The sequence below is a fragment of the Pelophylax lessonae genome (genome assembly GCF_965119305.1).
Source record: "Pelophylax lessonae genome assembly, chromosome: 2".
Lineage (NCBI taxonomy): Eukaryota > Metazoa > Chordata > Amphibia > Anura > Ranidae > Pelophylax > Pelophylax lessonae.
Genome location: NC_138769.1, coordinates 236,265,462 through 236,337,550, shown reverse-complemented (window position 1 = coordinate 236,337,550; position 72,089 = coordinate 236,265,462).

Sequence of the window (72,089 nt, the reverse complement as noted above, 5' to 3'; positions counted from 1 at the left end):
CCTGCTAGAGGGAACCCAGTCTCTCCTCCCTCCTTTGTGTGGAGGGCATTGGGCATCCCCCACTAAGGTAAGCCACTGACAACATTGTGCTCAGCCTCGCTTACCTTCTCCTGGCAGGCTAAAGTCTGTCCCACATTGCAGCAGGCTGTGATTACTCCTTCCTATTGATGAGCCCATAGGCGTGCCCACAGGGTGTGCCGGGTGTGCCTGGGCACACCCTAATCACCTAGGGCACATTAGCATTATCGCTCTGTTTGCCAGTGAGGAGATGGGAAAGATCTCCCTCGGACCTGCTCTGCCATAAGAGAAGTGCCACACACTTCTATTTCACTTTGCCAGCAGGGAGAGTAATGTACCGGGGCCATATACATGTAGGCAAACACATGCATGTGTATTTAAACTTTGGGGTGCACACCCTAATGCAATAGGCTGCGCACACCTATGGATGAGCCGAACACCCCCCAGTTTGGTTAGCGCCAGAACACCAAGAACAGAGGAAAAGTTTGTTTGAACAAACGAACCCCAAAAGTGTATGGGGATCCGGGTACTGACCTGGCGAACATGTAGCAATGAAAAAAATGTTTTTAAAAACTATCATTTTTAAAGGAGCAGTGATTTACTGATTTTAATGGGGCTTAAAGTGAAAATATAAAAATGAAAAATTCCTTTAAATATTGTGCCTGGGGGGTCCCCTGAATGTGCCTGTAAAGTAGTGCATCTCTATAGTGTATGTAGCCTGCTGCAGCAATACTGACATTTCTAAAGCAAAAAATGTCATGTGCAAATATACATACAAATTTCAAATCGCATGTACTTCTCATACAGGTGCAGAAAAATTGGGCCTTGTTTGTTAGTGGTGCCTGAACACCGTAACCCCTCGCAGTTACTCTTGCTTGGCACAGGAATGGGCCCTGCTGTTAAAAAATCCATACAAATTTGAAATCGCATGTACTTGTCATACAGGTGCCAAAAATTGGACCTTTTCTGTTGGTGATGCCTGAACACCGTAACCAAGGCCTCGCAGTTATTCTTGCTGGGTGCAGGAACAGGACTTGCTGGTAAGAATTACATACGAATTTGAAATTGCATGTGCTATACAAGTGCCAAAAATTGGGCTTTTGAGGTACGTGGTGTCTGAACACCGTAACCAAGGCCTCGCAGTTACTCTTGCTGGGTGTAGGAACGGGACCTGCTGGTAAGAATTGCATACAAATTTGAAATTGCATGTGCTATACAAGTGCCAAAAATTGGGCCTTTGCCGTAGGTGGTGCCTGAACACCGTAACCAAGCCCTCGCAGTTACTCTTGATGGGTGCAGGAACGTGACCTGCTGGTAAGAATTGCATACAAATTTTAAATTGCATGTGCTATACAAGTGCCAAAAATTGGGCCTTTGCGGTACGTGGTTTCTGAACACCGTAACCAAGGCCTCGCAGTTACTCTTGCTGGGTGCAGGAACGAGACCTGCTGGTGAGAATTGCATACAAATTTAAAATTGCAGGTTCTATACAAGTGCCACAAATTGAGCCTTTGCCATAGGTGGTGCCTGAACACCGTAACCAAGGCCTCGCAGTTACTCTTGCTGGGTGCAGGAACGGGACCTGCTGGTAAGAATTTCATGCAAATTTGAAATTGCATGTATTACACAGGAGCCCAAAATTGGGCCTTTGGGGTTGGTGGTGCCTGAACACTATAACCCCTCACAGTTAGCGGGGCACAGGGACAGGGCCTGCTGTTAAAAATGACATACGACATTTCAATTGTATGCACCTGTCATAGAAGTGCAGAAAAATTAGGCCTTGGGGGTTGGTAGTGACCTAAACCAAAAACATTGTTGGAAGCTAGCAGAATAAAGGGAGAGGAATAGGATAGGCACAATATGCAGTCTTCAAAGGATGGCAGACCCCTTGCAAATTCAATCAGTTACATCAGCATGAGGGGCCTGATAGCTCTTGTTGATCCAGGACTGGTTCATTTTGATAAAAGTCAGCTGGTCAACAGAATCTGTGGACAGACACACTCTTTTGTCCATCACAAAACCTCCAGCAGCACTGAATGTCTGTTCGCAAAGCACACTGGAAGCAGGACAGGCCAGTAGCTCCATTGCATATTGAGCAAGTTCTGGCCAGTGGTCCATCCTCAAGACCCAGTAAGCCAGTGGATGTACAGCTGGAAAGGTATCCAAGTCTGCTCTTGCGCCTAGATAATCATGAACCATGTGATTAAGATGCTGGTGATGGTTGCTTAAACCTAACAGCCCTGGATGCTGCTGAGGACAAAAGAACTGTTTAAAGGCATTGGTCAGCTGGCCTCCTTCTCCACCGCTCTTCCTTTGGCTGAACGATGCCTCAGAAACACTTTCGGAGAATGTTGACCTCACAGTGTCTGGAAAGGCGGTACACAATTTTTTTTCAAGGCCTCCACAAGATGTTTCATCATCTGCTCCCTCTGCAAAGGCAGGATGAGCTTTGCAACTTTACCCTTTTAACGTGGATCAAGAAGGGTTGTAAACCAGTAATTATCCCTCTGCTTGATAGCACGAATTCTGGGGTCCTTTCGCAGGCTTTAACCACTTACTGCAAAGTGACATAGGGGTACGTCGGCAGACTTTGCGGTGTTATACCGGGGTGATGCCTCTAGCTAGAGGCATCACCCCGTACCGTTGTTTAGAGCCAGCGGTCGGCTTTCCGGCAGTAATGACTGATGCGGCTCGCCCCCCCTCTCACCGCCTTCCGTGGCTTTGCCCGGGTCTCCCGTCCCACCGGGAGACCCGAGAACCCGCCGCCGGCTGGATGGAGTCCCGATCAAAGCCAGAAGCGGCTTCAATTGGGTCTCCGATGACGTAACCCGGAGGCGGCGTCCATGACGTCACGTCCGGGTTACTCTGCTGCTAAAGGCGGCAAATTAAAAAAAACAGTGTATTCAAAAATTCCGTTTGCGGCGTTTTGAATACATGGAAGTGTAGTGGAGGGGTCTAGGGTCTTTTAGACCCTCAATCCCTCCATAAAGAGTACCTGTCAATGCATATTACTGTCACAAGGGATGTTTACATTGCTTGTGACAGCAATAAAAGTGATCAGATTTTTTTTTTTTTTAAAAACCTGTGATAAAGTTAAAAAAGAATAAAAAAAATAAATAGGAAAAAAACTTTACTGTTTAGTTTATATATATATATATATATATATATATATATGTATATATATATAAAAATATATAATGTTTGGGGGTTCTAAGTAGTTTTTTAGGAAAAAATACTGATTTTAACTTGTAAACAAAAAGTGTCAGAAATAGGCCTGGGGCTTAAGTGGTTAAAGAATCAGGGAGCCTATGCAATGTAAGTTGGAGGAGGCATGAGCTTCTGAGTCCTTTTGGTCACTAAGGATGACACTGTCAGCAGGAGCAACCTCTCCTCAACCACGTACAACTCCTGTGGTTTCTGGGGAATCAAAACCATTTCTTGAAGACTGCTGTATGCTATCCTCTACATCCATGCTGCCGAAATCCTCATCCTCCTCCTCCTCGCCTTCCTGTGTGTTTTATGGCCCTGCAGGAATGATATCTGCATCAAGGGGGCCTTGTGAGGAAAGGAAGTCCTCCTCTTCCTGCTGCTGTTCTGCCCCAAATGCCCTGTCCATGATTCCATGCAGCGTGTGCTCCAGCAGGTATACTAGTGGGATAGTGTCACTGATGCATGCATTGTCCCGGCTCACCATCCTTGTGGCCTCCTCAAATGGTGACAGGACGATTCATGCATCCTTAATCAAAAGCCACTGGCATGGAGAAAAAAAGCCAAGCTCCCATGACCCTGTCTTTGTGCCATACTCACACAGGTACTGATTGATGGCCCTCTGCTGTGTGTGCAGATGCTGCAGCATTGCCAACGTTGAGTTCCACCTGGTGGGCATGTCACTAATGAGGCGGTTGGTGGGCAGGTTGAATTCCCATTGAATGTCAGATAAGCAAGCACTGGCATTGAACGAACGGTGGAAATGGCCACAGACTTTCCTGGCCTGCCTCAGGAGATCTTGGAAGCCCGGGTATCTTCTCAAGAAATGCTGCACCACCACCAGATTCAGAACATGTGCCAAGCATGGAACATATGTCAAGTGTCCCTGTTGGAGGGCGGAGAGAAGGTTGGTGCCATTATCGCATACAACCATTCCTGGCTCAAGCTGTTGTGGTGTCAACTATCTCTGAGCCTGCCCTTGCAGAGCTGACAGAATCTCTGCATCGGTGTGACTCCTATCCCCTAGACAGACCAACTGAAGCACATCATGGCATCTTTTAGCCTGACTGCTTGAGTAGCCCCTTGAACGCTTAGGGAGCACCACTGCTGCAGAGGAGAATTGCGCAGAAGAGGACATGGAGGAGGAGGAGGTGGTGAAGTAGCCAGATGTGGCAGAAACAGCACCAGCTTTTTGGAAGCGTGGTGGCAAAACAATCTTCAACACTGAACCCTGTCCTGCATCCTTCCCAGCTGCCAGCAGAGTTACCCAGTGCACCGTGAAAGAAATGTAACATCCCTGTTCATGCCTGTTGGACCAAAAGTCAGCAGTAATGTTTACCTTCCTGCTCTCCGCTTTGTCCAATGAGGCCAAAACACTACCTTTCACATGAAAGTAGAGAGCCAGAATGGCCTTACGTGAAAAGAAATGCCTTTTTGGGACATGCCCCTGGGGTGCAGCAAATTCCACAAATTTGCGAAAGGGAGCCGAGTCTATCAGATGAAAAGGCAGTAACTGTAATGCTAGCAATTTGGCCAAGTGAGCATTAAGACACTGAGTATGTGGATGGCTGGGACAGTATTTCTTTCTATGGTTCAGCAACTGAGGTAGTGAAATTTGCCTGCTGCTCAAATCAAGCGGTGGTGTACTGCTAGCAAATTGGGTGCAAGTCTCTGTGCCACTCATTGCTATACCATCATCCCTCTCAATGCTGGTATTTGAGAAGGCATGAGGTATAGTAGGGTTAGAGATCACCGATGAGGAGCACGGTGATGTATGCTTGTTTTGATCTGGTGCCTCTTTCAGGTGCTGTTGCCAATGGACTGCATGGCAGGTCATCATATGCCTTGTCAAGCATGTGGTGCCCAAGCGGCTGGTGTTCTGGCCACGCTTGATCTGCTTTAGACAAATGTTGCAAACAGCAACGCTGCAATCTACTGCACAGGTGCTGAAAAAAGCCCACACTAATGAACTTTTTGGAGTCTGCGGGGATTTTGCAGCACCCTGCACCTGTGGAGATCTGTGCTGTGACGCAATTGGTTGGCTACCGCTATGGCGGCCTCTGGAGAACATCCTACCTCATCGGAGTTCTTCATCCTTTGATCCTCCCCCTCCTCCTCCTTCTCTATCCTGTCACCCAAGTACAGTCAGTGACCTCATCATCCCCTCCCTCCTCATCACTGGAGCAAACTTGGCAATATGCTTCAGCTGTGGCAAAATGACTGCTGGTCTCTTGTCCGTCATTGTCACCCCCTCTCTCTAGGCTCACATTATTCCCTTCATCAACCTGGGAATCAACATCACAGCTTTCAAATTTCTGTGCATCCTCCAGGAGCATGTCACTGACACTATTATTGAATAGTTCAGGTGACTCCTCCGTGCATTATGGTGGGGTGACTGAAGGAGTAGCTGTGGAGAAGGAGCCTGTGAAATGGGACGCTTTGGCAGCTGTGGTGGAAGGCAAACTACTGGGAGTCTGGGTGTCAGAGGAAGAGGAGGATGAGGACGGCTTATTGATCCACTCCACCAACTCTTCCACATGCTGTGGCTGAATAGCATGGGCAGCACTCTAAATAAAGGAGGGGCGTGCCCCGCCTGCAGAGGATGCACTATGTTGAATGTGACCACCACTTTTCACAATGGACACAGAGACTGCTTGCCCTCTTTTTATGGCCTGTGAGCGTCGACCTCTCCTTGTCGTTCTTGGACATGATGTTAATACAGATCAATATAGGGTATACGCAACTGACCAATAGATTCTCAATGACCCGATATGAAGTAATTGATAGCCTTATAGATGAGCTGTGGTGGTTATAGATGTACGCAAGTGACCGATTATCAATACTCACTGATATCTGATGTAATCTATAATCCTATAGATGGATGATCTGTGATGCTTATAGAATGTTCCACAACTTAGTAATGAATACTCTGGCTGATATCTGAAGTGATCTCTATTCCTAGAGGTCTGTGTTACCTAAAGAATGTTGCACAACTGAGCAATGAATACTCTGGCTGATATCTGAAGTGATCTCTATTCCTATAGGTCTGTGATGCCTATAGAATGTTCAACAACTGGCCAATGAATACTCTGGATGATATCTGAAGTGATCTCTATTCCTATAGGTCTGTGATGCCTATAGAATGTTCCACAACTGAGCAATGAATACTCTGGCTGATATCTGAAGTGATCTCTATTCCTATAGGTCTGTGAATAATATAGAATGTTGCAGAAACTGACCGATGAACAATACTCTGACTGGTATCTGATGTAAAGAAAGAAATCTCTCCCTACCTCACACAGGAACCAGTGAGTGAGTGCTACTCACTCACTGGCGCTATACTGTCTGATATGATGTAAAGAAAGAAATCTCTCCCTACCTCACACAGGAACCTGGCCCTCCCTACACTGCTAGGAATGTCTCTCTGCATGGTCTGACTCTCCCTGCCTGAATTGCGTGCCTGTCCCTGTCTCATCGCCATACAATGACACTACACGCTGCGGCTGCGCGAGCAGCTTTTATGTAGTGTGGGGCATGTACTTGGCCCCTGAGCCTTGATTGGCTAAAGGCAGCCTGCCTTTAGTCCAATAATGACAGAGATCATTTGATTGGCCAAAGCATGAGGTCAGGATGCATGCTTTGGCCAATCACATAATGCGCGGCATGCACGTGCAGTGTATTATGGGAAACTCAAATTTCCCGCAAAGAAGCACATTTGTTCGTCATTCGATGAACGATCGAATGACCGATGTTCGAGTCGAACTTAGCCTCGACTCAAACTCGAAGCTCATCCCTACTCCTTCCTTTCCCACCTGCTCCAGCTGCCGGAACCTCTTGTAAGGAGCACTGGGGATGGGGTGGGTACAGTGCCTTTCCCATGGGCTAAGGAGGCAGTAGAAAGGTGGAGCAACTGTAGCCTTGAGATTTGTACACAGTGCATGGTTGGCAACCTTGGTAATGGTGGTGGCACGTCCAGCACACCCCCTGTGCATTCCTAAGGTCAGGATCCACCCAGTGAACCACTGAGAGTCTGAGCCAGCTGCTTCTGCCCCCTCCAAAGCTCAGCTCTCCGGTGAGGTTGTGTGTGTGTGGGGGCAGAGTGCTGCATCTACCTAGGTGAGTATCATTTTCATACTTCTCTTTTAAAATACCTGAAGTTCCTGGGAATTGGGGAGTATATAACCTCTTTATATGATGCAGTGATTGGGCATAGTGGACAATTGATTGCCTCAGACACTGTCACATGATGGAGGGGAGACCTTCTCCCCTTGTAAGCAAGGGGACAGGGTATCTTTAAATTATGCAATCAAATACCAGCTCTCAGAGACCACCTGGTTCAGCCTCTCAGTGAGCCACTGAGAGTCTAAGCCAGCCACTCCTGCCCCCTTCACAGCTCAGCTCTCTACTGAGCGCAAAAGGGGGAGGGCAGAGCAGAGAAGGGGTGACTGTCACCATTCTCTGCTCAGAGCAGTGGGGAGAACTGGGCAATCAGCTGTGTTGGATCTCTCAGTTCTCAGCCTTAGAGATGGCGGGGGACAGATGGAGCATCATATCAATGCTGCATCCACCTAGGTGAGTATGATTTTAAAAAAAATTCCATACTTCTCTTTTAAAATACCTGATTCTCCTTGGAATTGGAGCGTATATAACCTCTTTTCATGATGCAATTATTGGGCATAGTGGACAATTGATTGCCTCAGACACTGTCACATGATGTAGGGGAGACCTTGTCCCATTGTAAACAATTCCTAGCTCTCAGAGACCACATTTGTTTTATATTTTGCTATTGAATTCTGACATCTGTACATCACATCCATTACAAGGATTTCCTACTCTCTCTAGGCGAGGATAAAAAGGGATTTTTTTTAATCACTTTCTCTTATGGAGAATGAAACAGGAAGAGCGGAAACATTGAAAGATGAGCATGAGCAATTCAACAACCAAAAGTGGGAAGGAACAGCGCAGTGAAATATAGTGGAGATGTGATGAGATCTTGCTGTTGAAGACACAATAAAAGAAAAGTAGGGAGTAGTAACTATACACACTGCATGCATTGAGTTTTTTACTTTTGATTTATGCAGAAACAACTGAGTACTGTCTATGATACTTTTTTATTCAAACAAACCTTCTTCTTGGTCTAAGAACACAAAGTCTACTAGAACGTAAAGTTTTAGCAAAATAATAAATCAGAACTTGAAACAGTTAATTTGGTCCAAGCTGATCCAAATTAATTATTTACTTTGCTAACACATGCTTCAGCTACATACAGTATAAAGTGCTGTGTACTGGCAGTGGCGGCAGGACGGGAACTTCCTACCCCACTCTTAGAACACAATTAAGTTAGGCTGAGTACTGCTCATCCATTCATAGGGAGGTTTGTAGTCCATGAATGAATAAAAAGCAGAGAGATGGGCAGATGACATCATGATCTCCACATCAGCCAATCAGAGGAAGCTTTGTATTTATTCATAGAAAACAAAGCTCCCTGTGAATGTCTGAGCGGCGCTCAGCCTGACTTGATTTTTTTCCGGGCGCGGAATGTGAAATTTCCCTCCAGCTGCCAGAACACAGTGCTGTATACAGCATGTAGCTTGAGGCTACATACAGTTTATACAGCGCTCACAGCCATGGTACAAATTCATTTGTTAAAGTTCACTAAATCCTGGAAATCAGCTTGAACCGAGGCAATATCTGAAACACACACAAACAGCAATAGCATTTAAAGCTGAAGTCCAGGTTTCCTGTCACATTAACTAGTTCAGCCCAAACAAACTATTTCCCTTACTGAGTTATTCTGTCTTTGTAAGAACTTCATCATACTGTAGTAACACAATGGCAAAAGACAATATTCAGTGCTGTGTTCTGTAGCAGTACAGGCGACTTCCCATCTGCTGTGGGAGAAAGTTGAGTCAGGCTGAGTGATGCTCAGATACTCAGAGGAAGCTTGTATTTCTATCAATGATTACAAGATGTCCTCTGATTGGCTGAGGTGGAGATCATGACATCATCAGCCTTGGCCAATCAGAGGGCATCTTGTATTAGTAAAAATACAAGGCTTTCTCCGAATGGCTGAAAAACCCAACTCAATTGCACACAGCGCCGCATAATGTATGTAGCTAATGCTACTACAATATGATGTAATGCTCACAGCAGCCAAATACCATGAAAGAAATAGTTTTATTGGGTCAGCTAGACCCAAAAGATTGATATAAAGTGAAAGGAAACCTAGACTTGGACTTTTAACCGGGATAGTTGGTAAGATAAGAAAACAAGTGGACTATGGAATGGGAAGGGGGATGGGTGTTACGAGTCAAAGAGGTAAGAATGGTCATAAAACCGCAGAATAGTAATTAAAGCGGACTTACACCTAAAAAACAAAAAAATACATAAAAATACCCCCGGGACAGTCAGGGCTAGTGCATTCCACAATGGATAGCCTCTGAACTGTCCCGGGTTGCACTTACCTGCAAGAAGAAATACTTACCTTGAAAATGTCTTCTCCAGCGCTGCCATCTCAGGTGTGGGCAGCTTGAAGCCAGCGCGATCCTCTTCTGCGCCCTCTTCCGACCTCTTCGGTCCCACGATGCACTGCGCCGGCCCCGCCGTCACTTCCGGGTCTGCAGCGTCATCCCTGCACAGCTTCTGGGCATGCCCAGAAGCTGTTTAGCAAGGTATGACGACGCCTGAACCGGAACTGACGTCGGGGCCGGTGCAGGCGCATTGATTCCTGGGAGCGATGACGTTCAGCTCCCAGGAATCATTGCAAGCCAGGAAGTGACGACTCGCCATGGCCACCGAGGGGAGGAAGAGGAAGTAAGGTAAGTATATTATATTCTAAACAAGGTAAGTAAAAAAAAAAAATTGCGATTATCCATTTGTTTTTCAGGTGACCCGGACCAAGAAGATGGAACGAACTTTCATTTACGGGTGGAACTCCGCTTTAAAAAAAAAGTTTTCATTTTAATTACCATTAATTATGATTTAATTAGTGTGTGTATGTGTTTGATTCCTACTTTCTTGTTTAAACTTTGTGTATTAAAACTTCTTGGACCAAGAACAAAGGTAAACCCCAAAGCTTCTTCTATAAATGTAGATATTAGGGAAAAAATAGAATGGCACAGCCAGTTGTTCTTGTTACAAGTGTGCTAATACAGCTACAATCACCTCAAGCACATTTGGGCAGACTTTCACAGTTATTTATAACTCAAATCCCGCATTACCAGAACAGGGGACTAGAGCAAGTAGTGTAGAAGGCAGCTCCCTATATAGGCCATTCAGAACTCTGAATGGTTATTGGTAGTTGCAATGTGACACCCAAAAACGCATGGCCCTAAGCAATTATAGGTGGAGCTCAGTGAGAAAATACTTTCATTTAGTCTTTTTTTGTAATTACTTGTATTTATACCAATCACTGTTTGAATCTAATCTTTGTCACTGCCAATGATCCCCTTAGTTTCCATACATGTGTTCTTTGGAGCAATTTCTGTGTTCCTGAGTGCTGAAAATCAAGCATTTTTAAGCATATGTGCTTTAATCAGTAAGTCTTCATTGCCAGCAGCAGAAAATAACTAGGTAGACTATAAATATGCTTGTTTATGCTGTGTATGATTATATTCCGGTAAACTGAAAATGTGCTTCTATTTTTTCATAAGAACGTACCTCGTGTAAAGCTAACAGCTGCACTGAATAACTGCTCTTTTTTTCTGGAGCAAAATATTTCAAGAAACACTGACATGTGATTAGCTGGGTATGAAATACATTCTACAGCCTCTATGATAATAATTGGAAATATACAGTACTGTAATGCGCAGTGATATAACCTTCCAATAAAAGCTGTTGTGTAAATTACTCTGAGAAGCCCAGTTGTTTTCTTCAGAAATATTTCCCAGACTTTTACTCTCAGTTGTCCTACATGGTTTGGGTAATGACTTCCACGGTAAGGATGACATTTCCTAATAGCACAAAACTGCACTGGAGAAAAAAAAATAAAAGAATAAAAAGGGAAAAAACAGCGCAATTCAGTCACATCTTTACAATTTTGTCCGGAGCATTGGGTCATTGTGTTTCCAGCTCACAGCTGGTAGTTTCTTACTTCTGAGGTCATTAGTTCTATGTTTGATGTTTTTTTGTGGAACAAGTAAGTCCTACTGAGTTCCTCTTACTGAGTCTATAACCAAATCTGAAAAAGCAAAAGAAATGAAAGTCCTGAAATATAACAGTGATAAGGTTCTACAGTTCCCTTGAAAATAATGACACAGTAACAGCCATTAACAACTGCTGGGAGCAGCACAATAGTCGAGATTGCAGTTTTGTAGTACCATTATACACTGTTATGCATCTAAGCCAGAGCCTAAAGACTGACACTCTATAATGTAACATAAAAAGGCATTCTAATAATTTTACAAGTGAGATGCATGTTTTGTCTGACATTGAAATATTGAAATAAAATTGTACTAAAAAAAAAATAAAAGAAAGCTTGAAAGTTTTGTCTACTTCAAGAGGAAGTAAACCCTCCTCTGCAACTTGTACTTATAGGTAAGCCTATGATAAGACTTAACAATAAGTACTGTAAATATCTCCTAAACATGTACCGTTTAGGAGATATTTACTTTGCATGCAGCCAGTGACATCACTGGCACATGCGTTCTGAAGGAACAGCCGCTCGGGCCGTTCCTTCAGAGCCCTGTGCCGTGAACGTTGGCTCCCGTGCGCATGCGCGGGAGTGAAGTTATCGCGGCTCCAGCCAATCAGATAGCCGGATCCCGTAAACCCGGAAGAAGGGCGACCGAACATGTCGAGGTGAGCGGTCGGGCTTCATTCTAAGGTAGGTATTTCATAATGAGCTAGTATGCGATGCATACTAGCTCATTATGTGTTTGTCTTTCAGGTGTTTTTTTTTGTTTTTTGTTTTTTTTTAATTCTGAGGTTTACAACCTCTTTAAAGCAAATCTTTTGGTTGCGAGTTGATACTAATGCTTATTATCTTACTCTTTTGTAAATTTTTCTCAAATACTTTTTTTTTGTAATATGACATGCATAAAAATGTAATAAAGGACAGAGAAAGATGTTTTTTCTAAAACACACCCACAAGTATATACCTAAGAAAAAAAAAAGTTCCCTCTAAAGTTGGACTTACAGGACTTCAATTTTAGGCAATTCCTGTGGATCAACCAAAATTCAGACTATAGGTGGCCCTTCTGAATCCACATGACATGATTCCAGCTGTCAAAATACAATACCCACCAGCAGCAGAATATTAGCATGAATTTAGATTTCCCTCATTCATGCTAGAGGGAAACAAATCTTTACAGGTATGGACACCTTTAACCAGTTCTGGACTGGAAGGATTTCCCCCCTTAATTACCAGGCCATTCTTTGCCTTTCGGCACTGCATTACTTTAACGGAAAATTGCGCGGTCGTGGGATGCTCTACCAAAATAAAATTGATGTCTTTTTTTCCCCACAAATGGAGCTTTCTTTTGATGCTATAAACAAAAAAAGAGTGACAATATTTTTCAATAATTTTTTTATCCTTTCAGGCCAATTTGTATCCTGCTACATATATTTGGTAAAAAAAAAATCACAATAAGCATAATTTGATTGGTTTGCACAAAAGTTATCGCTTCTACAAACTAGGGGAAAGATTTATGTCATTTTTATTTATTTTTTACTATTAATGGCGGTGATCTGCGATTTTTAGCGGGACTGCGACATTGCAGCAGACAGATTGGACCCCTAACTGACATTTTTGACACTTTTTGGGGGGACCAGTGACATTACTAAAGTAATCAGTGCTAAAAATATGCACTGTTACTGTAATAATGACATTGGCAGGGAAGGGGTTAACCTAGTTGGTGATCAAGGGATTATATGTAAGCCTAGGGTAGTGTTTACTAACTGTGGGGTGTTGGGCTTTTGAAATGACCATAGAGACCTGTAATCTTATATAGAAGGATCACAGGCGCTCTGTGATAATTTCAGAGAGAAGAACGGTCAGCTGTGTTTACAACAGCTACCTGTCTTCTCTCTCAGCGGGGAGCGATTGCGGGTGCCCGGTGGTGCCCAAGAACCAGGCTTGTGATCAACATACCCCTATGTCGGTTTGTGCAGGGGGGGGCTGCCTGCCGCATATAACTGCGGCGGGCAGTCCATAACTGGTTAGGCTGTCCACCAACATTACAGTCTGATTGTATATTATATGTACAAGCTTACTTAACAAAAGCTGTGCAGCACTACTGACAGAATCATTCCATTAGGCTCAGACTGCATACTTTTTACCTCTCTACAAATAATTCTGATTTAACAATGATTTCCTTAATTGATTATCTTTATAGCAGGCTCAATGGCCATATTTTTAAGATCTAATCCTTACTGACATCAGTGTCAACAAAATTGTTCTAAATAGATAAATGGGAGCATGACTTGAGCAGGGATCTAAAACTAGATGACTGGCACAAATTAGTGCAATGCCTCTAAGTAACTTGCTAACACCTCTATAATAGAGCCTAACTGTGGACATGATATGGACAGGTGGGGACAGCCTTTCATTTCTGGTGGCAGTGCCTAAAGGTGAGGCGTTTTTGTATACGTATCTATAATTTTATTTATTCTCTCACCCAAATAAATCTCAGAAAATCACCCCAGCAAGCACCTTTGGAGGAGGCTTCAAGACAATTTAGGAGATGTATTGCCTTTCTATTTATGGGGGGTGAAGATCTACATTGCCAAATTCTGGAGAACATCCATCCAAAATTTGAGCTGCTCCCTCCAACCCGCTCCCCGGTTGATCTGTGTGTTTGTTCATGTAACCTCCTGGAAGATGTGATGCAAGTATCGCAAGAGGTTGTAGGACCAGGGCCACATGATGGATAGCGGCAGCGGGGCCAAATAAACAAAAAAATAAATAAGTAAAAATAAATAGGATAAAGTGCAGATCTGCATGCAATTGGGGGGGGGGGGTGTCAAACAGAACCAACTGCCTATTGTGAGTTAAGTTCTGATATTACAAATACCCCTTTCCAATGGACCAGAGAAACTTTTAAGAATGAAAGGCTTTGCAAGGAGAATTAGGTCAGTGTAGCATTTTTAAACTCAATAATAACTTATCTACCTACCTAGCACAGGTAGAGTAAAAGACGTGTCTACTGAGATTGTTGAATGGTTGTAATTGTATAAATAGCTCAAACTCAATCTGTACACAACTCAGCACATTTTACATATGTGCAGGTGTTGAAAGTGTGATGAAATACCAGTTCTTACAAAAGGATATCAGGGAACTGTAGAAAGTGCAGAGAAGGGCAACCAAACTGATAAGAGGCATGGAGGACCTCAGCTATGAGAAAAGATTAGAGGAACTGCATTGATTCCCTCTTGAGAAGAGGAGATTAAGGGGGATATGATCAACATGTATAAATACATAAGGGGTCCATATAGTAAACTTGGTGACGAGTTGTTCACTTTAAGGTCATTACAAAGGACAAGGGGGCACTCTTTACGTCTAGAGGAAAACAGATTTCGTCTCCAAATATGGAAAGGTTTCTTCACCGTAAGAGCTGTAAAAATGTGGAATAGACTCCCTCCAGAGGTGGTTCTGGCTAGCTCACTAGATTGCTTTAAAAAGGCCTGGATTCCTTCCTAGGTGTACATAATATAAATGGGTACTAAAATTTCAACCTGACTAACTATGTAATTATGTAACTATGCAACTATGAAATGGACATCTAAATAGCAGGGGAACAGATTTTATTCAATATATTTAATATGTATTTAAATAATTGTTTAAATGGATAAGTAAAACAGATGACAGTAATATATGTATGAAACCGTATGATCAAAATGCTGAATCACATCTTCATTTCCACAATGAATTTCGATTAGTTGTAGCCAACACCTATTGATCCATACAATCGTAAAATCTGTAAACTTTTTATTTTTTTTTTGAAGAATAGGATTTATTCATTTTAATGCAGTGAAATGTATTCACTGGGGTGATGGGTTCTAGCCCTTGGTATATATGTACAACAGATGTAAGATCCTAAATGCTACTTATTTGCTTTAATAAAAAACGGTTTTGACCTTTTTCTTAATCTTTAATTGCTTATTAGTGTTGCTGATCTTTGCAGCAACTTTTAGTCTACATGCACGCTTTCCAACAATATTTCTCAGGGTGGATTTCCTGATGGTGAAAACAGTCATCTATGCTTGATCAGTATAAATTTGCACAGTCACTTGTAACCCCTACTAGAAGTGTATGAGACAGGGTGACAATGTAGAAAGAATTGGGGAACAGGATACAATATTATCACCCTACTACAGGAAGTTCTTTAGCGATGATTTCTTATCAGGAACACAGGTATTCTTTTGAAACTACAGTAATAGGTCAAAACATATATGAGATTTTATGGATTGTAGTTTACCTATACCTTAAAAACAAGTACATACATTTTAAAATTTTAGAAGTTATACCTCTATCTAAGTTCTATTTATTTTTAATACATGAGGTCAACTGCCATTGTTTAATATGGGCAATATGTAATGAACCATTGCAGACAAAATAAAACATTGTGGAACTTTCCCCTTTTTCTAATTTAACTCTGTTCGGAATCACTTTAAAGCCTAACTACATTGGGGACTAGGGTTATTGGCTCTGATAACTTGACGGTTCAGCCAAATTTAAAGCCAGTAAATCTGGATGTGTGTGCAGGGCAGAAAATTATTACTAGCAGCTGTCTGACACACAGATTGGCTCTTTGCTTTTTCAGTAGTACGGGAAGGAACTTGCATCCAATTTTTTTCAGCTAGAAAATATACATGTGTCAGAATTCCTAGAAATCATAAATAGAATTTAACAGGGGAAGCTTTAACCCCTTTGCCTATGAGTTTTTGACTGGATTTCCACAAAATCAAAAGTCAAAACTAGTATAATGCTACTAGTTAACGCTAAAATATATATATATATATATATATATATATATATATATATATATATATATAGTTTGACTATTTAATGTAAAGTACAACTTATCCAATTAATACAATAAAAAAAAAAAATCAACAATGCTAGAGTTTGTTTTGAAAAATGTGCAGTTTAATTAATATTGTTATTTACTACATATTTCCTGAATTTATTCTGCCCAAGATTATTTAAAGAATAGGTTAACCTTTAGCAACATGTTACATGTTACATACGTTTTGAGAGTATTGAGGGTGTAACATGTTGCTAAGGACTGAAAACCCTCACCCACAGAGCCCTCCCGATAACAGTGGGTGGGGCTTCGTCTTCCCCGCAGTTGCCTTCCCAATGGATCGCAAGCCAGTACATCCATGTCAAATATTCACAGAGATCTGTGAATAAATAAACTACTCTCTCGTCTGCCATCAGATGGCTTGTAGTTCTCAAAAGACTATGAATGCAGTGTGCTCATAGTCCATGGAATCCTCCATAAGCTTTCAACCGGAAAGCCCATATGGAGGTGCGGGCAGAAAGCTGGAGAGAGAGAGGGGTTGATTTACTAAAACTGGAAAGTGAAAAATGTATTTAAGCTTTGCATAGAAACCAATCAGCTTCCAGGTTTTATTGTCAAAGCTTAATTGAACAAACTGAAATTAGAAACTGATTGGCTACAATGCATAGCTGAGCCAGATTTTGCACTCTCACGTTTTAGTAAATCAGAGCGTGCAAGAGCCTGACATTGCTCCAGTGATCCACTAATTGTGGCTACATTACTTTGCAGGCTCCTGTGTAAAGAAATAAAAAATGTACTTTTTTACCTTAAAAAATATGAACATTTATTATTATGTTTCATTTAAAGGTGAACTAAAGGTGAACTTAATCTTTAAAGCTGAAGTTCAATAGTTCATGTAATTTGTTTTTTTTACAACTTTAGTTGAATTACCCACCTGTAATGAACTTTGTTCCATGATGTGCAGGCTAAATGATTACCGCAGAGCTGCCCTGTCCTCTGTTGTTTAACTTTTGGTGCTGTGGGGGTTACCAGCTTTGGGACTCCTGGCAGGCTATAGCTAAGGTAGAAAGTCTATCTGTTAGGGACTACTATCCTTAGATCCTCTACACACTCCTGAAGTAGAAAATTACAGTAAGTACTGTATGCATCCTATTGACTGCTAAGGCAATACAAAGACAGTCTTTATTTAAAGAGGTGGATAATACCGCAACTGTTATAATAAATACTGTGAAATACCACTATAATGGTGAAACCAGTCAATAGTGACAAAAATAAAAACATAATACAAAATTGTTGTGAAAAAAAAAGATTGTGCTAAAAAAATTATTATTGTGCAAAAAAGTCTTTATGTACATTAAACTGCTTTGTTCCCTGTTCCCAGGATGATTCCTGTGTATCCACCACATGAAAAAATGTAATCACTCTGCACTCACCAGATGTTGGTGACTCCCTTACCTTAAAGCAGGAAAAGTCAGCTAGGCTTATAGGTTTTTCTGTGGGACCTATCCCACTGCAATGTTCTCTGGAGACTTCCACATGTGCAGACTCTTTCCAGATGTTGGTGACTCCCCTACCTCATAGTAGGGATAGTCAGCTAAGCTTGTAGGTTTTTCTGGGGAACCTATCCCACAGCGATGTTCTCTGGTGACTTCCACAGGTGCAGAATCCCTCCTATTGTGATCCCCGGGGGCCCAAAAATGTTTTATGCAGGTAGACAATAAATGGAGAGGAAGCCCCTCACAGTGTAAAATCTTTTTGCATTTATTTTTTGTAAGTAATTTACAAGGTAAATAACAAGGTGCCGAGTTGGCTCGTGAGAGCTACATAACATGAAGATGCCAAAATGCTTTGGAGTAATCAAGCAGCTAAGACACTTAGGGGTTGATTTAATAAAACTGGAACATACAAAATCTGGTGCAGCTGTGCATGGTAGCCAATCAGCTTCTAACCTCAGCTTGTTCAATTAGTCTTTAACAAAAAACCTGGAAGTTGATTGGTTTCTATGCAGAGCTACACCATATTTTGCACTCTCCAGTTTTAGTAAATCAACCCATTGATGTTGCAGGCTGTCCGCAGATAGACTGCATCTTGTAGAGTGATATTATAGGCACCTATTGACCTGTATGTTATAAATTAAAAACTCAAACTATAAAACTAAAATTATTATGGTAAAAGGTGCTAGGTTAACAAATGCTTCACGTTTGTAGAGCACATTCTGGTATTTGAACTATGGGGAACTATGTGGTGTTATACTGTGCAGGTTTAAGAATCATCTGCGTGTTGGTATATTGGTATCCTATCTCTCAGTTTATAAAAATGATAAGAAAAAAAGGGGGGGGGGGGAACCATGCTCAAACAATAAACAAGTCTAAGAAATGTGAATGATATAGTGAAAAATTATGCCAAACTTCTATAGGTGAGTATATTGGTTTTCCTTGTCTCCAAAAACACTGATCATTTGTGTTCGTGGGTTAGTGCTCAACTCCACCGACACCACATGCACAGCCCACTTACCAGATGTACCTTGAATAGTATCAATACAAATATAGGTCCCCACAGGGGTCCACTCGGCAACAAGCAAAACCCAGGCAGATGCAGAGGAAGGATAGAGAGGCTTTATAGTGTAATATCCTTAAAAATCCATTTATAAAAAATATAAGCAACTTACAGTTCCAAATACGAATGTCAATAAAAGGAGACGCAATTACAAGGTCCGGATCCCATCTGCATTCCAAGTATCGGAAGTGATGTAGCGGCGTACCCTAGACTCGACGCGTATATATATTTATATATATATTTATATATTTATTTATTTATTGAATAACCTTTGCGCAATTGCATTGGTGTTATATACACTATTTTTTCACTAGCTCTCAGTTTACATGGGTTTCCTCATACTCTTAAATTTTACTGTACAACAAGAGTTCTCAACTTCTGCCTAAATTCAAGATACTGTAGAATTTTACAAATATGCTGGATTGCAAGCTCTTGTAGGTTAGGGCCGTTAATAATTGAGGGATATCCTTTAAAACTCATACAGTATATTTACCCAATATAAATGCACAATGTAGTCAATAATTCTATCAATATATAAACCAGTTGATCAAATGACAAATTAATTACATACAGACAAGCCGACTGGAGTATTATTTTCCTCAATTTTTTTTCATCCCAAGCTCTTATACCCATGACACTTGTCTCATCTGTCTATCTGAAAGTCTTTGGCTGTCAATGAGCATAAAACACCTTATAAACTGTTATATCAAGTCTTTTAAATGGCAAACATTTTGAGTTATCTAGCAAATGATTTCCTGTTTTTTTATGTTTGGAAGATAGCAGGAAAAAGAAAAAATATACTGAAAATAATTAAAGTACAGCCGAGAATTCCTTTGCCATACAGTACATACATAGTTTTATTCATGGAGAAGCACTCTTTCACCAGAAAGCATTTTAGTTAGGTTTTTTTTTTTTTATTGTCACAGATTCTCTATTGTCGAAACCCAAGGAGAATGTCATGTGTACAATATCCGAGCGAGATTGAGAGTGAGTCTTTCTCTGAAATTAGTTGAGCAGTTGAGCAGTACTTTTTTAAACCAATTTTGAAAATTTTCATTAAAGAAAACCACCTAAAAACAATTTTAGAAATGAAGGATAACAGTCCTTGCAAGTAAAATTCTACTTAACCATGGAGTAACTATGTAAAAAATCAAGTATCTGATATTGTGTAGCTGAAAAAAATATATGCTTTGCTCATATTTTATATGACAGTATTATGTGCCAGGCCTAGTGGGGAATCGTAGAACTCAATGAGGCTGATTTACTAAAGGAAATAAAAATCTTCACTTGATAAATTGTGTTAATATTAACCTCAATTATCCATTTATGTGCAGATGAAAAAGGAAAGACAAATTTGCTTTTGATAACTGAAGTGAATAGCAAACGTACAGTACATGTGCGGCAGCAAAGTTGCCTCCCTGCGCTGGATCACGTACCTAGAACACGATCCGCATGTCCGCTGACCTGACTATGTGTGATTCATCACAGCACAAGCCGATCACTGGGTCCCGGCCAATGATTGACCGCTGGCACCCGCTGATCAGCTCAGTGATTCATGGAACAGTGCTCTTTGATTGTAAACAATACAGAGCTCTGTCCACTGACGGGCGATCTTGCTGTTTTTTTCCCTGGTAAGCAGGGGAAAAAAACAACAAGATCCTATTAAAAGCAGCACATATCACACACATTACACACAGTTAGAAATACATTTAAGCCTTTGATCACCCTAGATGTTAACCCCTTCCTGCCCAGTGTCATTAGTACACTGTATATTATTAGCACTAATCACTTAATGTCACTGGTGATGTCAGTAGCAATTAATCAGCTACCCCCAGTGTCAGCCAGTGTCAGATTGCCTGCCGAACTATTGCAGTCCCATTATAAGTCGCTGATCACCGCCATTAGTATTATAAAAAAAAAAAAAAAATCTAATATATATCCCATAGTTTGTCAAAGCTATAACTGGCAGACAAACCAGTCAATATACATGCATTGAGATTGTTTTATTACAAAACATATGTAGCAGAATACTTGATATGTTTTATAGTAGAAAGTAAAAAAAATATTGTTTTTTTTTTTAAATTGTTGTTCTTTTTTTGTTTATACTGTATCGCAAAAAATACAAATGATCAAATACCGCCAAAAGAAAGCTCTATTTGTGTGAACAAAAAATATATTCATTTTGTTTGTGTAAAGTGTTTCATGCATGCACAATTGTAGCGCAAACGTAACATAGCGCCGAATAACAAAAAATGGCCTGGTCATGGAGGGGGTAAAATCCTCCGAAGGGCAAGTGGATAATCACATAATATATTGTGTGAATATTCTCAGCTTTAGTAAATCAGCCAAAGTGACTTATTGACAATAGCAAAAAAGAATTGCAATTGCATGAGAAACTTCATGGAAGAGTTTTTAAAGAAGATAAATCTTTGCATGCAATGTTCTTTATTTACTATCAACCCATAATGTAATAATTGGAAGTCTTTTTTAAGTGGTTGTAAATGTATTTTTTTTAAATAACAAACATGTTATACTTACCAAAGTTACAAACATGTTATACTTACAAAAGCATTGCACAGAGCAGCTCCAATCCTCCCCTTCTGGGGTCCCCTGCTGGCAACCCTGGCTCCTTCCTGGTTGATATTGTGGCACTTAAGTGACCTCATTCTTGAGCCATGCTGTGTGTCCAAAGACACACAGTGTGGCTCGGGTCCTCCTGCAGCTGTTACTTCCATGTCCAGTGAGGGGAGAGAGAGTGAAGAAAGCAGCTTCTCTTGGGCACTGCACTGGATCGAGACCAGGCTCGGGAAAGTATATGGGGGGGCTGAGGGGGAGGTGCTGCACAGAGAAGGTTTTTTTACCATATTGCAGAGAAAGACGGACACACGGGAAATTTGGGAAGAATATAGCAACTATACAGAAATCTCTGAACAAACAAAAAAGAGAATCATTCTACATTATAAAGATTTGAAGTCTTTTCCACTAAAAAATAAACAGATGGACTTCCAAGTTAGTTTACATATCAAAGATGATGATTTATTTTGTAATAAAGCAGGTTAAAACAGAACCCAACTGTGTTTTGTTCACTTTACTAGCTTATTTAGTGAAAGCTACCTATTGAGCCAACCTGAGAAATAATAATAAAATCAATCAAGATTTGCTCATGCTTTAGAACTAAAATTCACTTTTCAGGGGTATATAGATATGTATAGGCAATTAGGTTTAAAGTGATTGTAAAGTCTTGTTTTTTTCTACTAAATTAACAAACATATTTTGGTTTTGCACAGGGCAGCCCATATCCTCCTCTTCTCGGGTCCCTGGCTGGAGCTCCTGGCCCCTCCCTCCTGTTGAGCACCCCCACAGCAAGCAACTTGCTATGGGGGCACTCGAGCCAAGCTGCAGCTCTGTGTATCCATTCAGACACAGAGCTGTGGTTTGGCCCCACCCCCTCAATCTCCTGATTGGCTAACTGAATTTGACTGACAGCAGCAGGAGGCAATAGCGCCTCTGCTGTGTCTCAGTCAATCAGGAGATAGAGGCCCGGATGGCCGAGGCAGTCATAGACATCGCTGGATAGAGACTGGGCTCAGGTAAGTATTGGGGGGGCTGAGGGGGGCTGCTGCACACAGAATGCTTGTTATCTTAAAGCATAGAATGCATTAAGATAAAAAAAAAACCTTCTGACTTTACAACCCCTTTAAGGTAAGATATTAGGTTTTAAGATTTCTTTTTAGGAGGTGATGGGGGTGGTTCTGTTTGGGTTGCATGGAACAATCAAGATCAGCCATGGCTATCCGGTCCATAGTCTATAAAGAGTTGATATCTGTTGAGAAAAGATCACAAATGGGTCATGCAAAGAGAGCAAATGGCTCACCTTTCACTTTAATTTTCCTTTTAGAAACTTCTCAAAAAATTGCTGCCAACAGTTGAAAAATATACTGCGTGTAACTTGGTTTGTGAATGAAGAGAGTATCTCATGACTGATCAGGCACTCTTCATTCATGGATCATGTTACAAGAAGTGTAACCAATGCCAGAAATTTGCTCAGTGGAGGAGGAGGAGGAAGGAGGGGTCTTGTACCAATCAGGCTATTTGTACTGTTGTTCTGCCTGAAGACCTGAATTAGGGGCGTAACTACAGGGGTTGCCATTGCAACCGGGCCCCATGCTCCAGGGGGCCTGTGTGGCTCCCCTGTACACCTGGATAGGAGGGACGGTGGGGGCAGCATGTAGAGAAATCACTGTCCTCCTTTTTCCTCCTTTAGTTGCAGGAGGAAAATGGAGGAGATTGGTTCTTCTGTATGCTGCCCCCGCCGCTCCTCCTATCCAGGTGTACTTGTGTTCTTCTGTCTCTGGGCCCCTGTGTGCTCCTCCAGTCCCCCCCCCACCCCACTGTGCTGTCCCCCCCACTGTGTTCCCTCCCCTCTCCTGCCAGCTGCTGCAGGGGATGTGTCACAATATGGAACCAGGAAGGGGTCGGTAAATATGTAATTTAACAGCTCCTTCCTTTCCTGAATGGACAGAGTCCTAGTCAGTGACATTGTAAAAAAATAAAATAAAATGATAAAAAATAATACAATTAAAATACCAAAAAAAAAAAAAACTACTGACACCAGTGGGTGAACTTCCAGGAAGGTCACACTAGCGACTGGGCTCTGGCATTCCACCACCATGGAGAGGCCCCAAGATGGCAGGAAGGGGGCCCACTCCAGAACTTGTGAAAGGGTCCCACTGCGGGGCCGTAATAAAGGGCCCCCGCAACGAGAGTAAAGGGCCCCAGGATCAGTGGGAAGAACCCCAGGCTTGAAGAGAAGAAGAGGAGCTGGGTAATATAATTGGCTGGCTGAAAAAATTTGATTTCCCCTTTCATGCAAGTGAAGATGGAGCAATCCTTTCCATTGCACTATTGTATTCTAACAGTGGGGATTCCCCCACTGTCAGAATACACTGATCATCTCTGCAGATTATTGGTTGCAGCCACTGATCAAATTAAAAATTTCCAATAATCTGAAGTCGAGCAGGAAAGGGCACTGATGGATTAACATTTGGCCAGTCCCTGCTGAACTGATCAAATTTTAATTTATGTATGGCCAGCTTTAGGCTGGCTGTACCCTATACAAATTGATTAAAGTTGTAGTACAATTTATTTTAGGTTTATCAAAACTATGTAATATGAGGACAAAGCTAAACAGTGTATTAAAATATTATCAAATAAGTCAGGTTCTTCGTACGAAAAGCCATACTCCTACTCCGTCTCTAGAAGTGCCCATTTTTAAACCCGCTGGCAACCCTGGATCAATAGTAAATACTACACTACACCTTCCGACACACATTGACTCCAAACCATTTCACAACCACATATCAGTTACGACTGTACCACTGAGTTTTCTCAGCTGTTGTGTTCTAACTTACTTTACCAGAACGATATTTTGATTCCATATAGTCAGTTATTATCACTTTTGATACTGTGTACTTACTTTATAGTGTTTAATCACTGTTTTGATATTTCCACCTGTAATCCATGCTCTGATTGAATCCTTCTGTTTATTGTTTGCATTTTTCTTATGAAAACCAATAAAAATATTGAAATTAAATAAATCAGGTTCTTGCACTACATAGTTGATGGTAGATATACAGGATATTTTACATCATATTGCTTAGGGTATGATCAGTCTAACTATACTGTATATGTATTTCATCTGTGTGTTTGTCTAGAACAGTGGTCTCCAAACTTTGGCCAAAGGGCAAGATGTGGCTCTTTGCTTGCCTTTATGCTGCCCTTGGGAAACTATTCCTCCCAAGGACACCAACAGAGGGGTATAATTCCTCCTTCAGGCATCAGCAATGATGTATTTTTCTTCCCACTGACACCAATGATGGGACACCATTCCTCCTATTGACACCACCATGGGGCAGTATTCTTCCCACTGACACCAACTTCAAACTAATACCAGTAATGCGGAAATATTCTCCCTTTGTTGACCACAAGGGCACCATGTAATTTGTTTACCCCCATACCCCCCCCCCCACACTTACCACCAAGCCTGAGGCCTTATTTTACTCCCATTGGCAACCGTTCAGCCTCCCTAAAGGACTAAAGTTTGGGGACCCCTGGCCTAGAGTTTAGTTTTGTTTCTATACCCAATATGGAGAATGAGTGCTGGAGAATAACATTGTATACATAATATACACCAAGTAGGATTTCAATGTTTTAAGATCTAAGTATTAGGCATGTAAAGTATGAAGCATAACAAGTCTCTTTGAAAAGAATACACTCAAAAAGGATATCTTCAGCATTGCTGACAGGTATAACAAAATAAATGTTGCCTGTCATTATTCTCTGTACTCAGTCTAACAAATGCCCAGGCACACTGGTGATTAGTGTGAACGAGTATCAGACACTATTTTAGCTTTTTCTGAGATTTAAACAATGTGAAAAAGTGTTGCCTTTTGCTGCCAATACAAAAAAAAAAAAAAAATAGAAACACAGCCTGTCTGCCTTCTTTGTAAAATATTTGACAAAGGCACAGGCACTGGAAAATACAGTGAGATCCACACACAGCTTCAAAAAAATTACTTTGAAAATTGCCAATAAGCATCAACTTTTCTGTCAAGTTATCATAGAAATGCAGCATAGTCATTCTTTTCTGTTACCAATTTAAAAAATAGGCACCCTGGTTACTAGCCAAAAAAAATAAGGGAAAGCAGAAGAATTACACTTGCATTGTGCTTGAAGTTCTAGGGATGAAACACACTTTTTGTGTTGCAATGTGTTGAGTGCACCAAAATGCACGGTAACATGCTACTGTGCTATGTGTAAAAAAAAATCTGCATTCATTTTTTATTGTTTTATTTATTCTTGTGCTTTAGCAGCCAAATAAAAATGAATGGACTTCCTTAACACAACACAAAAAAGGAGTTGATGATCTCTTCCCATACCCTGCGGGGCTATCAACCTCCCCTCTATAAAACTGGATACTTTTCCTTTGGTTATATCTCTTTAAGTTAAAGTTTAAGTCGATTTATGTTTGATCGATAAGTCTGTACCAGAATGTTATGCATAAATACTGTGTTAATATCTGCTGTTTGCAACAAAATTGCAACAAAAATCAATAAAGATATTTAAAAAAAACAAAACAAAAAAAAAAAAAACACAACACATATTGTTGCCTAATACAACACACAAAATGGCAAAGTGTAAATATGTCTTTTAAAAATAATATGACCCTTAAGGGTCTAGTTATTCACAGCTTTTACAGAAGATCCACTCAATTTTAAGTTGGATTTAATTGGGAAAACCGAGTGCATTCTGGGTGAAAAATGTGTGAATATTTTGTGAAAACTTGTATAAATAGACCACTTTGAGTATCAGAGAGTTGCTGAGGATTTGTAATGCTGATGAAGAAAACCATTTGCAGTTTTACAAAAGAATACAATAAAGCAGTTTAACCACTTTCTGACCAGCCGCTGCCTATATACGGCGGCAGGTCGGCAGGTTCCCGCGAATCACCGTACCTATATGGCGGTTTGCGGGAACGATCCTGGGGCGCACGCGTGAACATTCACCAACGGGGAAGCTGATGCATGCTGCCGGGAGTCGCAATTTCCTCTGGGCACCCGCGATCGCTCCCCGTGGTGAGAGAAAGGCAGTTGTAAACACAGCAGACTGTTGTTCTCTCAGTAATCATCACAGGGCTTCTGTGTTTGTCCTATTTAGGAACACATGTCCCTGTGATGATTCCATAAGCCCATCCCCCCACAGTTAGAAAACACCCTGTAGGCATACGTTTAACTCTTTGATTGTCCTTGGGTTAATCCCTTCCCTGCCAGTGTCATTACAGTAACAGTGCATATTTTTAGCACTGATTACTGTAGTAATGTCACTGGTCACCCCAAAAGTGTCAATTCCTCTCAAATATTCTGCGGATCTCCAAATGCTGGTTAGAGTATGTTGTAATAAATGTGACCTTATTATCTAAATCTTTATCTTTTTTACTAAACAATAATTCATGACGACTCTTCTTTTTAGCCTTGTTAAAGGCCTTCTGAATGTGTAGATTTGGTATATCCCCTTTTCAAAAGGCGTGCTCTAAGGTTATCTGATTCAAATTTAAAGATAACATCATCATAGCAATTCTGTAGAGGGTTGTTCCTATCCTACTGCTCTCTTGAATATACAGAGTAGTATCTAATAAATCTATCTTTTTGTCGCTCCATGTCATTGTAAACCTCAGATTGAAAGAGTTGTTTTGTAATTACTGAAAAAATTGTTCAAATACATCAATCCCACCATCCCATAGGATGAGGACATCGTCTATGTACCTGAACCATGCAACAATATGGTCCAGGTACATAGAGAGGCCCTCATCGGCGAATAATTCACGCTCCCACCCCCCCCCCAGGTGCAGGTTGGCATAGGCAGACGCACAACACGTGCCCATAGCCACCCCCTGCACCTGGATGAGGTGGGAGCCATCAAAGGTAAATATATTATGTCTCAAAATATGAGACATAGCTTCCAATATGAAATTGCTTTATGCCTCAAAATTCGGGCCTCGTTACTGCAAAAAATTTCCTCCCTGTTGCTAGTCCCAAATTATGTTGGATTGATGAATATAGAGCTTATATATCCAGTGCTATTAAAAAGCAATTCGGTGCATCATTTTGTCATAAAGTGCCCTCAATATATCAGGAGTATCCTGTATGTAAGAGGGCAAACTCGTGACGTGTGGACGTAAGTATTGATCAATTAGTCTGCTTATAGATTCTGTGTAGGAGCCAATCCCAGATATTATTGGGTGTCCTGGAGGATTTTGTAAGTTTTTATGCATTTTGGGCAGTGCATAAAAAGTCAGGGGGGGGGCGTGGATGATGTATTTTAATATATTCATAAGTATCTTTATCAATTACACCCTGCATATATGCTTTATTGATTATTGATTGATTGATGTGGTGTATTTGACACAGGCTGACATGACTTTGTCCTCACTAATTGGTCTATACCAGTCCCTATTTTTGAGAATATCCCAGCACATATTCCTATATTGTCGGTGGTCCATGATCACTATATTACCCCCTTTTATCAGATGGTTTTATGATAATATCTAGGTTTTTGCTCAATGATACAATTGCTTGTTTAAGTTGGGGACTGAGATTCTCGGACACAGATTTCCATACCCTGAAAGACCTTATGCAGCTCCTTGATGAAAATCAAGGGGCGTTACAAGATAATGAAGAACGTGAAATAGCCACATCCGAAATTGATAATACTAGTGCTACAGAATGGCAGAACCCTATTGTTAAAACGTATACTCCCAACAGTATTAAGAAAAAATCTATGAAGTTCTGTCCTCTTCAATCTAACCCCAACATTTGGGCATTTGTTTATAAGACAACAGCAGACATTACCATCTGATAAAGGGGGTAATATAGTGATCATGGACCACCTTGTCTAGGCATATATAAGCACACAAAAGTTGTAATTAGGAACTCGAATATTTGTTTCAAACAGTTTGTTTTGTGAAAGTTTCAGAATGTCTAAAGCAAGATATGCACAAATAAAGTATGTTTATCTCTTTAACCTTGGAGTTGAGAAGAAAGGCTTCCAAAACAGAAAGAAGGTAATTTCCTGATAAGACACTTTCCATGTGGACCTATCTTTTTGTACAATTTGGGTTCTGCCAGTTGTAAAGGCAGAAGTTTTTTTTATTCTTAATACATTCTATGCATTAAGATAAAAAGCATTTTGTGTGAAGAAGCTGCCCCAGCACCCCCTAATATTTACCTTAGCCCCATCTCAGTCCAGCAATGTCCATGAGACCCGTGGATGTCCAGGGATTCTCCCTTCTGATTGGCTGAGACACAACCATGGCGCCATATGCGCCCACGGCTGTCAAAATCAGTTTGTCAATCAGGAGAGGGAGGGACACACAGAGCTGCAGCTCAGTTCAGGTGCCCCCATAGCAAGCTGCTTGCTGTTGGGGTCACTTGCCAGGAGGGAGGGGCCAGGAGGGCTGAAGAGGGACCCAAGAAAAGTAGGATCCAGGCTGCCCTGTGCAAAACCACTGCACAGGGCAGGTAAGTATAAAATGTTTGTTATTTAAAAAAAAATAAAACTAGACTTTACAATCACTTTAACATCCATATTCAAGAGAGCTATAGAATGGAAATTAGCTGAATCGGCTGTAGGATTAGGGGGCTTGGGAATTGTCACTAAAATAGCCACTAAATTCTCAGTAGAAAATCTACCCTTTAGAATTGCTACATTGAAACATTTCTCTAACCTTGGGACAAGCAGTTTCTCAAAGGTCTTATAGTATTTATTGCTTTATCCATCTGCTCCAGGGGATTTCCCTAAGGGAAGATGTTTAATGGCAGTTAGGATTCAGCTGCCGTGATAGGACTAAAAAGATTTAGTTGTTGTTCTTTCATAAGCTGCAATTTAAACAAAAAAAAAAAATAAATAATCTCCACAGGTGTGGGCTAGTGAGTATGTCTGTCCAATTTTAGATTGTACAATGAGGAGTAAGTTCCTTAAATTTGTTTGCAATTCTCTTTGAGCTATAAACATTAGTACCTTGTTTGGTCAGCAAATGGGGATTTTTGTTTTTCTTTACACTTGTGTTGTTCAATTATTCTAGCAAGATATATTCCAGCTTTATAAAGCAGGCCATACATGGATCAAAATTTGGCCAATTTGGAGACCAGCCAAATGTCAATCCTAGTATGGGCACTGTGGTTGTTCAGAAGTCGAGCTACTAACTGACTGTACAACCACCATGTTGGATTTTTACCGCCCATTCATCACCACAGGCTATAGTCTGCAGAATTGATCAGTGTATTATGATTGCAGGGAAGAATTCACCCATCCACCTAAAATGTGTTGCTGGGGGAACTGGGTCAACTTTTGTTTTAATTTTACCTGCTGTATGGACCGCCTCAGCCTGTGAGTAGTGGTGCAACAAAAGTCTTTTAAATAGTCAACAGTTGACTGAGCTCCTACAGGAGAGACTTCAGACTTTTAGTAGTAGCCTGAGTGGTCTGGGATTTACTCCGGTTTTCTAGAGAAGTAACTTCTCGAGTGAATTCAGCAACTGCCTGAAGCCATCATTTCTTTTGGTGCAAAGCAAAATTTAGCCAGACTTCCTTCATGTAAGCTTACGGGAGCTCCATTTATGAGAGTTTTTTCATTAGTAGAATTACACTTAAGTACTTCAAGTAAAACTATAGGCAAAATGTTTTTTTTTTTTTTTTTTTCATTTTGGATAGAGTTATTTTGGGAGGGTTATATCTCCCATCAGGTTTTTTTTGCCATCTATGCCCGATTAGAAAGAGTTAATTTTATATCCTGTCCGGTAGCCAAAACAGGAAGTGAGAGGAAAGCTCACCAACTTAAGGGAATCCCTTGGAGCAAATGCAGGTCACCAGAATTAGTGTCCCCATTGAAGGATTTATTTTCAGCCTGAATTTGTGAGTGTAATTGGAGGTCATTTAAAATAAAGGTCTTCATAGATCAAGCTGCGGTTTTACCTCCCAGCAAGTTAACATGGCCATGGGTCAAGATAGTACCCACTGCTGCAGTCGCAGTGCAGTCAAATACATACCTTGAATTAAATTTGACAGGCAGTACCACTGCTAAATTAGACCTATTTAGGTGAACAGGGTACTGCCACAACCTCAATCCTTCTGCTTGGGTTGTGGAGCAAGTACCCCCTGTGATCCAAAGGAGCAGAAGGAGCACTTTTCAGTCTGGACTATCTCAAGCACTGTTGACCACTCATTGCAAGGGGCTCTTGCAGCTCCAGTAAGCTACTTTAGTACAGTGGTAGTGTCTCTGCAGTGAGGGGTTTGCCATACAGGATTTGCTTTTTGCACTGATACTGCACCAGTCAAATATAAGGACTCGTCTTCATTATCACGCGTTGTTTGAATTTGTTTGTATACTTGTATATTGATTGTTCACTAATTCAGGACTGGCAACATTCAGGTGAGGAGGAGTTGACTATCCATTAGGAAGTGCTTTTGAAGTTGTCATTCTACAGGAACTTAGCAATTCCATTCCCTTTCCAGTGCTGAATGGTTCTTTATATGCAACAAACAGTTTTATAGGGATTTTTCCCTAGCTATGCGATTGTGGCTGATATATCTGCAAACAAGGTCAAAGAAGTTTATGGGTCTAAAATTCAGCCTGCCTTTCTTGCTGTTGCCATAAACTGATCTTGAATTTGGTAGAAGTGAATTCTCACCAAGTTATCACTAGGTACATTGTCTGGTAAGTGTTTAGGTTTTAGAATACTGTGTGCTCTGTCAATAATGAAATCATGTGTACATTGCAATAAAAACATGGATTTGAACATTTGAGTAAGATATAGCACAAGTTCAGCTTGTGTGACTGAAACTTTAAATTGTGTAACTGAAAAATCTGTTTCACAGTTGTCTATGGCTGTGGCTTAGGCTGTCTGTGAAAATTGTACTAATGAAATCACATAAAGCTTTAAGGTATTCCCCAAACTTGTAGTAAGGAATGAATAAAAAACAGCAAAACCTCAATGACATTAAAGTGTACTTTTTTTTTCATTTTGGATAGAGTGCAGCCCCTGACACTAAACAGGACAAACAGAGAGGTTGAATCTCCTAAGGGGGCACAAAAGGAAATATTAACTGACAGATTCTAACTTAAACCTAATTGTTCCAGGACAAGATCACAAAAGTGTCCACCCAGACCAAACCTCACGGTGACTTGTTTTACCCAATAAATGGTGAGCTTTTTTGAGTGAAACATGTCAGAGTGAGGCTTAGTCTTTGACTATTTTGTGGTTTTGTCTTGAAACAGTAAAGCCTTGTGAAGGTTTTAAAGTCATTGGAGTGCAGCCGGCTTGTTTGTTACACACAAAGCCAGGGAGATGTACAGTTTGCGGGATTTGCGCAGCAGCTTCCTTTAGTACTCTAATGTAAAGGGTTAGCATTTTTGTTATTTTACACTTGAAGCTGCTTGAAAAGGGCCTTGATACATGCCTCTCATGTCCCCCATGGCAATGCCCAGCTTCCCATTTCTCTTTTTAATAATGGCTTGCCTTATAGCCCTCACATAGACTTTAATGTGATTCATGGAAAAGCTAGTGTTCAGTGAAATTTAAACAGAATTCACTGAACTCCTAACTCTGAAATGAAACCCTTGGCAGGTTGGCTCATCACTATGTATGATGTAGAATGGCAATGTTGAAATAATGGCCACAATTTTTTCATAACATTTCAGCATTACTTCATTTAGCAATTAAAGTGATTTGAGTGATTTTGTTAATCAAATGATTCAATAAATACTAGGATTATATGTTTTTAGCTGGCATACATATATCACCATAACATATACAGTATAATATAGAAATGTCTATTGGAAATGCATAAAAATATGAATTATCAAGTATATGAAAATGTGAAAAGCCATATCAAACACTATTTTCAGGTAGAAGTTGCATTAACATGTCAAAATGTGCACTTAGTGAAAATACTCTACACCATCAATTATGATTAAGAAACAAACTAGGCAGACTTTCTCTCCAGTTGAAAACTGTGCATGACAAAGCAGTTACTTGTTAAAGCTACGTACATCCGAATAAAAGCCTTTTCAGTTTAATTATGTCCCTGCAAAAGTTTAGTTTGCTGGCTTTAGGTAACTTGGCAATAACAGATAATTTACTTGGACTTAACATAGCTTTTAATGCCTTGGTCTTCTACTAGGAACAGTGAGTACTTAAAGGTAAACTAGAGTGTATTTAACAAAATATTTTGTAGAAGTATCAGTCAAATGATCAGACAAACAGTACAACTTAAGTTTACTGTATGAAAGCTAGATTAACTGTCAATGCCAATTAAAGGGTAAAGGGGTATGGAACAAACATCAGACAAACTACAACAATACAGAACAACAGCATCTAAGAGAACAGATTATAGCGTTGGTCGGTTGGTATTCTTCAAATACTGTTCTGCTAAAAGTGCTGAAACTTCAACTTTAACTCCTTGGTTAACTCAGAAGATCCAGGACTGCAATAATCCTTGACTCTTGACGCTCTGTCTAGCTCAAAAGTCCTGCGTATGACTCCCTCCAGCCCTTCACTGACTGAGGTAGCTTCCTGTAACTGCTTGTGCTGCTGCAACTCTTAACACTGTACACTTGACTCTTCGGGGCCCAAACGCTGGCGCCCCCTCTACACTTCCAGGTTCCTCTCACTAGGCAACCCCCTTGACACTATAGGGTCCTCTCACTAGGCAACCCCCTTCACACTTGCAGGCTCCAGGATCCTTGGGACCTTCACCAGAGTGGTCCCATTTACACTAGGCAGACTTAGGGGCAGTTCACAGTACTCACAACCTTGGAAGGCTTTCCTGGAACGGAACTCCTCTTCCTCCACTGGTCCACGGCAGACTGGATCCTCTCTGCAGCTGAGCTTTCCCTCCTGGATTCTCAGGCAGCCACCCGAGATACCCGATCCTTCTGACAGGAGGAGAGACAGCCGTACTCCCCCTCCTGGGACTCTGCTTCCTGCCAAAGATGCTGCGTCATGCGTTCCCTTCAATCATATACCGACTCCCAGAATCCTCTGTGGCAGAATCTGCCTTCTGGGGTAGATACAGGCCTGAATGGGCCACTGATTGAGTTTCCTCCACTGCGCAATGAGAATCCTCTCATGGAGCCAGTGGGGAGACTCCCCTCTCAGCAGCCACACCTGGGAGACATGACAGTCCAGCTGAAAATCATGGCCCTGCTGTTAGGCAGCCAAAACCCATTATGCTTTTACCTAGCACCTACCTTGTAGGGTGCTACATCCTGAAGAATGATCACATCACAGAAGACATAGTGCAATGTTTGGGAGACGAGCTGGACCACTTCATCAGGCATCACATGTGATGTGATCATTCTTCAATTAAGGAATTGGACGTAATTAACGATCTGTGGTGTACTGGCAAATATGTACATTTTATCTGTGATTTTTCTAGTTCCAACTGGTTGTTGCTGCAGCACCCTCTACTTCTAAAGCCTTATCCAGGAAAGTATGTGATGGGAATATCGATACTGCTTTTGCCAAAAGGCACTATAAACCTTTCTACCTGTACCATGTATTTTTATCAGCAAAAGATGTGCAATTAACATGTAGGCAAGCTTTTAGCAGAGAAAATCTTTATATTCCTGTATCAGAAGTTTCTGTTTAATTATGAGGTATTGGCCTGGCATTGCATAGGTTAATGCTTGACCACTGTCTGTAGTCTAAGAACTGATACTTCCTGTCAAGATATTGTGTATCCCACAATCCCTGGGTATCTCAGTCTAGTCCTCTACATGTGAGAGCTACAGAGTAATTAAATCTGATACAGGCAGAGCAATTACCAGAGAGATCACCATACAGTCTTTCTTTACATTAGTGCTCCTTTATTTGTGATGCAACATCCAATGCATTGGATACTATGTGACCCAGAACAAGAAGTTATCTGATGAATACAGACAAGCAAGCTGAATAAGCGCATGGGCATAGGGGAATCGATCAGCCATGACAATACAAATTGCACCCACAACATGTGAGCCTATCATTACAACGTTGAGAAAACAAACAACACCGGGAATATAACTACATTACTAGCTATTTAAACAATGAAAACATTTAGAAGTGTACAATACCTTTAATTTTGTGTCAAGGTTGCTTATGTACCCAGTAAAGTTTTAGTCCTTTTTTTATGCCATAGTACGAGACATTGTAATTAACTGCTTGCTGGAATGCAGGCAGAAGTGTCAGTTATATTCAGCGATTTCATCAGCTCACTATTTTAAATCAATATTCTTGTTTACAACTAGGCTGCATTTTTTTTTCTATAAATTATTTCAGAGTTGAATGAGTCGGTTGTACAGTTTTGGAACAATGTCAAGGTAGAGCCACTCTTGTATTTAAAGTTGTGAGAGTGGGCTGTGTCTGTGCTGTATTGGAATCAATTTCAGTAACAGATGGAAGGAATGGATCAGTGGGATTTAAGTTCCTATTAGGTCAAGTTTGGAGCCTCTCTGATGGAAGAGATGTAAACCACTCCTGGCAGAAGGCAGACGTTCTGGCTAATGAAAAATCAAAGCAGAACATTCAAAGCAGCTGATTTTGTTTTGTTTCTGTGTTTTGGTAATGGATGAGGAAATGCCTGAAGTTACAGGAATGGACAAAGAGCGAGATGCCAAATTTTACAGTATATGTACAGTGCAACTCAATACATTTAAATTCCGGAGCTCTGTAACATTTGTAACATCTGAATTTTTATATTTCATGTCTAGAAAAGTTACTGAATATGAATTAAAGTTATATCTATGATGGTTTCATTAATTAGGAATGATCAATTATGGATCGAGTTAGTATTAAATCAATTGCTTTAATTTATTATTAAAATAATAAAACTTCATAGTGATGATGGTTTTAGTTTTTAAATGTAGTGCTTATCCCCTAAGGAGTTGTTTGATGTGTTGTGTCCTCTATTCTTGTGCCCATGACCAAACAGCTCTGTATTGGCTGGGCTAAGGTTATAGATGCAGACACCTGTACATATGAATACTCCCAAACACAGCATCATGCATGCACCAGAAAAGTACATAAACTGTTCAAGTAGCAGAAGATTTGATAGGTGTGAAACTGTGAACAAGAACTACGCAGTGATGAATTAGCAAGAAAAATACAAAAATACAATGGGTCACAATCAGAAGGCATACCACAGCAGTTAAACAGTTACAAAATACACTGCAACTATTTAAACAGCAGTAGATCGTTGTAATGCAACACCTAAACAGTTCACTTAATGGGTGCAAACTGTAAAGGGAAGGACCTATAAATGATCACAGCAGCAACAGTCAGTAATCAATAATACACATGCTCTAAATCTTCTGCTGGTCAGCATGTTGGGGCCTAAAACCTGGCATTGGAGCACTAAGGGTAGTGTCCCTATAGGAGTTTATGTGTGCCATGGTAAAGTGTTCCTAACCAGCAAATCTGGTATTAAGGGCAGTGTATGGTTGGCCAATGGCTGCTCCCCACTCTCTCTCTGTTGGTATCCTCGGCATGTGGCTCTTTAAGGTCTGGTCACACCTATGCATTTTTTAGTGCATTTTCAGTTTTGCAGAAACACGTTACAGACCATTAACATGGTTTCCTATGGGTCTTGTTCACATATGTGCACTTTATGGAAAGGGCCAGGGACCAGCAGGTTGTGTTTTTGGTTCCATAAACAATGGTTCAAAAACGTGAATTGGAAAACGCAAAATGCCCCTGGAAAATGCATCAGTTGCAACCTGCATAGGTGTGAACCAGGCCTAACTGCATGGTAGGCTCTGCACAGTCCGGGTCACAATCCCAGGCTCCAGAATAACATCCGTTCTGCCTCCATTGTTCTCCGATAAGGATTGCCCGCTCACTGTCCTTGCTGCAGATGGGTCACAGTCTGTCTCAGTCCTGATCTCCCCACAGAAAGGGAGCCTTCCTCTTCTTTTAGTCTGGGAAAACTACTCCACAGTAAGAGTCTCTGTTATGGCTGTGCTTGTTTATAAATCCTTTGTGTCCACACACACAGAAGCAGAAGCATACAGGGTAAGACTGCAGCTGCTCCTCTCCTGCCATTTAAGAAACAGGATACATAAAATATAAGTCACAGGTCCTACTGTCATAATATATTAATTCTAAAGCCATGTCCACCACATTATCTATATATCTATCGTATCTATCGTATCTATCTATCTATTTTTTTTTCAATTTTTGATAGATTAAGCAAGTTCTTCTAGTAAGTTTTTTTTTTTTTTTCCCCCAATGATAGGGACACAGAGAGGGGGCCCCATATCAAAAAAGAAGTGGGAGGGAAATACCTGTTCTTGTAACAATCCAAAATGTGGAATGTTCTTTTACTTTGATGATGGCAAATAAGACAAATAGAGAGGGTAAATCTCCCCAATTGAGACAGAGACTGCAATAAAAACATAACAGCCATTCTAATCCATCTCTAGTGGCCAAAATGTAGTATATTTTCTCATTGAGGTATTTCAGAAAACTATACTGCATTTTGGCCACTAGATGGTCATAGGATTGTAATCTATTACAGAAAATACAGATACATTCTATGAATCCTGCTCTAATACTTGAGACATTCATAATTCTAATGTTTATAAATAGACCTGTTTAATTTACCTTAACTACTTGCCGCCTTTAGGATGCAGTAGGCATGCCAGGATGACATCTGCACCTACAGTCGCAGCTTTTCCCTGGCTCTACTCGAGATTGATGCAGCCAGCGGCCCTGGAAACAGAAAGTGACCAGTAGGGATGGGTCGAATGACCCTCTGTTCGGTTCGCACAAGTATTTTCAAATATCGCAAATGTCTGGAACCGAATAAAGAACCCCATTGAAGTCTATGGGACACGAATTGTAAAAATCAAAAGTGCCCATTTTGAAGGCTTATATGCAAGTAATTGCACAGAGTAGTGATTTACTAAAGCCTAAAGTAAAAACATCAAGAGAAATAACAATAAAAATGAAAAATTCCTTTCAATATAGTGCATGGGGGGCCCCCTTAGTCTCCCTGTAAAGTGGCACATCTGTACTGCCTATAGCAGCTGCTACAGAAATAATTGCATTTATAAAGCCCCAAAAAAATGAAATTTCCCTTCATATTTTCTTCATTTTGTAAACAACAGCTTGGGGAGCCAGTCAGTATGATATGGCCACGATGTGGTGCACTGGGAACAAGATTAGAGATTTTTTGGATAAATTCTGGTGTCTCTTTAGCAGACTTTGAATAGAAGTAATAGGTGTGGACAAATTAGTCTTTGTGTGTTGAAGGTGTATTCACACAGTAATTCTGTAGAGGTACTCTTGATGGAAGTATGAATTGCCTCGCTGTCAAAAATTGAAATGATATACACCTGTCAAACAGGTGTTGAAAAATTGGTCTTTTGGTGTCAGTGGCGCCTTCACATTGTAACCATATAAAGGTACTCTTGATGAAAGCAAGAATTGGCCTTGCTGTCAAAAATGAAAATGATATGCACCTGTCAAACAGGTGTGGAAAATTGGTCTTTGGGTGTTAAATGTGCCCATGAAACCTACACCAAAAAAATTCTTTCAGATGAAATCAACACTCTCAACACTAGCATGTAGGAAGCCCCGAAGTCTTGCAGAGATTCCATGTCCCAAAAACACTAAGTCAGTGACATTGGCATCAGTGGCTTCATAGCTGCTGGTAATCCAGAGCTGATTCATTTTGATAAATGTCAGACGGCAAACGGAGTCTGTGAACAGACGCATTCTATTATAAGTAACAAAACCTCCAGCAGCACAGAATGCCCATTCAGAAAGCACACTGAATACAGGGCAGCCCAGCAGCTAAACTGCATACTAGGCAAGTTTTGGCCAGTGGTCTATTCTCATGACCCAGTAACCCAGTGTATCATCAACTTGAAAGCTCTCCATTTCCGTTTTCACCCCTAGATAATCATCCACCATATGATGCAGACACTGCCAAAGGGATGTGGAAGCTGAGAGCCCTGGGCGGCAAGGACTAAAAAAATTGTGAAATGCATCACTTAGGCCGTCCCATTCCCCACTGTTCCTCTCTTGACCAACAGAAGCCTCAAAACTATTTTCTCCATGACGCTGTAACCTACCAGAGATAGGAAAAGCATTAGATAAACTCCTCTTTAAAGTGCACTCAAGAGATTTTATCATCTGTGGGGACGGGATGAGTTCTGAGACTTTCCCCTTGTAACGGTGGTCAAGGAGGGTTACCAACCAAGAGTGATCCTTCTCCTTGATGTCACATATTCTTGGGTCCTTTTTCAGGATTTGAAGCATAAGGGAGCCCATGCACCGCAGGTTTGCAGAGGCATGGGAAGCAGTCTCCTTGGGGTCACTTAGAATTACAGTATCTGGAACGGCCTTATCCCAGCCATGTACTACTCAAAAGGGTACTGGGGATGGAAAACCATCTCTTGAGGGTTGACGCATGTCTTCCTCTGCTTCAATGCCTCCAAAACTACCAGAATCCTCCTCCTCCTCCCTCTCCTCTTGTGCTTTCTGTGGTGTCGAAAGAATGGTGTTTGCATAAAGCGGGCCTTTAGAGGAAAAAAGTTCTCCTCTTCCTCCCACTGCTCTGCCTCGAGTGCCCTGTCCATAATGCCAAGCAGAGTCTGCTCCAGCAGGAACACAACAGTGATTGTGTCACAGATGCATGCATTGTCACAGCTCACCATCCTTGTGGCCTTCTCAAATGGGGACAGTACAGTGCATGCATCCTTTATCAGCAGTCATTGGCGTGGGGAAAAATAGTCGAGCTGGCCTGAGGTTGTTGTGCCATACTCACACAGGTACTTGTTCATGGCCCTCTGCTGCATGTGCAGCCACTGCAGCATTGCCACAGTCAAGTTTCACTTGGTGGGCATGTCTCAAATCAGGCGGTTTATGGGCAGGTGCAATTCCCGCTGAATTTCAGCCAATTGAGCACTGGCTGTGTATGACCACCTAAAATAGCTACAGAATCTTCTGGTCTGCTTTAATAGACCTATTAGGAAATGCTGCACTACCAAATTGAGGACATGTGCCAGGTATGGCACATGTGTCAAATTTCCCTGTCTAAGGGCGAACTGGAGGTTTGGGCCATTATTGTACACCACCATTCCTGGCTCCAACTGGCATGGCATGAACCACCTCTGGGCCTGCCCCTGTAGAGCTGCAACAATCTCTGCTCCGGTGTGGTTCCTGTCCCCTAGACACACCAACTGAAGCACTGCATGGCACCTTTTAGCCTTACTCATTGAATAGCCCCTTGAAGGCTTAGGGGGTACTTGTGGTTCGTAGGACAATTTACAGAGTTGAAATGGCCTTGTGTGAAAAGAAATAGCCACTTGGAACCTGCCATTGTGGTACAGCACATTCTGCAAATTCACAGAAGGGGGCAGAATCCACCAGACGGAAAGGCAGAAGTCGTAAAGCTACCAGCTTTGACAAGCATGCATTTAGACACTGGGGATGTGGGTGTATTTTTTTTTTCTGCAACAGATCGGGGCAGATAAATTTGCCGGCTATAGTCTACAACTGGTGGTGTGCTACTGGCAGATGTGCTGCAAGGAACTGGGACACCCTGCACTATACCATCCTCCCTGTCAGTGGAGACTGCCGAGAGGTCATGAGGTATACCAGGGATAGACTGAGGTGAGTAAGGAGATGTATATCCATTTTGTGTGGCTTTCAGGTGCTCTTGCCAACAGGCTGAGTGGTGGGAGGTTAGATGTTTTGTCAAGCTTGTGGCACCCAAATGGCTAGTGTTTTTGCCATTCTTAATGTACTTGAGACAAAGTTTGCGAATTGCAAGAGTGCGATCGGCTGCACATGTGCTAACAAAGACCCAGACAAGTGACAACTGAGCTGTGAGAAGGGTCTCGGGAGATAACAGCTCCACAATGTGATGGAATAGGGTGGCTGCTCTCTACTCTTCCATAATGGCTGCCTCTTTGGGATTGTGCCTCACCCTCACTTTCCTCCTCTGCTCTATCCAGCACCCAAGTCACATCAGTGACCTTATCATGATCATCTCATTCATCCTCATTACTACTGGAGACAACTTGGCAATACAGTACAGCTGGGGGAACATGACTGCCAATTTGTATACCAGTGTTCTCTCCTCTTTAGGATCATGTTCCTACCTTCCTCAACCTCAGAACCAACATCTGAAACAAGTATTGGTTGTGCATTGTCAAGGAGCAAGTGGCTGATTCTGTTTTCAAATGATTCAGCTGACTTCTCCATGCCTGATGCTGGGGCTATGGCAGGAATAGCTTTTTGCACCAGCCCAGTGAGTTTATTTGAATATCCCTCACATTAAAGTTATGTCGGTCAGCCAAGAGACACAAGCCACCAGCTGGACTTTTATACAGTTGAAAGATAACCCCTTTAGAGCAAATGCCCATGAGACTTTGAATGATAAATTGGATGACAATCTAGGCTCTATTAGGCTACTCTTTCGCAAACTGGAAAAATCCATGAGCAAGGAAATCAGAGCTAATTGGGATTCCAGTATGCTCACTGAATATCGTGCATTAGAGCGTATACCAAGAGGGTTATGTATTAAGAAGTTTCCTACTTTTGAATTATATGATGATGAACTAAAGAAAAAATGGACTGATACACTCTCCCTTTGTTCATCCACTGATATTATTATTCTGTCTAAAACAAAACAGATCTAGAGGCTGCAAATTGAGATCTTGGCTCTACAAGAGGACATTAAACCTCTACAGGATGCGGCTGAATTTACAGATCTAGACGAAAAACTCAATGAAAGATTAAATTCTTTAGAAAAAGAAATTATTGATACAAAGAAAGAAAAAATGATGAGAGACAAGATTGATTATGACACTAATTCTGTACATGTTTGGAAACGGAAACGTGCCTGGAGCCATCCATCTGGTAAACATGTTAGCTTCTCGGACACTGAAAAGGAGTTCATGGAGGAAACCATGGTGGCTTCTGATTCAGACCAGTCAACTAACCAGACACCCAGACCAAGATTACAAAATGGATTGAGTACACCTATCCCTCCAAAAAACAATACAGGAGGACCCGGAGGGGTCACAAACAGGGAAGGGGCCGGAGCTGGCAATTACTACCCATCCCATGCTCAGACACGCAGGACATAACAGGTAATAACAATGTCTTTAATCTATAGGTTTTTATAGAATTTATTATAGAAGTTATAGAATTTAGTAATGATTAAGCACACAGTCAGTGTGTGAAACACGTCTACCTTGTCACGATTGTCATATTTGGATGTCCAGTCAATAAACCTGGATTTTGACTCAACCTGGAGTGCTGCCAATTCCTTTTCTTTTATTGAATCTATAGGATAGAGTCTTGACACCTGATGAGATTTCTCTACTTTCAAAAGAACTTAACTTTTGCCCACAGAGACATTTTAATGTTTTTGATACAATACTAGACAATAATAGATTTATTCAAAATTTGACTATCAAAAAACAATACTTTTATTGCGACAATGATGACATGGTATGTGGGGAAGAACTCAGGTCTCAATGTAGTGATACAACCAATACAACCTTGTTTCAGTACATACATTCAGTAAGCTTTGTGCTGTCAATGAGTTATAAGATCAGTTCTGGGAAAATAATCATAGCTGTAATTCCTATGTTGGGGACATGACACAGCCTATACCGTTTAAAGCAAAGTACAGTTCTATCTAGTTAGCGCCCGCTGTAAACAAATGGATACATTTCAAAAAAATTGTAAAAAGAGATTTGACTGCCTTGGCGAAACGAGTAGCTATGGGTCTGAGTCCTTGCCATGATAATCTCACATCTAAGGAAAGAGAGGCGCTTAAAAATCTATTATTATATGAAACTCAGGTAAAGGGGGTCTACTAGTGGTTATGGGGGTGGATATGTATAAGCAGGAGGCCAAGAGACAGCTAACTGACACCCACACCTATCTGAATTGAGAGGTAACCCTACCAAGCATTATAGGGCCGCTTTGAAGATTCTGGTGGATGGGGGTTTCAGATTAGGTGTATTTGATATGAAAACATCAGAGGATCTAATACCTACATATCTGGTTACATCTTGTTTTTACCATCTCCCAAAAACACACAAAGGGCTTAATTCCCTGATTGGTAGGCCTATTATATCTGGTATAGGTTCCATAAATGAGAGATTGGGTCAATGGCTTGACAGACAACTACAACCACTAGTTACTAGACTCTCCAGTTATCTTAAAGACACCAATCATCTTTTAAAAATCGCCAATGATTTACACTGGAATGAGCGATACCTGTGTTATGTTACCAGTCTCTACTCGTCTATTCCACATGGCTTTGCCATGCAAGCGGTGAATTTTTATTTGGAACATTTCACTTTCCTTTCAGTGGAAATCCTTATGTTTATTTTGGATGTTTTTGATTACTTGTTAACCCATAATTTTTTTAACTTTAATGGAGAATACTATCTACAGAGGTGCGGAGCTGCGATGGGGGTTGGTGGAGCAGCAACCTATTTAGACAGCACATTATAGCTTACTATCGCTAGACAGACAATCTGTTGTTTGTAGTGGATGTATATACACTCATTAGCGCTGCACTTTTTTCTTCCACTTGTTATTTTATAATTTGTTTATCAATTATGTTGTGCTGGCAGCTTGACTTGTTTTGGTACTAGCGCTTTCTAGACACTATTTTACTGTTTGTAGTGGATGAACGTATAGGTAGTCAAGGGTCCTTTTTGAATTATTTAAATACTATGACATAAATTTAAAATTTACTGGACAAGTGGACAAAAGGGAAATCTGCTTTTTGGATGTCCGGCTATATGGTGATGGAAATGCAGTGGGCACGGATCTATACAGGATGCCCTTTTAGGCAATACTTAACTGATGGCAAAATCAGGGCACCCTAAACACACAATTAGAGGCCAACCAATAAGCCTTTGAGAAGGAAGCTGCTGCTTTTTATCAGCGTTTTTTACAGAGAGGGCATCACAAATGGAGGTTGGATAGAGCGGTGAACATAGCATCCTCTGAATGCCATTAAGAATTACTTCAGGGTAATAGAAATTACAATAAAAAAGTAAAATATATATTAACAGTAAAGATTGCATTAAACAACAATTCTTTTCTTCAATATCTAGGAATAGCTGTGGACAAGGATTTCGCCTCTCTGGCAGCTGCAGTGGACTGCACACTAGTCTCTGCTTGAGTGACGGAGGATGAGGAAGATAAGGATGGTTTAGTGAGCCAATCCCCTACCTCCTCTGCATGCTGTGGCTGGATAGCATGGGCAACATCACTAAACTGAGGAAATGATGCTCTGCCTGAGCATTGACCACATCCACCTTTGCCTGTTGACACATATGCTGCTGGCCCCATCACAGTGCCATGGAAACATCTGCCTTTCCTTGTTGGCCTCCCAGACATGATGAGAAGGTAATAAAGATGTGGAAATATGTACGTGGATGCATTTTAATCAATAACGCACTCATAACGCACTGAAATATACTGTGTTAAACGTGCACTAATTTACAGAAATATACTGCGTTAATTGCCACATAATGCACAGAAATATACTGCATTCAACATGCAATAATGCAAAGAAATATACTGCGTTAAATGTGCAGTAACGCATATAAATATACTGCATTAAATAGCAGGTAATGCACAAAAATATACTGTGTTAAACGTGCAATAATGCACAGAAATATACTGTGTTAAACGTGCACTAATGCACAGAAATATACTGCATTAAATGTGCACTAAAGCACAGAATAATACTTAATTAAACGTGGAGTAACGCACTGAAATATACTGCGTTAAACGTGCACTAACGCACAGAAATATACTGTGTTAAACGGCATGGAATACACTGAATTATACTGCGTTAAACATCCACTAAGGCGCTGAACTATAATGCAGCAAACCTGTCCTGACAAAACAAACTGACACTAAACTAAAAAGGAATGGTCAGGTAACTATACTCACACTGACTGAACTATCACTAGATTGACATTACAGTAAAAATGAACATTCACTACACTCACACTGACTAAACTATCACTAAATTTACACTAAACCGATATTCTACACTGACAATAGAATCAGAATAGCACACTAACTCTCTAGTATCACTGAACAGAGCCCCATTCTAGCTCTATCCATGCCAATATTACACTATAAATGGGCGCTATTGAAAGAATACTATTATAGTGTGGGGTGGGACTAAGAGCAATGAGCCATGATTGGATAGAGATATCATTACTTTCTCTAATCATGGCTCTGACAGTGCTCTGTGCCCTGATTGGGCAAAGCTTTCATTGCTTCAGCCAGTTAGGGCTTCAAATGCACTGTGCGGAGGCGCAGTACATTGTGCTCATTCGGCGGGCCGAACAAACGGTCAAACCCCCCGATAATTTGGGTGTTCGTCGAATGGGCGAGCTGCCAATGTTCAGCTCAAACTCATGCTCGGGCCAAACCATTCACCCATCCCTAGTGATGTGTATGTTGACACTTCTAGTTCTGCCTCTTTGTTTACCTGGCTGTTAGCGGGTAGGAAAGGAGCTGATCTGACTGATCTGTATCTGATCAGCTGTATTGGAGGTCAGACCCTAAATCTCTCCATAAAGAGGACTTTTATAGCCCATGCTGTCACAAGAGAAGTTGTTCATCCCTTGTAATAGCAATAAAGGTAATCCAAAAAAAAAGTGTAAAGAAATAAAGTTTAGTATAAAATAAATAATAATAATGAAAACATTTAAAGAACCCCTGTCCCCCTGTGCTTACGTGCAAATGCGAGCACATACGTTACCCCTTCATGCATATGTAAATGGTGATTGTACCACACATTTGAGATATTGTGTCGAACGTCAGAGAACCATATTTTTCCAGTACCAGACCTCCTTTGTAACTCTAAACTGGTAGCCTGTAAAAGGCATTTAAAGCCATGCCTATGGAGAATTCTAAGCAACATAGTTTGTCGCCATTCCATTGGCAGTTACAATTTTAAAGAGTGACATTATAGGTATCTATTTACTTGGCGTAACATCATCTCTCAAATTATACAAAAACATTTGGGTAAATATGGTGTTTTTTTTTAAATCATTTTTATTCTATAGGGCCTCTGCTAAAAAAAAATGTATACAGTGGGTACGGAAAGTATTCAGACCCCCTTAAATTTTTCACTCTTTGTTATATTGCAGCCATTTGCTAAAATCATTTAAGTTCATTCTTCTTCCTCATGAATGTACACATAGCACCCCATACTGACAGAAAAACACAGAATTGTTGACATTGTTGCTTTATGGCAGAGTGGCCCGACGGAAGCCTCTCCTCAGTGTAAGACACATGAATGCCCGCATGGAGTTTGCTAAAAAACACCTGAAGGACTCCAAGATGGTGAGAAATAAGATTCTCTGGTCTGATGAGACCAAAATAGAACTTTTTGGCCTTAATTCTAAGCGGTATGTGTGGAGAAAACCAGGCACTGCTCATCACCTGTCCAATGCAGTCCCAACAGTGAAGCATGGTGGTGGCAGCATCATGCTGTGGGGATGTTTTTCAGCTGCAGGGACAGGACGACTGGTTGCAATCGAGGGAAAGATGAATGCGGCCAAGTACAGGGATATCCTGGACAAAAACCTTCTCCAGAGTGCTCTGGACCTCAGACTGGGCCGAAGGTTTACCTTCCAACAAGACAATGACCCTAAGCACACAGCTAAAATAACGAAGGAGTAACTTCACAACAACTCCGTGACTGTTCTTGAATGGCCCAGCCAGAGCCCTGACTTAAACCCAATTGAGCATCTCTGGAGAGACCTAAAAATGGCTGTCCAACAACGTTTACCATCCAACCTGACAGAACTGGAGAGGATCTGCAAGAAGGAATGGCAGAGGATCCCCAAATCCAGGTGTGAAAGACTTGTTGCATCTTTCCCAAAAAGACTCCTGGCTGTATTAGATCAAAAGGGGGCTTCTACTAAATACTGAGCAAAGGGTCTGAATACTTAGGACCATGTGATATTTCAGTTTTTCTTTTTTAATAAATCTGCAACAATGTCAACAATTCTGTGTTTTTCTGTCAGTATGGGTTGCTATGTGTATATTCATGAGGAAGAAGAATGAACTTAAATGATTTTAGCAAATGGCTGCAATATAACAAAGAGTGAAACATTTAAGGGGGTCTGAATACTTTCCGTACCCACTGTATATATATATATAATGTTTGGGGGGCTTCTAAGTAATTTTCTAGCAAAAAAAAGTTGATTTTTACATCTAGTAGCGAAGTGTAAGAATTGGTCCGGATACGTAGTGGTTCAAACGTAACTCTATGCAGAAACCTAAATACACAGATGAAGTAAATAAAAAGAACCTGTTTTACCTCCCAAATGTTTCTCTCCATCCAGTTATAAAATTTACACAGCTCTGCCACACATCACAACCATGTCTAACATGCAGAAAGTTTGCTTTTCTTAGCTGTGGTTAAGTAATACCTATAGGTTTTATCGCTCCATTTTGTCCCTCCTTTCCTTCTATTAGCATGTTTCTTATTATTATATAAGAACAGCAGTGCTGGCTTCTCCCTTTCCCAGGCTGAACTAACTGAAACCAAGTACACTTAAGGTGATATTAAAGCTTTTTTTTTTTTTTTTTAAGTAACAAACATGTTATATTTACCTGCTCTGTGGAGTGGTTTTGCACAGAGCAGCCCCGATCCTTCTCTTCTTGGGTCTCTCGCCGGTGCTCCTGGCTCCTCCCCCTCGAGCAGTGCCCCCAGAGAAAACCTCTTTCTCTGGGGGCACCACTGTGTATTTTCTCCTAAGCCTGCTCTATGTGTCCATAAGACACATCGAGCTTTGGCTTGGCCCCACCCCCCACTCTCCCCTTATTGGCTTACTGGCTGTGATTGATAGCAGAGGAAGTCAATGGGCGCCCACTGTTCTCTCAGCCAGTGAGGAGAAGGAGTCCCGGGACAGCCGAGTTTCTCGTGCATATCCCTGGATTGAGAATGGGCTCAGGTGTGTTTTAGGGGGGCTGTGGGGTGAGCAGCACACAGAAGGGCTTAGCCTTTACAATCAATTTAAGCAGAATGGCTTGTATTAATGTATTTAATAATGTATTCATAAATGCAGAGATGTGTTAATGTGTACCTTTTTATCTGCCGAAATCCAGCTTTTGAAGATGAACCCCAATCAAGCAAAACCCCTATATCTAAATGTTTCTACTCTGAAGATTTTTAATAATTTCCTGTTGCCATGACCACACAGAAATGTGGCTATGTATTTTTAATGATAAAAATGCATCAATAAAACTTGGAATATGATCAAACTTTTTTCTACTGCTTAGCAAAAAAAAACAAAAATTGCCCGAAGTCCACTTTAAAGTAATTGTATGGTATTCCAAGATAATTAAACTGTTTGGCGGTTCCAACTTAAACTTCAGGAAAGGAGCCAAATCCAGTTAAGCTCATCATTATTTTTGAATATGTCTTCTTATATTTGGAATATCCCATAAAATGTAGGTGTTTACTAACAACCAAATTACTGAATTTTTTGTTCCATAATATGTCATTATCTTTAGCAATGGTCGTGCTAAACATTTCTACAAAATAACTCCAATACTTCCAGCCTTATAGGAAGTTAACTTCCTTTCCTGACTTTTACCTATAATTAAACCTATAATAAGGCTTACATATAGGTAAAGAGTTTTTTGAAGTTGTAATTTTCTGTCACAGTTATTTGGAAAATGAAGAAAATGTTCAAAATGTTTTACATACTGTCACCAGTGCAGTACAGTATTATTATATAACTGGTGTGGCAGTGATCAAGGACACTGGTGACAGTACACACAAAAATAAAAAAAATATTATAATACTAATCATATTTTTCATTTTACTTTTAAATTACATTTGTTTTTCTTTTTGTATGCTTTATTTTTTCTAACATATTGTGCCCAGAGCAATACAGGGTTACCATAGTAACATTGTACTACTCTGGGGAAGTGATTAGGATTTTTTTTTACACATTATGATTGCTTATACCAATGAATTTTATTGGTATAAGCAACCATTTTTACTGAATAAAACTGGTTCATTCAATGTCTTTTGTTATGATTAGCTAAAGCTAATCACATGTACAGATGAGCTGTAATTGGCCCTGTCTGTACCATGTGATCACTGTGACCTATCACAGCGAGTAATACTATTTTATGCAATAGTTGGCATAAAAGGAAGAAATCCATTGTTTATAACTGTCATGTGATCTGCTGTGATTAGTCACAGCGATTACATGGTACTGGCAGTGGGCTTGTACAGTGATCGGTCATCGGCTGTGTCCGAGGGGCACAACTGGTGGCAGATTGTGCTGCTGCGCAGCCCCTTGGCTGCACGAGAGGCACATTATGGGAGGACGTCATATGACATCCTCCCAGAACAACAGTGCTCCCGCCCAGCCCATAGTACAATGAAAGCTGGGCGGGAGCATTGTTGATCTGCGAGGATGTCATATGACGTCCTCCCAGAACATGCGGAGGTGCGGCCGCGCAGGGGCGTGATCTGCCACCAAACATCATATGACATCCTCCCAGAATGTGCCTCTTGTGCTGACGTGGGGCCACGTAGCGGCATGATCTGTCACCGGATATCATATGACGTCCTCCCAGAACAACAGTGCTCCCTCCCGGTCGTCATTGTACTATGGGCTGAGCAGAAAGGTGTTAAGTTGATATCAAAAGCATGCTAAAGTTGCCCATCCAAGTCCCTCAACACTGGCTCTAAATCTGACTGTCTCTTATTGATAAATATGCTTTCCTCTTTATCTTTTCAAATAAGCCAACATATTCAATTTACATCAATTTTCAAACCTTTTAAGAAAAGGGTTAATAAGATAAGCAAATGATAGGCTTTTGCAAAGAGAACAATATATACCATCCTGCTGTGCTCTAATTCACTGCAGATCCTACTACCAGTATCAGGGGTCATATGACAGTTATGATATGATAACAGCCTTTATAATAAAAGAATAATTTTACAGGACTTTGTAGCACATCCTGTGATGGGGAAAAAAGATAATCTAAGATGAAACATTACTACACACCAAAAGAGCGATGATCTAGAACAGGAGCTGGGGTTAAAGGTAAGCTATGCAGCTGTCTTTGAAGAATAGAATTTTTCCCAAGAGAGCCTTTAGAATCATATTACATTATAACCTGATTAACACGGAGGATCGCCTCAAACGTATTTCAAAACGGCTTTAAACTTTTGCTGGCAAGACTGATCTGAATACGATTGGCTCCAAATCATTCATTTTAAAAAGTTTTACTGTATTTGTGTGTACTTAAGTAAGATAGTAACATTTTTAATCCTAAAAGAGTAAACTTTTCATGGATAATGTGGGGAAAACATTGTCATAGGATTATATCTGGCCTACCTAAATGACCTTGGTCACAAAACAAGCTCACCTATAGTTCTCCGTCTGATTGACCTAACAGCCAAATTTTGCTCTAACATCTATGATCTACACAGTCTTTGTTTACAACTTGATTCCCCATTACGTTATATGGAATGATGCTTAAAGTAAATGTAGATGAGTGATGAACCAAACATACCTTGGATCATTTTGCAGCAGGTTTGTCAAACATTAAAAGTTCAGGTGCACATTTAATAGTTCTTAAAGGTGCATCTGAATGATGCATACACCTACTACACTAACCTAACTTATGCTTTATAAATATCCAATAAATTGCAACATCTTTTTCCCTTATAGTCATATATATATATATATATATATATACATACATATATATACCTTATATATATATATATATATATATATATATATATATATATATATATATATATATATATATATATATATATATATATATATATATATATATATATATATAACCTTCCGGTCCAGAAGTGGTTAAAGTTGTGCATCTGTGCAATGTATACAACATTGCAAAAGAAATAAGAGTGCGCCAACCAATATTAGGAAATAATGACCTAAAATAAAGGCTGCCGCCCCTTTAAGTGTAAATAAAACACTTATGAATATGTAACCAAAAAGAAAGTAGGTGCTAGTCTAAATGTAAGTACAAATAAACAGCATAAATACGTGCAAATCAATATGTATCAATCACCATATATAAAACATGACAAAATAAGAATAGACGTTAGCCTGATGCAAAGTGAGCAATAAACTCAGCAATTCATGTGCTAGAACAAATGAAACTAAATAAATCTTCATATATAAGATCATCAAGTCCACAAGGCAATGTGTATTCCATAATCCAAGTGAATGAAAGTGAGTATTTCTCCAAAAACCACAAGTGCTTCACCACGTGCCAATGAATACTACATTTACCAGATCATTAGGGCCAACAAGCAGCCCATAAGTACTTATTTTCTGATCCAGGCTTTCAAAAAGCATCTTCACTCGATTATCTCCTGTTTATTATTAGCAGTGCTCATTTAGAGGGTATGAAAAAATAACGCCTATTCTCATTTTGTCATGCTTTATATATAGTAAATAGTTTATATTGATTTGCATTTACCCTGTTTATTTGTTTTTACATTAGGCTAGCACCTACTCCCTTTTTAGGCCCCTTTCATACTCGTACGACCTAAAAGTCGCAAGAGTTTGCCACGATTTTTTGCCGCAATTTTGACTGGACTTGAAGCAATGCCTGTGTAATCTTAAGGTCGATAAACCTCAAATCGCCTCAAGTTAGATCAAATTAGTGTAGGGACTACTTTGAAGTCACTTCGATGAAGTCGCACACATATGAACGGTACCCATTGGAAATCCTGGAGTATGACTTGTCATGCAACTTTGTAGTCCTAAGTCGCAGGACAAGTCACACAAGTGTGAAAGGGGCCTTAGTCACAATGTATACAACATACTACAGCAAAGCTGACATTAAAAAAGAAAGAAAGAAGTGTGATTCAATTCCCAGGAGCTTTATTCTATTACGTTAATACTAAACTCTAGTTAGCAGTAAATATTGCTATGCCACCCCCTTCCCACCTTCTTGGATAATAAGGTTTAATAGCTTTTTTCATCTAGGGGGTGTGAAGAGTAGAGGAATGTTCCTCCTAATCCTTGCCCCTGTAGGCTTCATCCCCACTGAGAAACCAGTCCCACACAGCCATTCCTCTTCACCAGTTTTTGCTGACTGTCCTGTTTTATTTACATCTTTTTTTTTTTTTGCAGGGGTAATTTTTTTTTTAAGTGCTTGGCTTGATTCTGGAAGAGACAGTTTCTAAGTAAAAAAAAAAAAGATAGCACTCACCATTTATGCTCTGGTAGGAATACAGTTGTCAAATTATTTGCTGAAAGCTTTTTAAGGTATCCTGTGGATCAACCATGGGTATTGGATTCTGCTTATGGAGGATTTTTACTATGGGTTGAACTTGATTGTATCTTTTTTCAACCTAGCTACGTTACTATGTAATAGGATATTGACCTCTCTGAATATTGATTTTCTGCAGAAGGTAATCGTTTACATGTATTTGAAATTCTTTATGGAACTAATGCCTCGTACACATGCAACGATTGTTGGCTGTGAATTTTCAGCCAACGTCCGATCGGCCGATTTTCAGCTTGTTAGTATGATGCTTCCAACAACCGACTCCGATTTTTCGGCCGAACAAAATCTGGTGTGCATGCTATAAAATTTTTGTTGGCCATCAACACAACGGCCGATTTTCCGTCAGTCAGTACAGATTTCGGCAGACAAAAATCTGAGGAGCAAGACTGGGCATGCTCAGAGAAGAAAAAACACACAGAAAGTAAACCAGCACATGACATCACTTCTGAAGTTGGTTTTTGTTGGCCGAGAAAATTTGTGTGCAGTCTAGAGCACATTTCAACCAACACAACAACACTGGACAAAAGTCGACCGATCGGTTGGCCGAAAATCGTTGTGTACGAGGCATAAGGCTGGAGAACTACTTTAAACTTAAGATTTTGTGTTACATTATGTATTCAGCAAATGGCTTGCATAGGAAAAAGGGAAGTGATGCTGGCTTAGCTTAACCACAACTTATCTGTGATGTCATTAGAAGTAAGACAACAATATCTTATTAGAATATTTATAGGAGGGGTTTCAAATGAGTGGTCACAAACTGAGGGTGAACCTTTGGGGGTTAACAAACACACCTCACTGTGTTGACTGTGTCCTTATTTAGAACTATCATATAATTAAGTGACACCTTTATGTCTAATCACATCCTGTATTGTATCTTTGTCATTTACCCTATAAAAAGAGGAAACATGGAAATAAAACCTTTGAGTATTGTACCAACATTGATTTTAGTGTGTGTGTATGATGCTCCCCGCGCTGTCTCTGAGAATGCCGAATTGAAGGTAAGAGGTTAATACAGAATTGAAGTAAGTTTGAGACTAGTTAATAGAGAGAATAAGAGGTAATATAAATAAGTTGTATTACACAATGTATTTGTTGCTAGAAGGTTTTTTTGACATTAACAGACTTCACTAACAGATTTGCAAATCTATCTTCCTCTCACCACTTTTTTTCCATTTACCACATGCTAAAGTTACTGACAGAAAAGGTTAGGGATTAGTAATGGGATGGTAATATTATCTGTTGGTATAGGGTTTTGTTTGCCAAAAAGGCCAAAGTTACTACAGGCCAAAATTACTGGCAGAAGGTGGAGTGGGTAATGGTGGTATGGTTAAATCAATTAAGGTAGGAAGATTAAAATTTATAGCCGAATGTGATTTGGTTGGTCCAACTGAGTATCAAGCTACTGTGATTTTAAGGTTCTTTGTGAGATTTTATGGAATAATTCAGGTCAGAGTTTGACATCCAACTTCAGGTTCTCCCCTCCCCACTGTTTTCTGCTTCCCACCCCCTTGGAGTACCTTTTTACGGCTGTTTTATCTGAAGAAAAAAATCTGAATACAAACATTTCTCCCATTTTTTTCAGTTAATTTCCATAAAAACAGGGGTCAATCCTCCTCTTAGCTGGTTTCACTCTTCACATCATTTTCTGTGCGTCAAGGGTGGCTTGATGACATTCCCCAAGAAAGGAATATCTTGTTGTCCTGAACCCATGTCAGGCATCATTGAACCCAAAATAGGACTGGTACTTGATTATAGAGGATACGTGGGGCAGTACTGGGGCAAGGATATTATAGTAATACAGAGTATTACTAGGAAAACCCTTTTTATGCAAGAAACTTTGAAGTAATATATATTAAGACACAAACTTACTCTGGAGTTTGGTTCTAATTTTGCAATTTAAACCCTAAAGACCCACAGCCAATGAATTGCCTAGGAGGTTGTGATATGTCAGCAGTGACCTCCTCCTGAAAATGTTAGGTAGCTGCCTGTCATACTGATTCAAGATACTTTCTGAGGCACTTGCCATGAACAAGCATGTCAATCATAAGTTCTATCTTCCTCCAGACTCCAATTGCTTTATAGTTGTTCCAATCTTGATCTACATAAAAGCCATGCACCTTGCATTTTAAAAAGTAGGTAATGGCAATCTTCTTATTTTTTCGCTGTCGGTTTCCTTTAAAGCCAAATATTTCCAGTCTAATTATCAAGACTTGCCTTCCTTTTTTAGAAAATTGATTAAAAAAAGAAACAGGAAAACCTTTCTAATATCAATTTTATCTTCTTGGTGAATGTGCATCCTAAGATGAATCAAATGCCCGCACTTTCTTCCAGCAGCATTATACAATGGCAAGATGACAATTTATTGCATTCCTGAGTGCCACATCCTTCTAGCACCTCCTCGGGAGAAGGATGATGTATAGCAAATGAATGATAGATCCCTAGACCCTGATAGGAGGAATTAATACTATTCCTCTCTTTTCGGATTTGTTCCTGCAGTCCAATACATGTGTAGCACAGAGAGCAAAGATTTCTCTCTTTCCCCAGGCTTATTCATTTCTTCTTTCGTTTAACAGCAGTACAACAAGTTATCGCTCATTCTGACTGAAAGGACTTTATAGTAGATATACAGCTGCTCTCACCATGATTGAGTTTTTATTGATATACGTATAGGAACATTTGCTCTTACAAACACGCCACATGATAAAAATGGCTCTTATAACTTACTTTCACCTCGTAATCATTTCATCTTTTTCTACACAAACAGCAGTGGCAGTAGCTAGAAAGTTTATCTTGCTTCCCTATATTTACAGATTTTGCCAGTAAGACACAGGGCTTTTGAGATACAAATTTTCTGCTAAATGTTTTCTAACCTGTGTCTTGTAAACTAAACAGTTTGAAATGGAAAATATCTTCTTAGGTAAATAACTTTTTAGGTTTAACATTTATAGATTAAATACTTTAACCACAGGCACGTCAGCTTGAAGAAGTGGTTGTACCAGGGTGATGCCTGCAGTTGGAGGCATCACACTGATACCATTTTTTTAGAGCCGGCGGTCGACTTTATTGTGATAACAACCCAAGTGGCTCAGCCATTATAAGGAGCGGAAGGGGATGCCCCCCCTTCCCCCATCTTCTGCTTCTCTGCCCGGGTCTCCCATCCCACAGGGAGACCCGAGCGACCAGGCGGCACATCCGCTGGCTGGTCAGAGTCCCGAACGAAGCTGGATTCATCTTCGATCCGGTCAATGATGTCACTTCCGGTTTACTCTGCTGCCAATGGTGCCAATTTAAAAAAAATGACATCATTCAATGGTGTTTTGAGTACTTTTAAGTGCAAAGGAGGGATTTGTGGTGTTTTAGACCCCAGATCTCTCCATAAAGAGTACCTGTCACTGCCTAATACTGTCACAAGGGATGTTTGCATTCCTTGTGACAGCAATAAAAGTGATCAGATTTTTTTTAAAGGAACAGGGAAAAAAATAAAAATAAAATAAAATAAATAGGAAAAAAATGTTTTAAAGTGCCCCCAAAGAAAATGCATACGTAAGTTGCGCCTGCAAATGTACACGGTGTTCAAATCACACATGTGAGATATTGCAGCAATTGTCAGAGCGAGAGAAATAATTTTATAAATAGACCTCCTCTGTAACTCTTGACTGCTAACCGTCGCCTATGGAGATTTTTAAGTACCGCTGTTTGTCGCCATTCCACCAGTGTGCACAATTTTAAACCGTAATATGTTAGGTATCTATTTACTCAGCATGACATCATCTTTCACAATATATAAAAAAATTGGGCTAACTTTACTGTTCATTTTTTTTTAAATTCAGTGAAGTGTATTTTTTACAAAAAAATTGCGCTTGAAAGACCGCTGCGCAAATATCGTGTGACATAAAATATTGCAACAATTGCCATTTTATTCTCCAGAGTCTTTGCTAAGAAAATATATATAACTTTAGGGGGTTTTAAGTAATTTTCTAGCAAAAAAATACTGATTTGTAAACAATATGTGTCAGAAATAGGCTTGGTCCTTAAGTGGTTAAAGAGAAACATTGGCCACATATATGAAATCAGTATTGGGTAAATGATGATTAGAGCACATGATGTTTAGGGTTAAGTTAGATTGAATTAGAGCATTTGATTTAACAACTTTCCTTTGTCTAAATTTAACTGTTACATCCTCACCCCTACCCCCCTCATCCCACATACGTGCACACACACATTGACATTGTTCTCACCATTTATGGTTTTTTTTTTTGTTAAGCCTTCCAAATCTGTTTTTCACTCTTTTGGGTTGGCTGTCACATGTGCCTTGTGGGTACCTCCTTCATAAGTGAAAACCGATGATCCAATAATTGCAGTTCGTGCACTCAGCAAACCAGTATTGTCACATCTCCTTGCTGTGATATTATCATACCCCCACTAGACTGTTTAGGACAAGTTAACACTTCACCAATGAACAACCAATAAGAAATTTCCCTAAATCAATGCAGGTATCTTTCTGGCTCACCCAAAAAGCATCCCAACCACACTCAAGCCAAAAAGAGAGAAGATATAGCAGCAGATTATGGATGAGTCAATGTTTGGTCTGAACCTTTGGCTGTTTGGACATTTGGATGAACATCTCAACTTTAGTCCATTCTACTGGTTCTATACTGTATATGACAACTTCCCTCTGTCCGTAGTTCCTAAGAAAGCCACAGATGTTCGTATCCCTAGGAACAACTGAAGTCATTGGAAATCACTGATCCTTTATAAAAAAAAAAGGATGGGGATAGCAGTGACATCACTGCCCAAATATGGCCACTGCTCAGGTTGGGCAATGACATTGACCAAATATCGCCAGCCAAATTTTGTTAATGACTATACCTCTAGCGATGTCCTTTCCCTAATATAGCCGATGACAGCTCAGCGATCAATAGCATGCTTCAAGTTTTTCTTTTTTTTTTCTGGGTGAGTTGTCAGGTGGCAGGCATCCCAATTGACAATGGATTTATAATGAGGAACTTTTTGGGGGGATTTTTAGTTTTTTAATAAATGACTTGTCAAATGTTTGGGCGATTTTATTTTTAGGTGACAACATTTTTTTTTGTAATTGAGTAGGGAACATAGGGGGATATATCTAGAGACCCCCTTATTATTCTTCCAGATTCTGATAAGCCCTCCAACCACAGATCTCCACAACCATCAGGCATGGGATGTGGTGAAGAGGCCCTTGTCTTCATCAACATGGAGAAAAGACGCTTTTCCAGGGGGCACATCCCTATGTTGAGGCCCTGAAAAAGCCTGGTATGGTTCAGTATGGGGAAGGGAGGCCATATGCTTGCCTCCTCTTTCCAACCAAGAAGCACACAAACCCCTCCAAAGGTTCCCTTAAAAAAAAAAAAAAAAACATTTTTAATGTTTCACTTTAAACATTTAAAAAATCAATGTTCCATGCTGAATGTTTTATTCAGACTTTAATTGTTGCATGCATATTGAAATCAGAACCAGCTAGACAACTAGCATATGAATAAGGTTAGCAATTACATATGTGTCTCTCTGCACAAATATCCTTTAAAGCAAAAAAATAGATATAATATTATAAATATTATGCAAATTTATATTACTAGTAGCAATACCTTAAATAACTGTGCCAACATTTGTATTCATTGTATTTGTGTATATCATACTTTTAGAATTTTAGTTTTATTTTTTAATCTGTTCATTTTGTGTTTTAGGTAATATAGCTAAAATGTATATGATTGTATTTATCTATGATATTGCATGAGTTATACCTCCTATAATAAAATCACTATTTAATCTACTGTTTAAAACAACCATTTCTGTAAAAAAGACTGACTAATGAATAACGGCAACATTTGTTTTCACTGAATGTGTAGTTGCTGTAAAGGAGTCACTGTTGTCTTGATGCAGATCAACATTGAAAAACAGTTCATTAGAGCTCAAGGATTCTTTCCAGGTGAGATAAGGGTTGATTGATTCCTTGTAATGAAGATGTCACTGTGAAGTTCCAGTGAGCAATGAAACTCCTTCTCTACTATCAGTTCAACCTGATCAATTCCTATGTTTAGAGTACAGTTTGCCAGTGATTATAGGTAGCTTGGTGCCATATTTTCAGGAAAATAAAAAAAGGTGGTGAAATCTATATTAAATGTGATGTGTATGTGAGTGGATATAGAGGGGATTAGGCTGCATGGACAAAGGCTTTATTCTTTTGTTGATATGCTTTACAGTAAAGCACAATAAGGGATCAACATCCAGGGTGATCTGAAAAAACACTACGTAGAAGTAAAGATACTATTAAAGCAGTTGTAAACCGCTAGCCTTTTTTTGGGGGGAAACTGCAAGGTAAAGTTATAATGTGCTAGTATGCACGGCATGCTAGCACATTATGTTAAACTTACCTTAAAACAAAGCACTTCTATGCCCAGAAGTCAGCACTGCAGGGGGCACCATCTTTCCCCCTCTTGCTTCCGGGTTCCGGCTCTGTGACTGACCAGAGCCGTGATGACGTCACTCCCACGCATGCGCACGGGAGCTTCTGTTCATGGCACAGGGCTCTGAAGGTACAGCATGGGTGGCCGTTCCTTCAGAGTTCCTTCAGAGTGCATGCGCCAGTGATGTCACTGGCTGTATGTAATGTAAATATCTCCAAAACAGTGCGCTTTTAGGAGCTATTTACACTACTTACAGGTAAGCCTTATCATAAATCATTAAAAACCAGTCCATAATATAAAAAATAGTTAATTAGAAACCAAAGTCCATAATTAAAGGAACCATATGAGGTAGATGGAAGTAGATCTGAGAATCTGTGGAAAAACCTTCACCAGCACCCAATCACACAGCCGCTTACCAGAGGATATAGACCCCCATTACAGAGATCTATACTAGCATGATGTATATAATCCTCTGTCACAAAGGCTCAATGAGGATCCCAGAGAGATAGTCTGTATTCCCCTTAGAATAAATCCACTTGCAGATCTTACAGGTACGATTCCACCATTATGCAGATGTATATGTGGAGAAAAAATGGTTCTTTCTTGAGTTCTTTCCAAGTTGCTACAAACTGATTTGCTGCCATTGACTTTTATGATGTTTTTATACAAACCTTAATAGTCCTAAAGGGATTACAAGTCCCCATAGGATGTGTTAAGGACAGTACTTGACAGGTTCCCCTAATAGTGGTAATGTCACTGAAACAGTTATGTGAATAAAAAGCAAGTAATACCACTTTAAACAATGGTCTCCCCATGCACCATGTAGCCGAAAGCAGGAGGGACACAAATTAATGACATCACTAGCCTTAACCACTTCCCGACCACCCGCTGCCTTTTTACTGCGGCAGGGTGGCTCTCCTACACAAACCGGGAAGCACGTGGGAAGCTAGGGGGCGAGTGCATGGCGCACTCCCGCCCCCACTCGGCAGCGGATACTCCGATGCATGTGTCAGGCGGCTCTGATTTCGCGATCATTCCCCGCTGAGAGAGGAGAACGGTCAGCTGTAGTAAACACAGCTGACCGTTCTTCTCCCTGGAATGGTCATAGAGCCCATGTGATCCTTCTATATAGGATCACATGTCTCTATGGTCATTTCAGAAGCCACGCCCCCCCAGAGTAAGAATCACTCCCCCTGGCTCACATTTAACCCCTTGATCACCCACAGGGTGAACCCCTTCCCTGCCAGTGTCATTATTAGAGTAACAGTGAATATTTTTAGCACTGATTACTGTAGTAATATCACTGGTCCCCCTAAAAGTGTCAAAAATGTCAGTTAGGGGTCCGATCTGTCCGCCACAATGTCGCAGTCCCGCAAAAAAATGCAGATCGCCACCATTACTAGTAAAAAAAAAAAAAACAATAAAAATGACATAAATCTTTCCTGTAGTTAGTAGACGCAATAACTTTTGCGCAAACCAATCAAAATATGCTTATTGTGATTTTTTTTACCAAAAATATGTAGCAGAAAACAAATTGGCCTAAAATGTTAAAGAATTTTGATTTTTACATTTTTTTTTGGGAATGTTATATAGCAGAATGTGAAAAATACTGTTTTTTTTTTTTTTTTCAAAATTGTCGCTTTTTTTAGTTTATAGCGCAAAAAATAAAAATCGCACAGGTGATAAAATACCACTAAAAGAAAGCTCTATTTGTGGGAAAAAAGGACATAAATTCCGTTTGTGTACAGTGTCGCATGACCATGCAATTGTCCGTTAAAGTAATGCAGTGCCGAATCGCAAAATAGGGCCTGGTCATTAAGGGGGAAAATTCTTCCGGTCTTAAAGTGGTTAAAACCAATTTTATTTATGTCACACATACAGTCAGGTCCATAAATATTGGGATATTGACACAATTCTAAACTTTTTGGCTCTATAATGGATTTGAAATGAAACAAACAAGATGTGCTTTAACTGCAGACTTTCAGCTTTAATTTGAGGGTATATACATCCAAATCAGGTGAAAGGTGTAGGAATTACAACAGTTTGTATATGTGCCTCCCACTTTTTAAGGGACCAAAAGTAATGGGACAATTGGCTGCTCAGCTTTTCCATGGCCAGGTGTGTGTTATTTCCTCATTATCCCATTTACAAGGAGCAAATAAAAGGTCCAGAGATCATTTCAAGTGTGCTATTTGCATTTGGAATCTGTTGCTGTCAACTCTCAATATGAGATCCAAAGAGCTGTCACTATCAGTGAAGCAAGCCATCATTAGGCTGAACAAACAAAACAAACCCATCAGAGAGATAGCAAAAACATTAGGTGTGGCCAAATCAACTGTTTGGAACATCCTTAAAAAGAAAGAATGCACCGGTGAGCTCAGCAACACCAAAACACCCGGAAGACCGCGGAAAACAACTGTGGTTGATTAACGAAGAATTCTTTCCCTGGTGAAGAAAGCACCCTTCACAACAGTTGGCCAGATCAAGAACACTATCCAGGAGGTAGGTGTATGTGTGTTAAAGTCAACAATCAAGAGAAGACTTCACCAGAGTGAATACAGAGGGTTCACCACAAGATGTAAACCATTGGTGAGCCTTAAAAACAGGAAGGCCAAATTAGAGTTTACCAAACAACATCTAAAAAAGCCTTCACAGTTCTGGAACAACATCCTATGGACAGATGAGACCAAGATCAACTTATACCGGAGTGATGGGAAGAGAAGAGCATGGAGAAGGAAAGGAACTGCTCATGATCCAAAGCATACCACCTCATCAGTGAAGCATGGTGGTGGTAGTGTCATAGCGTGGGCATGTATGGCTGCCAATGGAACTGGTTCTCTTGTATTTATTGATGATGCTACTGCTGACAAAAGCAGCAGGATGAAATCTGAAGTGTTTCGGGCAATATTATCTGCTCACATTCAGCCAAATGCTTCAGAACTCATTGGACGGCGCTTCACAGTGCAGATGGACAATGACACGAAGCATACTGCGAAAGCAACCAAAGAGTTTTTTAAGGGAAAGAAGTGGAATGTTATGCAATGGCCAAGTCAATCACCTGACCTGAATCCGATTAAGCATGCATTTCACTTGCTGAAGACAAGGGAAAATGCCCCAAGAACAAGCAGGAACTGAAGACAGTTGCAGTAGAGGCCTGGCAGAGCATCACCAGGGATGAAACCCAGCATCTGTTAAAGTCAATGCGTTCCAGACTTCAGGCTGTAATTGACTGCAAATGATTTGCAACCAAGTATTAAAAAGTGAAAGTTTGATTTATATTGTTATTCTGTCCCATTACTTTTGGTCCCTTAAAAAGTGGGAGGCACATATACAAACTGTTGTAATTCCTACACCGTTCACCTGACTTGGATGTAAATACCCTCAAATTAAAGCTGAAAGTCTGTGGTTAAATCCATTGTGGTGGTTTATAGAGCCAAAATGATTAGAATTGTGTCAATGTCCCAATATTTATGGACCTGCCTGTATATACTGCTGAGTCCCACCTTGGAATAGTTCCACTTTGATATGTTTCATCCTTATATGCCTAATTGTAGTGACCTATCTATGATTAGTGTAAAAATACAACTAAAATATGTAAAGTGATCCACTGTGCTGAAAGGTTAAATTTACACAATAGATGTCTCAAATGCTGCTGCTTAATCAAATGGAATATTGTAAAAAATGTAATTAATCAAAAAACACACATAGTCTTTTTTCACTTTAAATTTCAGCAGCACATGGATGGTGGTAACCGCTTCCCAATAATACAACAGGTACAACTGAACTTGTACAAATAAATAGATAGAGAAAGTATATGAACTTCACAGGTATGCAGATTTACAGGGAACACCCTTGCTTGCCACCACCAATGTGCCGGGAATAATATAGCTGAATTTCCGACTCACCAGAAATAGATGCCTTCCCACTTTCATGGAACAGGCTTATACAGCATATCAATATTAATGGTAGGTCCTCTGCTTTAGATCAACAAGTGCACTACCGACAACTCCCCTCATATAATGGATGGATGAAAGATAAAATAGAGAGCCTATTGAGATGATTCAGAGCCAACAGAAATGGTAATGCTAGGATTCCTTGGAAAGTCTTTAGAAGCATAGTGAGTGAGACTGCTCTTCCTCAGTGTCTAATGTTCAACTGCTCTCTGCTTTGTTCTGCTTGTACAGACTCCTAAAAGTCTTCCCATGTACCTCTGTCCACTTTTTTTTTTTTTTTTTTGAAGACCTGGCATGGACATCCAATGCACAAACAGGTATTATCAGAATATGGCTCAATAGGAATCCTGGTGGAATTGTGCACATGTACCCAGGTAGAATTAGTTATTAATAGAGATATTTTTAGATGAGTTTTGCATTGCATTTTACATTTGTACATTGTATGTCCATGCCAGGTTTTCAAAAGAAGAGGACAGAGGTAAATGGGAATCCCTGCGCTGCTGAAATTTAAAGTAAAAAAACACTATGTGTGTTTTTTGATTCATTTCATGTTTTACACTATCTATGATTAGGCCTGCAAGGGGGAAAAGTATTACTGTGGGCTGTTCTAATGCAGGACCCGGGAGCCCTCCAGTTTTCTACTGCGAAGAAAGGGCCACGCTCTGATGATGTCACAAAAATTTGACAATTGTTTTGATAGACAGCACACACTACCTCCTTCCACCCTGGGTCTGCCCCATTAATGTATTTTACCCATCCAGGCTTAAACATAGAGATCTCTACAATAAAATAAGGATAATAACCACATTAAGCCCACCCACCGCACATTTACTGCAGCAGGCTGCCTCTCCTGCGTGAACTGATGTAGCCCTACATTGGTCGTGCGCGTTGTGCTGGGGGGGGCGCCCCTTCCTCCACTAGGCAGCGGGGATGCTGATGCATGTGGCCGGTGCCCGCGATTGCCGCTGACCACCCGCGATCGCTCCCCACTGAGAGAGAAGGACGGGCAGCTGTTGTAAACATAGCTGACCGTTCTTCTCTCTGGAATGATCACAGAGTGCCTGTGATCCTTCTATATAGGATCACCGGTCTCTATGATCATTTCACAAGCCCATCCCCCATACAGTTATAAAACACTCCCCTTGGCTCACAATTAACCCTTTGATCACCCCTAGGTTAACCCCTTCCCTGCCAATGTCATTATTACAGTAACAGTGCATATTTTTAGCACTGATTACTGTAGTAATGTCACTCATCCCCCCAAAAGTGTCGTATATGTCAGATAGGAGTCTGATCTGTCCATTGCAATGTCACAGTCTCGCTAAAAATCGCAGATCGCCACCATTACTAGTAAAAAAATAAATAAATAAAAATGACAAAAATATTTTCCTTAGTTTGTAGACACGATAACTTTTGCACAAACCAATCAAAATATGTTTAAAGAAAATCAGCGCTAATTCATATATGTGAAAAAATAATATATATATATATATATATATATATATATATATATATAAAATAATATATATATAAAATAATAATATATATTATTATGTATTTTTTGGGATTATATATATATATATATATATATATATATATATATATATATATATATAAGATGTGAATATATTAAAGATTATGAAGATTCAAAAAAAATGTGCATGAAAAATAAATAATAATGTAATGATGATGATGATGTTCAATCCAGTGTCACACATGATAGGTGCACAAAATATATTCACTGAAATCCAATGTATTCAAGAAATATAAAATAAAAAAAGGCAATAATCAAATGTCTATAATAGTGATTCTTCAAATGAAAACGTAATTCCAACGTGATATTATTCAGCAGATGCCAAGTGTCCCTCTTATCCACCAAACAGAAATGTGTGCAATGGCCGCTTACCTTATGCACACCCAGATGAGCGTGTTAGAAAGCTCCTCACGATGTAGCACAGATTCCTTATGCAGCAAGTTGAATGGTGGGATCTCCAATGGTGGGACACCTTCTTCTGGGCGAACTTTTGCTGAATTTATTGCTATCCCTTGAAAAAGTCACGTGCGTAGTGATGCAATGCATCGGGAGGAGCCGGGTGACGTCACTTCCGGTTTACGTCCGTAACCGGAAGTTGGGTTTTACACCGCATTGTCGGTCAGCGTTTGTCCTATTACTTTTTTGTAAGTGTTTTACTTCTTTATTAAAATACACATTTGGAATTTACTACACCATGATGGCCTGTCTTTGATTACCCCTATGAGACATATCTACACACCGGAGGATTACGAATAAAAGTTCGCCCAGAAGAAGGTGTCCCACCATTGGAGATCTCACCATTCAACTTGCTGCATAAGGAATCTGTGCTACATCGTGAGGAGCTTTCTAACATGCTCATTTGGGTGTGCATAAGGTAAGCGGCCATTGCACACATTTCTGTTTGGTGGATAAGAGGGACACTTGGCATCTGCTGAATAATATCACGTTGGAATCACGTTTTCATTTGAAGAATCACTATTATAGACATTTGATTATTGCCTTTTTTTATTTTATAATATTTCTTGCATACATTGGATTTCAGTGAATATATTTTGTGCACCTATCACGTGTAACGCTGGATCGAACATCATCATCATCATTATATTATTATTTGTTTTTCATGCACATTTTTTTGGATCTTCATCATCTTTAATATATTCACATCTTATATATATATATATATATATATATATATATATATATTATTTTTTCAAATATATGAATTAGCGCTGATTTTCTTTGATAATTTGCAATTTGATATACACGGTGGAGACACCGAATAAAATTGGCTGCCATTTCTATTCTATTCTATTCAAATTTATTTAATTTTTTTGGACATATATATATTTTTTTGGATTATTATTGGCCACTACTTACAGTCATACCACTCAGGTAGCGCATTGGTCCTCTTTTTGTTTTTTTTTTTCAAAATATGTTTATTGCGATTTGTTTTACCAAGAATATGTAGCAGCATACAAATTGGCCTAAAAGGATGAATAATTTTGATTTTTAAAGTTTTTTTGGGAATGTTATATAGCAAAATGTGAAAAATATAGTTTTTTTTTTTTCAGAAATGTAGCTCTTCTTTTGTTTATAGCGCAAATAATAAAAATCGCACAGGTGATCAAATACCATCAAAAGAAAGCTTTATTTGTGGGAAAAAAAGGACATCAATTTTATTTCGGTACAGCTTCGTACGATTGCACAGTTTTCCTTTAAATTAACGCAGTGCGGAATCGCAAAAAATGGCCTGGTCATTAGGGGGCAAATCCTTCCAGTCCAGAAGTGGTTAAAATGACAGATGCTTTGTAATCTGCCACTAGCTTTGCATAGCTAAAGACATTTCAGTAGGTTAAGCTAATTGTAGCAGAAACTTTAAAGGGTGTCAAATGCATTTTGGAAAAAAAGTTAAATAGAAAAAAAATGATCTGCAAATTCCGGCTGAGCCTGAGTTCAAGATGAACCCACCAGCAGTAAACAGCATACTAATGCAGTTCTTACCAATAATAAGCTTTATGGCCTTTCAATTGTGGTCAGGTGGTTTAGAAGAACCAATAATGAGGGTTTTCTTATGTGCCAGCCCCCTAACTATATAAGGCAACGTTTATAGCAGCCTTTTCTCAGTGTGTGTGTTTAGATTAGGGAGAACCAACAGTCTGTGTAGGAAGAGTTAGTTACTACATGGTATGGCATAATTTTGTCCCCCCCCCTCCCCACACTGTGTTTACAGTTCAGAGATCAAAACGGTCCTTTTTAGGATTGCTTTTTGTGCGCATCAGCAGCAGCTGTAATTGTTATTTCACCGCATCCCCCCCAATCATTTTTATTAAGTTATTGTTTTCTTCAATAGGTTTAGTGTAGGATTGATTGACTGATTGTTTTTGAAAGAGGATATATTTTATTTTGCTAGGACTTTTACTTTTTTATTTTAGGGTCCACAGTGTTCATCTGTTGCTGGCAGAGGGAAAGCTGATGCCCTTTTGCAGCGTGTTACTGCATACTTGTGTGGTGTGTATCAAAACACCACATATTTATCACCCTATTGCCTTGAAATTTAGGCAAACCCCTATATTAAAAATGTCAGGCAGGCCTAAAGGGGGAGGCAGAGGATAAACAAGCCCCCCCCCCCCCCGCCCCCCACAAAACATTCTCATTCTTACCAAGATTAGTGTCTATTCTGCAGTTGCATGAGGAAGGTCCCCGAATCAGCCTATTTTTAGTGTCTTAATGCTAACTTGGTAAAAAGGTTGGCTTTGCAGCTTCTCCTATTACAGCTCATGGAATCAGAACTAGGGTTTAAGGAAACCGAACTGTAAAGTTCGGGTTCATACCAGACTTTAGTGTTTTTGCTACCCGGACCCGAACATTTTACTGTATGTTGGGTATCAAGTTTGGTGTTCGGCAATTTAATGGCGCGTTAAAAAAAGCTGCTGGGCAGCAAATCAACAAGCGTTTAACTCTTGTGCCCTTAGAAGCCATCACAGCCATGCCTACTAATGGCATGGCTGTGATTGGCCAGTGAAGCATGTGACCCAGTCTCTATATAAGCTGGAGTCACTTAGTGCTGCACGTCACTCTCCTCTATCTAGTGTAGGGAAAGGCTGCGGCTGCTGCTTTGAGGGAGAGAATAGGAGTCGACTGAATTAGAGTTGAGCGGACACCTGGATGCTTTATTCTTTAATCAGAACTCAGTCAGCGTGCGATCTACATAGATTTTGTTGTGTGGGTGCAGTGCACAATCTTTTTACCCTGCCCTGAGCCCAGTGACGGAGAAAAAATACTTTTATCCATCTGTTAGTTAGGTGGGCAAGCTCAGTGCACTAGCACTGCATATGTGCTTTTGTGAAAATTTTGACACCCTTTTTTGGCAATACCCTCCATCTGGGGCCTCTGCAGCATTATTCAGTGTGCATTTTAAGCTATATAGTTATCATTTTTTGGGTTTTTTAAAACACCCTTTTTGGGCTAAAATCCACAATTTTACAGCCCTTGCTGCATCTGTACGTGTAGAATTCAAGCGTTATATACTGCTGACATATTGTGTTAGTAAAAAAAACACCCTTTTTGGGCAAAAGACACAATTTTATAGCCCTTGCTTGGTGCATCTGTGATAAAAACAAGCTTTAAATACTTCAATAATTTTCAGGCTTTGAAAAAACACCCATTTTTGGCAATACCCTCCATGTGGGGCCTCTGCCGCATTATTCAGTGTGCATTGTAAGCTATATAGCTATAATTTTCTGGGTTTTTAAAATCACCCTTTTTGGGCTAAAATCCACACTTTTATAGCCCTTCTGTCATTGTGAGATACACCCTTTAGATACTGTTGTTCTATTCTGCTATTCAAAAAACACCCATTTAGGTTAAGATTCTAAATTTGAGAAATATGATGTGAACGTCAAATAAGGGACATGGCCCCAGTCGTGGTGCTGCTGGTGGAGCTCCTGTTGCAAGAAGAGGACATGGTCGATCTGTACCAGCAACACGCACAAGTGAAACACCTTCCTCAGGTGCAAGTAGGCGACAGAACCTTACAGCAGTATTTGGTGGGGCCTAATGTTGCTCTACAAATGTTGAGGCCAGAACAAGTACAGGCGATAGTAGATTAGGTTGCTGACAGTGCCTCCAGTTCCATCACATTGTCTCCCACCCAGTCTCCTGCTGAAAGATCAGAGTTGGCACCTGCAGCCGATGTCCATCAGTCTTTCACCTCACCCCTTGCAAATCAGCCAAGCAGTCTGAGCCCCAAGTCATGCAGCAGTCTCTTCTGCTTTTTGATGACTCTGTTAGCAGGGTTTCCCAGGGCCATCCACCTAGCCCTGCCCCAGAAGTGGAAGAGATTGAGTGCACCGATACCCAACCACTTATGTTTCATGATGAGTACATGGGAGGACCATTGCAGCACGTCTCGGATGATGACGAAACACAGGTGCCAACTGCTGTGGCTTTCAGAATTGTACAGACCGGCAAGGAGGGCAGGGGTGAAGACTGGGTGGAAGATGATGTGGAGGACCATAAGGTCCTCAACTCCACATGGAATCAAAGCCATGCAGATGACCTGTGTAGCTCGGAGAAAGAGGCAGTGGTCGCACAGAGCCACCAGCACAGCAGAAGAGGCATCAGGGTGCAAAAGCGGTGTGGCCATCTGCTAGACAGTACGCCTGCTGCTGCCCAAAGCAGCAAGGGACCGAGCACACCAAAGCCAGCTCCAAGGAGTTCCCCAGCGTGGCAGTTCTTCAGACTATGTGCTGATGACAAGACACAAGTGGTTTGCACGCTGTGCAATCAGAGCCTGAAGCGAGGCATAAAAGTTCTCAACTTGAGCACAACCTTCATGACCAGGCATCTAAGTGCAAAGCACGAGCTGCAGTGGATTAGACACCTCAAGGTCTCTGGCTACTCCTGCTTCCTCTTCTGCTGCAGTCTTTGCCTCTTCATCTACCTCTGTAGTGACAGTGGCACCTGCCACCCCGCAAACAGAGGATCTGCCAGCAACACCACCACCTGAGTCACCAACCATCTCCACAATGTCCCATGGAAGCGTTCAGCTCTCTATCTCCCAAACACTGGAGTGCAAGAGGAAGTACCCCCCCTGGCCCTGAATGCCAGCATTTCAAAATTCCTGGCCTTTGAAATGCTGTCATTCTGTCTGGTGGAGACGCAGAGTTTTAAAAGCCTTATGGCGGTGGCTGTCTCACAGTACGTCGTGCCCAACCGCCACTACCTTTCCAGACGAGCCATCCCTTCCCTGCACAACCAAGTGGGGGGACAAAATCAGGCGTGCACTGCGCAACGTCATCTGTGGCAAGGTACACCTAACTACGAATACGTGGACCAGTAAGCATGGTCAGCACACTGGGTAAATGCAGTTGAAGCTTGGTCTGAGGCGGATAGCAGTTTGATGCATGTCCTTCCACCACCGAGGATTGCAGGGAGCTTCAGTTTGCCTCCTGTTGCTAACTCCTCCTACGCCACTTCCTCAACCTCTACTGCCTCCTCATCCAGTCAGCGTAACACCTTCACCACCAACTTCAGCACAGCCAGGGGTAAACGAAAGCAGGCAGTTTTAAAACTTGCCTGTTTGGGGGAAAAACCCCACACCGCGCAAGAGTTGTGGAGGGCCATGGAACAACAGGCCGATGTGTGGTTGGTGCCAGTGAGCCTCAAGCCTGGCCTGGTGGTGCGCAATAATGGATGAAATCTCGTAGCAGCTCTGGGCCTAGCCGGTTTGATGCACATCCCTTGCCTGGCGCATTTGCTGAATTTGGTGGTGCAGAGGTTTAAAATGAGACTGATGCGTCAGAGCTTCTGCAGAAAGTGTGGGCCGTCTGTGTGCACTTTCGGCACTCTCACCCTGCTGCTGCTTGCCTGTCAGCGCTGCAGCGTTACTTCGGCCTTCCCGCTCACTGCCTCATATGTGACGTGCCTACAAGGTGGAACTCCACCTTGCACATGCTGGCCAGACTGTGCGAGCAGCAGCAGGCGATAGCGGTGTTTCAGCTGCAGCACGCATGCATGAGTCGCTCTGCGGAACAGCACCACTTCACCTCCAATAACTGGGCCTTCATGCGAGACCTGTGTGCCTTGTTGCGCTGTTTCGAGTACTCCACCAACATGGCCAGTGCCGATGATGCCGTTCTCAGCGTTACTATCCCACTTCTATGCCTCCTTGAAAAAATGATTTGGGCGATGATGGAAGAGGATGTGGCACAGGAGGAGGAGGAGAAGGAGGAAGAGGGATCATTTCCAAGGCTTTCAGGGCAGTCATTCACAAGTGGCTCAGAGGGTGGGTTCCTGCACCCACAAACACCAGGTACACAATTGTCCAGCAAGGGCGCAGTTATGGAGGATGACAAGGTGGAGGATGAGGAGGCGGAGATGGAGGAAGAGGAACCATGTTCACAGCAGGGTGGCACTCAGACCATCTCATGGCCATCACTGGTGCGTGGCTGGGGGGATACAGAGGACACAGACGATACACCTCCCACAGAGGACAGCTTTCCGTTGCCTCTGGGCAGCCTGGCACACATGAGCAATTACATGCTGCAGTGTCTCCGCAACGACCGCCAAGTTTCCCACATTATTACTTGTGCTGATTACTGGGTGGCCACGCTGCTGGATCCCTGTTACAAGGACAACATACCATCCTTAATTCCCTCACTGGAGCATGATCGTAAGATGCGCAAGTACAAGCGCACGCTGGTAGATACATAGTAGAAGCACAAGGCGAAAGGCAGAGGAGGAGAAAGAGGTAGCCAGCGCAGCTGGGGCACTGCCAGCACCTCAGAAGGCAGGGTTAGCATGACCAAAATGTGGAAAAGCTTTGTCAACACGCCACAACAACCAGCACCACCCGCTGATATGGAACATCTTAGTAGGAGGCAGCATTTCACCAACATGGTGGAGCAGTATGTGTGCACCCACCTAGACGTACTGACTGACGGGTCTGCCCCTTCAACTTCTGGGTCTCCAAATCGGGCACATGGCCTGAGCTTGCCCTTTACGCCTTGGAGGTGCTGGCCTGCCCTGCAGCCAGTGTATTATCTGAACGTGTATTTAGCACGGCAGGGGGCGTTATCACAGACAAGCGTAGCCGCCTGTCCAGAGCCAAGGTGGACAAGCTCATGTTCATTAAAATGAGCAAGGCATGGATCCCACAGGACTTGTCCGTACCTTGTGCAGAATAGACATGTATACCGGCCTTACCCAGCCATTGTTGTATTTTTGATCTTTCTCACTCTTTTGGGGTGTACCCTAATGGGATAGTAGATCCCTATAGCCAAAGACCACATCACCTATCTTGGCATTAAGATAGGTAAAACCCCATCTTCTATATACCATTTAAACTTCCCTCCGGTTATCAATAAAATTGTCTCCGAGCTTGAGACCTGGAGTAACTTCCCACTGCCCCTCTTTGGCAGGTGCCATCTGTACAAAATGGCCAGCTTTCCCAAACTGCTGTACCCACTCCAAACCATACCCATCCTACTTAAACACAAAGACTTACAGCAGCTTCACAGAGCGATAACCACCTTTATTTGGAAAGGCAGGAAACCCTGCATAGCACTCCATAAATTATACTTACCTAAAGGGGAGGGAGGGGTGGCACTCCCAAAGGTCAGACTCTACAATCTAGCCTGCCTACTCAGGGTGGGGCTGGATTGGCACGGCAATACCTCCAGGTACTCCAATTACTCATTGGAATCACAGATGGTTTCCCCTTTTAACTTAACGGCCTTGCTGCACTGTGGACACAGGGATCTCCCGCATTCCCTCAAAAACAACCTCTTTCTCCGTGACACAATTCTGTCATGGAGAGAAGTGAAGAAGAAACTGGGAAAATCTACCTCCATGTCGAATCACTTACCCATTGTAGGGCACCCCTTGTTTCCACAGGCTCGGCAACTCCACCCATTTGATGTTTGGTCCGCCAAAGGTATCCTTTACTTTGCTCAGCTTTTTAAACCAGTCACGGGTAAACCTCTGGGGGTATCAACCATCCTTAATGCCTTTAATTTACCTAAGGGCCATATGCTTGGTATCTTACAAGCGACTAGCTTTGTAGCTAGATCTTGTCCTAATAGCCTTCTACGATTCCAACGGTCCTTATCTGATACGTTTTTGGACCTCAAACTCCACAAGATTTCTGACATTTACAAACGTTTACTCTCTCACCCGAAAGTAACCAAACCGACATTTACCACTACCACTTGGGACAAAGACTTTCCGTCACAAGACGTCCACAGTCTCCATCTCTCAGGGTACCGTACCACTCGCAAATACATCATCAATTAGTTCTGGAGGGAACAGCAGTTCAAAGTACTACATCGCAGTTATATACCCTATCTAAGGAACAACCCTCAGCCCTCCTCGAACTGTTGCCCACTTGCCTCACCCAAACCCTCCCTTTTGCATAGACTATGGGACTGCCCTCAGATTCGAATATTTTGGTCTTAACTTAGTTGAGCTCTTCATTGCATCCTTGATTGACCTGGC